The sequence below is a fragment of the Papio anubis genome, chromosome 13 (genome assembly GCF_008728515.1).
Source record: "Papio anubis isolate 15944 chromosome 13, Panubis1.0, whole genome shotgun sequence".
Lineage (NCBI taxonomy): Eukaryota > Metazoa > Chordata > Mammalia > Primates > Cercopithecidae > Papio > Papio anubis.
Genome location: NC_044988.1, coordinates 105928570 through 105996772, shown reverse-complemented (window position 1 = coordinate 105996772; position 68203 = coordinate 105928570). Strand labels below are relative to the sequence as shown.

The 68203-nt window shown below is 59.6% G+C and overlaps 2 protein-coding genes across 9 annotated transcripts; one reads left to right on the top strand and one right to left on the bottom strand.

Moving 5' to 3' along the window:
• Nucleotides 1–9571: 9571 nt before the first annotated feature.
• AGPAT2 (1-acylglycerol-3-phosphate O-acyltransferase 2) lies at nt 9572–24444 on the top strand. The gene is made up of 6 exons (XM_003911073.5): nt 9572–9860; nt 20212–20345; nt 20628–20803; nt 21039–21134; nt 22718–22790; nt 23653–24444. The coding sequence occupies exons 1-6, from the start codon at nt 9679–9681 to the stop codon at nt 23826–23828; spliced, it is 837 nt and encodes a 278-aa protein (XP_003911122.1). The 5' UTR covers nt 9572–9678; the 3' UTR covers nt 23829–24444.
• Nucleotides 24445–24907: 463 nt separating this feature from the next.
• On the bottom strand, nt 24908–38630 carry EGFL7 (EGF like domain multiple 7). Of its 8 annotated transcripts, none has more exons than XR_001895567.2 (10): nt 38461–38630; nt 32503–32592; nt 28930–29051; nt 28619–28735; nt 27550–27665; nt 27258–27353; nt 26937–27098; nt 26260–26324; nt 25499–25661; nt 24908–25325 (listed from the first exon to the last, which is right to left on the bottom strand). XR_001895567.2 is itself a non-coding variant. In XM_003911075.4 (10 exons), exons 3-10 carry the CDS (start codon nt 29007–29009, stop codon nt 25303–25305), a joined length of 822 nt encoding a protein of 273 aa, XP_003911124.1. In that variant the 5' UTR covers nt 29010–29051; nt 32503–32592; nt 34154–34355; the 3' UTR covers nt 24908–25302. The 8 variants fall into 8 exon arrangements, 2 of the variants coding, with proteins under 2 accessions (XP_003911124.1, XP_003911125.1); XR_001895565.3 differs by lacking the exon at nt 38461–38630 and adding an exon at nt 32742–34140; XM_003911075.4 differs by lacking the exon at nt 38461–38630 and adding an exon at nt 34154–34355.
• Nucleotides 38631–68203: the final 29573 nt, after the last annotated feature.

Sequence of the window (68203 nt, the reverse complement as noted above, 5' to 3'; positions counted from 1 at the left end):
CTGGAGCCCACCCTGCTCTCGGGGCTGTGGTGAAAATCTGCTAAGGGCCTGTATTGCAGGATCTGGTGTCGCCCAGGGAAGTTCAGCACTGGGTCGAATCTCCAGGCCTCCTGTTGTGATTTAATCACAGCCTGCCTGTTGAGACCTAGTGTGTCCTACACGGTGTGCGGCGGCCAGGCCCCAGGGGGCCCCAGGGACCCTCACGTCCCAGCATCTGTCACCTCCTGCCCTCCCACGGTCTTCTGGGCTTGGTCTGTGCACCCCACAGCCCTTGGTTGGAGTGTTGGTGTGTGGCTTCCCGGGCACCCAGGGCCCCTCAGTGGGGCTGGTTAGACCTAGTACTATGGCATAGAGAGTAGCTGGTGCCAGGTGGCCCTGGCCGGAGATGTTCAGGGCACATGGACGTGCAAAGACAGCAGGTGGCTGAATACCTGTCACCATCTCATATCACATAAGGGGAGCAGTGCACACCAGCACTGGCCGTGCGAGCCCGCGGTGTGTAAATTCCTCCTGGGAACTTGTTCCCCAGCCCTGCCGAGAGCTGTGAGTGCAGCTGACATGGGGGTCCCCGAGAAGAGTCCTGGCCCTGCTATGCTTGACTCTGCGGGAGCGCTCAGCCCTCCTCGACAGAAGGTGCACCTGGGAGATGGAGCTGGAGGCACAGAGGGAAGCAGGGGTTTCACCTAAAGCTCAGACAGATCAGGACTCGGGAGCCTGCCTGGGGGGGACATTTGGGGCTCCCCCACAAGACTGAGCTCCCTGAAGGCAGGCTTTCCTCAGGGGGTGCAGCCTGCCATGACCCTGGGCCTGTGGGGATGGGCTCCTGATCGGCTGTGGTCTCACCAGGCAGACGCTGGGCTCCTGCCAGGCCTCTTGACCGTCTGTCTTGCCAGCCAGGATACATTCTCCTGGCCTGCCTGGCTTCTGCCTGCTTATTAAGAAGGTGGCATGAGAACAGAGCCACCCGCCATTGCCCCAGGGCTGCAGCCAGGTGCTCTCAGCAGGGTTCTCTGGGAGGCTGGGGAGGAGGAAGGCCCAGGGCCCGGGCCCTGTGCCCAGCCAGGCCCCACAGTGCTGGGCAGTGCAGTGCCCAGAAAAAAAAAGAAAGTGTTTTTTTGAGACAGAGTCTCGCTCTGTTGCCCAGGCTGGAGTGCAATGGCGTGATCTTGGCTCACTGCAACCTCCGCTTCCCGGGCTCAGGAGATTCTCCTGCCTCAGCCTCCCAAGTAGCTGGGATTATAGGCACCCACCACCACGCCTGGCTAATTTTTGTATTTTCAGTAGAGATGGGGTTTCACCATGTTGGCCAGGCTGGTCTCGAACTCCTGACCTCATGATCTGCCCTCCTCGGCCTCCCAAAGTGCTGGGATGACAGGCATGACCCACTGCACCCGGCTGGAAATGAAATTTTAGGGTGGAAGATTGTATCTGTCTTTATACCAACACACTCATAAAATATAATTTTCAATGTATTTTTATCAAGGAAGGAGCCCGTGAAGGCAAAGGGCCCGGGCCCCCAGGTTCCATTGCGCTCTGTGTGGAGGGTCCTGGCCATAGGGCAGTGGCCAACTGGGGGCTCTGGGAATGCGGATGAAAGACACCTAAAAACTTGAAGGAATGGGGAAGGAGAAAGGGAGAGAAGGCAGGGCAGGAGGGAGGGAGGGAAAACTAATTCCCCAAGCCCAGAAACTAGGATGGGTGGACTTGCAGAGGGGGAGGAACTTTAGTGCACCCCAAATGCCCACAGGCGCCTGTGCAGTTCCAGTCATGCGGGCAGAGCCGCAGTCTCAGAGCCGCTCCATGCTGGTTCCCACTAGTGGCCCAGGGGCACCCACCGCTTGGAGGACGCACCCTGTGGGTGGGGCTGGGAGGCTCCCGCCTGGCGCTGCTGAGCTTTGGGGGGGCCCCGGATTCCTGGGGTGGTACCCGCCCGGCCCAGCGCTCATCAGAGGACTCTGGGATTGTGCGGAAGGTTGTTGTACAGCAAGTGGCAAGTGCCCCTGGGGACGCTTTAAGGATCCAGGATGGTAGATCTAAAGCCGTGACCTCCTGTGGGCTCCCCCGTCCTCCCTCCATCCCTCTGCCCTGTGGCCTGGTGCTGCCTCCGCCCCACCGCACCCCTACCCCCAGGCCTGTCCACCAGAGGGCAGTGCCGCCCAGCCCTTCGCAGAGGCCTGGGGGAGAATCCAGGGGTGGCCTTGGGGGACTTGGCCCTAGGCTGGGGAAGGGGTCGCCAGCTGAAATACAGGACACCCTGTATTAGATCTGAGTTTCAGATAAACAACAAATAACACTTTTTAGTATAAGTAAGTCCCCATATTACACGGGACATGTTTATGCCAAAATATCCTTCCTTGCCTACCTGAAGTGCAGATCTAACCTGAGCCCTGGGTTTTTGTTTTGTTTTCTAAATCTGGCAACCTTGCCAGGAGTAGGTGACCTGCAGGCTTTTGGAAGGCGGCTCCCAGGAGCAGGAAGGGCTGCAGCTAGCTCAGCAGGGATGGCCACTATCTGCCACGCCTGCCCAAGGCTGTGACTCAGGCAGGGCTGTGACTCAGGCTGGATGTGGCAGGGCGGGGAGGGTGGGAGCTGGAGGGCTGAGCTGCTGGACCTTAACCCTCACCTCTTACCCAGAGACGAGAGGACCTGACCCACACACCTGCACTCAGGGCTCTTGTGCTGAGGCCTTGGGGTGGTGAGGGGCGTGGTACGGGTCAAAGGCCAGTGCCCTGTGTCCTCTGCTCTGGAAGGCACAGCTGCAGTTGTAGTTAGTGTTGCTGACACCCTCTAGGCTTGTGCAGTGCACAACCTGCACAGCCGGGCTGGGCACCCGGGGCAGCTCCTCTGGCTCCCTCCTTACCCAGGTCCTGCCCTCCCTCTCTCCCTGCCTGCCGTGCACCTGCCCTCACTGTGGCCTCTGGACTCCTGCTGGAGTTTCCTTGATTACATTTAAGTCACAACTCCACTGGGAATTCCACCTCGGCTCAGACACCCCAACCTTCTGGGATGGAAAAGAAAATGGAGAGTGTGGGGCAGACACCGGCTGAGCCGAGGGCAGGTCAGCACAGCCTCATGTCCGGCAGAGGGTGTCCAGGTTCTTGGCGTCATGAACAAAGAATTGGACAAAATGCACAAAGCAACGGAAGACGGATGCAGTAAAGGCAGAGATGTATTGAACATGAACGCACACTCCACAGTGGGAGCGGGGCTGAGCACAGAGGCTCGGGAGCCCTGTTACAGAACTGCCTGGGGTCTAAAGACGCTCCAGAGGCTTCCATTGGTTACTTGGTCTATGCCCTATGTAAACGGAGAGGCTATTTCCTGTCGTAGCTGATGTGTTTCCATTTGATTTCGTTCTAGGAAGTGGTGTCAATCGGACTTAGGTTCCCAGGCTCCAGACCCTCTTCTCCTGCCTCACTGGGGCCCAGTCATTGCCGTGTCTGGATATTGGAGGCTGCCCCCTGGCCCTGGCTGAAGCCCACCCGCCATCCCAGAAGGCCGCTCCTTCCTGGGACGTCCAGAGGCTCTTGGTGAGTCGCTTACCAGGTGGCCCCTGACGACTGAGGGCTCCAGACTCCGCACAGTCCACACTGCCGCTGGGATCGGAGGGGCAGATTCCTCCCTCCTTCAGTCACACATTCGCTCACCAATGGGGCACCTGCCATGGGGCACCTGCCGTGGGCCAGGAGCAGAGAAGAGGTGCTGGAAGCGAACCCCTGGGTGGGCAGTCGGGTGGGGAGGGAAGCCCGCCTGCCTCTGCCCACAGGAGCACAGGCCTGGCATGGCCCCAGGACACAGGCCCCTGCCCCACACGGCAGCACAGATTCCCACGGCCCAGGCCTGGCATGGTTCAGAGGAGGACACAGACACTAGGTCCACTGGGGGCTGCCTGGACTCCCTGGAAACTGTGTGCACCACCCAGGTGACCGAGAGTGCGGCACTCAGCCTGAGAAGGATCCGGCGTTGGGAGACCCTGCAGGTGCCAGAGCCAGCCCTCGGACACTTCACCGAAGGAGACTGCAGCCTCGTCTGGCACCTGATGGCCCTTTGTTGAGGTCTTGCTGTTTCTCTCATTTGGTGGAAGAGGGGACTGCGGCCCTCAGAGGAGAAGGGACCTGCCCAGGTCACAGCCTGTGGCACTCAGGCCTCGGCTTTGACTGTGATGCTGAGCCCCTAACCCCCAGCCTCAGCCTCATCTTGCCAAGAGGATGATCCTGTGGAAAGGTGAAATCACTGCCGAAATTGGGGGGCGAGTCTGAGCCCCCAGCTGGGTTTGCTAAGGTTTGGACCGGTGCTGCCAAAGGGCCTTCCGACCACGTCATGGGCAGGGCGCAGGGCCAGAGCCAAGGCCACCCTGCAAGAGCCAAGCCCTTGGACACCACCGCAGGCGGGAAATGGGTGCTCTGGAGGTATTCGGGGGAAGGGTGAAGGGAGGAGCTGACTGCAGCCCAGGCCTCCCTGCCCCAGCTTGCTGGGGTTGGGACCTGGGCCCCTCTGCCCCAGGGGGGGATCAGCTGCTCCAAGCCCCGCCCACAGCCGGGAGGCCCTGGGAGGGGCTCAGGGAGCAGAGCCCACTGTGGCAGGTGGGGCGGCCTTGGCAGTGGAGGGGGCTCCTGAACAGCCCATTCTCTGGGGCACTTGTTTTTTTGTTTTTTTTTGATTTTTTTTGAGACGGAGTCTCGCTCTGTCGCCCAGGCTGGAGTGCAGTGGCCAGATCTCAGCTCACTACAAGCTCCGCCTCCCGGGTTCACGCCATTCTCCTGCCTCAGCCTCCAGAGTAGCTGGGACTACAGGCGCCCGCCACCTCGCCCGGCTAGTTTTTTGTATTTTATAGTAGAGACGGGGTTTCACCGTGTTAGCCAGGATGGTCTCGATCTCCTGACCTCGTGATCCACCCGTCTCGGCCTCCCAAAGTGCTGGGATTACAGGCTTGAGCCACCGCGCCCGGCCTTCTCTGGGGCACTTGCTTCCGTCCTGTGCCCTAGGGAAGATGCGAGAGGAGGGGTCTTGGAGGCCCTGGGCCTGACTGGATGTCACTCTCAGCAGTGAGTAAAAAGCCATGGGTAAGGCCGAGGCTGGTGGCTAGGCCTTCGTCCCTGCCTTGCTTGGGCTGGCCTGGGCCGTCCTGAGCCTCGGTCCCACTGAATCATCACACACCCCCTGCACGAAAGGGAAACTGACGCCTAGAGAGGCAGGGTCAATCCGAGGTCACCCAGGGTCTCCTGGCTGGGTTGGGCTGCCTGACCCTGACCTTGGGCTCTTCAGCCCTGCACCACACCCCTCTCTCGGACTGGGACCCATGCACACCCCACCCTCTGGGCCTCCCTGGTCCTGTGTGAGCTCCAGCCATGGCAGTGTCAGAGGCCGGAGCTCTGCGTCTGCTCTGGTGCTTCCTGCTGCGTAGCCCAACTTGCCCCAGCTCCCTGTTCCTCAGATGCACCACTTAGACACGGGTGTCTCGGGTGCGAGAGGCTGTGCATAGGGCACAGTTGCTCTGGGCAGGGAAGGGCTACTGCAGCGTGGGCCCCTCCTCCCTGGGCCGTCTCCTCCCTTATGTCTCCTGATGCCTCCCGTCCCTGTCCTCTCCATCCACCTCTGTCCTCTGTCTCCCAGCCCAGACATCCTCCTGGCAGGAGAAGGACCCTGTGGGGTACACTCTGCCCCTCACCCCCACCCCAGCCTGGGATCTAAATGCTCCGGATGGGACATCCAAAGGCGTGACCTCCTGTTGGCTCCCACTTCTGGGGCCACATGTCCCCAGGTCCCACGTGCCCTGGCCAGCGCCCCTCGGGGCTCTCACCCGCCCTCCCTGACTCCCAGGGGAGAGTGTGGACCGCCCCGCCTGCTGCAGAGGCCCGGGCAGCCAGCCCAGAGGGCTCACCTCATCTATTTTTAAGCACAAGCCCATGAAAGATTCACAGGCTGCTTTATTTACAGGTGGTGGGAATGGCACTGCGCCCAGCACACCCACCAGGGGCCGGACAACCCGCCGGCCCGGGTACACTCTGCCCGAGAGCCCCAGGCATGCCCGGCTTGGACCTCAGTCGCTCTGTGCAGGCTGAGATCCCGGCACAGCCCGGCCTTTCCGTCCAGCCTCCAGGCCTGGCTCTGGTGTCCTCCCCGGAAGGAGGGAGCCCCTGAGGAGACCATCCCGAGGCCCAGCTGTGCTGTGGCTGCCCCCTGGCCACACGTCCCAGTGTCTCCAGCTACCAAGAGCCTCTCCCCTTCCCTGGCTCTCGTCCCGGTGTCTCTCCGGGACAAGTCTTTGGGGAGAGGCCTCGTCAGGGCCACGAGCCCTGCCGGCGCAGAGGCTGCCTCCGGTCACACACTGGGCACAGTGAGCGTCGCGTCTCCACTTTACAGATGAGGAAACCGAGGCTCTGATGCTTTGGCTAATTCAGGGTGTAAAGCCAGATGGACTGGTCTTCAAAGCCTGGCTGCCCTGCTCCGCCAGTCCTTCCTGGGCCACACAGCGCTGGCTTCATCTCTGCTTCCTGGAATTGGAGAGGCTTGGCTGGTCCTTCCGTCCTCACCCGCTCCTGGGCTGTGGGCTCCCCGGGAGCCAGCTCAGCTCTCACTGTCACCTGGTGTCATGCACTGTCTGGCTGGGTCCCAGTAAATGCCCAGGAGGACTCTCAGCTGTCCTTGGGCGGGTACAGCCGCATGGCCACCACCAGCCCAGCACCCCCTGCCCCTGGTAGCTGAGGGCATCTCAAGGGTCAGACAGGCCGCTGGCCATCCCTACACAACAGAACCAGGCTCCCAGTCCCTCACGACACCCTTGGGATAAACCCAGCAGAGCCCATGCCAGCCCTCCCTAGGAGAGAAGCACTCATTTTAGAGAAAATCTCTTTTCTAGGCCGGGCAAGGTGGCTCACATCTGTAATCCCAGCACTTTGGGAGGCCGAAGCTGTTGGATTACTTGAGGTCGGGAGTTTGAGACCAGCCTGGCCAACATGATAAAACCCCATCTCTGGGTGTGGTGTCGGGTGCTTGTAATCCCAGCTACTCAAGTGGTTGAGGTAGGAGAATTGCTTGAACCCAGGGGGTGGAGCTTGCAGTGAACTGAGATCACGCCACTGCACTCCAGCCAGGGTGACGGAGCGAGACTCCGTCTCAAAAAAAAAAAAAAAGAAAAGAAAATATCTTTTCTTGGCATCTCTGCCAGCCCATAAGATTCGTTGGAGCTTTACTTCTAGAAACAAAGAATGTGTTAGCTTCCCAGATGTGGCATTATATTAAAATACAAAATATTTCCTCATCACTCCCTGAGTCCCCAGCCCGCCTCCTCTCGGATCTTGTTGGAGGAAAATTGGACGTTTCTCTCAACCCTTCTGCAAGGTGCAGAGAAGAGGGAGGAGGTGAAATTGGGTCACATCCTCTTCAGGAGAGCAGTGGGCAAAACTGCACTTGTCTGGAGAGGCAACAGAGTCACCGTGTGCTGCCCTGGCGCTGCTCCCGCCAGCCATGGCAGGAGCCTTCGCTCTTTTCCTCTTTCCACCAGTCGGTCCCGGCTGTCTGGTGTTCACCCTTGAGAGCCTGTTTTCCCTCTGTAAAATGGGGATGCATTTGCTGCTATGGAAAGTGTGCCGCGTACCTGCTATGTGCCAGGCATTGGCCTGAGTGCTGGTCATACACGGTGCACAAAACACACGAGGCCCCACGGGCTCCATGCCAGGCGGAGGAGAGGAGGGAGAGGCGTCCAACACACACACAGCCACCCGGGGGTGCGGGAAGATGGCGGCCACCCTGGAATGGTCAGTGGGCTGGGAGGTAAAGGACAAGAAGGGGGCTGGCACGTAAAGCCCCTGGACAGGCCTGAGGGTTGTGAGGACTGGAGTCCACAGCCAGGGTACAACCTACTCGGGACCTGGGAGGCTCGGGACAGAGCCTCCAGCTGAAGGTGCTGTGAAGCTCCACCCGTCCAGGAAATCCACTTGGGACCTCAGCCCCCACCCCCACATCCCCCAGCTTCCAGCAGTGGCACTCCTGGCTGCAGGGTGCACCCACCACATCTGCCCTGGGAGGTGAAAGCCCCGCAGCCCTCAGCAGCCACCTCTCAACCTCCCAGGCACAGCAGCGGAGCTCTCAGACCTCCGGGCTGTGGGGTGCGCAGTTCCGGCTCCAAGAGTGGAATTAGGTCAAACCAGGCCCTCCAAGCTGATTCCAGATGAAGCCCAAATGAATCTGGAAGGAGATCGGGCTGGAGAATGCTCTCCTGGGTTTTGCTGTAAGATGCCCACAGGCCTTACAGCCAAAAGGATGCATCTCCATTTTCAAGAAAAGCTGGGACCACCTGGGCAGGGGCTGCTGAGCCCAGGCAGCGAGACCCCACGTCCTTCAGGACTGCAGTTCCCCATTCATTTGAAGAGCAGTTTCTGTATTTGTCATTGTCTCAGCACAGTTTGCGGGGGGTGGTTACAATATTCAGGGAAATGTTTTTTGTTTTTTTTTGTTTTTTTTGAGACGGAGTCTGGCTCTGTAGCCCAGGCTAGAGTGCAGTGGCCGGATCTCAGCTCACTGCAAGCTCCGCCTCCTGGGTTCACGCCATTCTCCGGCCTCAGCCTCCCGAGTAGCTGGGACTACAGGTGCCCGCCACCTCGCCCGGATAGTTTTTTGTATTTCTTAGTAGAGACGGGGTTTCACCGTGTTAGCCAGGATGGTCTCGATCTCCTGACCTCATGATCCGCACTCCTCGGCCTCCCAAAGTGCTGGAATTACAGGCGTGAGCCACCACGCCCGGCCAGGAAACTGCTTTTCAATCTCTATCTGCTCCCTGAGATGGGACGCCAGGTGGGGGCTGGGCCAGGTGACTGCCGCCCTTGTCCCAGCCGCACCTTGCCCCGCCACGCTGGCCGTGCTGCCAAGCGGATGTGAACGCTGCCACCTGACACCCACCTTGCCTGCCCCGGGAGCGTCCCTGGTGACAAGGCTACTTCTGGTACCCAGTGTGGGGCATCCCAGCCCCGCGCAGAAACGCCCCAGTTTGCCTGCCCGCCTCCAAGAGTCTTCCCACAGGGGCCCGAGGGCACCCTAAGAGCCAGGCCTTCGGCCAGGTGGCCACTGGTCACTCGGGGGCGGTTCGAGCGGCCCTTTGCGTGACCACCGGCCTGGCACGGGCGGTCGCGTCCCCGCTGCCTTTGCGCCCTTGGGGAGCTGTGGTTCTGGGCGCAGGAGCCTGTGGCTGCCCCGGCAGCGGGGCGAGGGGGCACCGGGCGGGGCAGGAGGCCCAGACCGTGGGGGTCAGCGCCACAGACTGAGCGTCCGGGAAGCCAGGATGGGGGGGTCCCGTGGGACCGGGAGGGTGGGAGCAGAGCGTCAGAGCCTCGGTGACCTGGCAGTGGGCTGCGGGGAGAGACCGTGGAGGGACGGGCCGGGTGACCCAGGGCGGGAACGGGGGGGCCGTGTCTGGGCGGGGTTGGGGACAATGTCGGGCGGGGCTGGGGGGCCGTGTCTGGGCGGGGCCTGGTGAGAGGGCCGTGTCGGGGCGTGGTTGGGGACAGTGTCAGGGCGGGGCGCCTCACCTAGCCCTTCCCTGCCGCGCGCTCCTCGCCCCACCCCGCGCCCCGCCCCGCCGCGCCGCCCTCGCAATAAGGGGCCTGAGCGCGCCGGGGAGGAGCGGGAGCAGGAGCCGGAGTGAGCGGGGCCGCGCCGTCGGGCGCCGGGCCGGGCCGGGCCATGGAGCTGTGGCCGTGTCTGGCCGCGGCGCTGCTGTTGCTGTTGCTGCTGGTGCAGCTGAGCCGCGCGGCCGAGTTCTACGCCAAGGTCGCCCTGTACTGCGCGCTGTGCTTCGCGATGTCCGCCGTGGCCTCGCTCGTCTGCCTGCTGCGCCACGGCGGCCGGACGGTGGAGAACATGAGGCAAGGCCGGGGGCCGCCGGGAGGGGCCGGGGAACCGCCGCGCCGCTTCCGCTTCCCTAACTTTCTTCTGGGTTTCCCTCCTTCCTGCCCCGCCCGGCCCGCCCCGCTCCGCTCCGAGGCTCCGGGGAGAGCGCGCCTGGGCCGGCGGCGGGCACGGGAGGGGGTCCCGGAGGGAGGGGGTCCCGGAGCCGGCGTCACAGTGCCCAGCACCCCCCCCGCGGCCCTGGCCCCGGGCGTCTACACCGGTTTCGGCCTCCGCCGCGTCCCTGTAGTCCGGCGTGGGGTTCCGGGGGCGGAGCGGCTTTCGGAGAGCAAGGGGGCCGGGCCGCGCTGGGAGAGGCTCAGCCCTGCTTCCTGAGCGGGGAAACCGAGGCCGGGGCTGCGGGGACTTGCCCCAGGGCCATTCACTGGGGCGCACGGCGGCGTGGGGCGCCCCTCATCCTCCCTCCGACGCCCTCCTGCCCGTCGGCCTGGTGATGGGCGCACCTGTGAGGCGGGTTCCCCTCTCTCCCCTTCTTCTTCGCAGGGAGGTGGGGGACCCGGAGGGGACCTGCTTCCATGCTGGGGAGCGCGACGCTGGCCTCCAGCTCTGGGGGTCCAGCTTCCACGCGAAGCGAAGGAAGAGTTAGGACTAGGGTTTGGCGGGGCTGAAATGTTCCCCTGGACACCTTCCAGAAGGTGGGAGTTTGCTTTTGCCAGGCTGGGGTTGGGGGCCAGAGTTCAGACTGGGCTGCCAAGGATGGCGGGGGCTGGCTGCTCCTGGGCGGGCTGGCTGCCGGAGAAGGCTTTTGCCTGCCCCCTCTCCCTGTTAGCCATCCCCAGGCTGTTGCTACATTTCTCTCTGCCCTGTTTGGACTGCCCAGCCAGTGGCTTTTGCAATGGCCTGAGGTGGGGGCATTGCGGCCCCAGAGGCCCCCTTCCCCGTGGCTCCAGGGGCAGTGGGTGAGGGTTTGCCAGCTCCCCACACTCGCTGTCCTTGCCAGTCCTGGGAGGGTGCTGAGGCTTCTGGAACAGGCCTACATTCAGGGACCGCCCCCCCCCCCCCCACCATGGCTTCCCACGGAGCCCCAGAAGCTCCAGGAATATGAAGAAAGACCCTGGGGCTGATGGTGAGCATGGAGAGTCCGAGAAGGGCCTGGTAGCTGCTCAGCCGGACATGTGTGTGACCGGTGCTGATGTGGGCCGGGTAGCCCAGGCCGGGGTCCCGGGGAGCGCACCCTCCAGGGCTGGCCCAGGTGGTGACTGGCGCCGACTTCCCCAGTGGAGCGCCCTTCAGGGAGGAAGGGCAGTTTCCAGCAACAGGGAGTTCCTGGGGGCTGGGCTCTGGGCACCTGTGCTGGAATATCTGAAGGCCTCACCTGTGGTTCTGGCCCTGGGATCCCCTGTGGGCAGGGCCCCCCTCAGCCCCTGGGGTGATTCAGAGTAGGAGCGAGGGTGCAGCTTTCCCAGCTGAGGAGGGGCCAGTCTATGGGTTCCTTGGGGGGGTGCCCCCCACCCCGAGGAAATGGCATGTGTGGTTCTGACGCCAGCAGGGCATCCTGGGCCGGGTGTGTCCTGGGGTGCGGACAGACAGGGGACAGAGTCCTGTTCTTTTAGCAGAAGTGACAGTGCACCTGACTTAGGAGACCCTGGAGCAGACCTCACTACTGAGCTAGGCCCCAGGCCATGGGCCTCTTCATCGGCACCCTCCTGGTGTGAGAGCCTGGCTTGCTCTGCAGGGGCCTCTGCCTGAACTTCATGGATGTTTCCCAGGGGCCAAGTCGCAGTTCACCCGCTGCCCTTTCTATGGACCTGGCTGGCTGCGCTGGCTGGCACTGGCCCTGCTGCCCCACTCGCCCACTCGGCCCTGTCCCCATCTCAGCCTGGAGATTCTGACTAATCCGGGTGTCGTCGGCACCTGGGGCCTCTCATGGTGCTTGGATGGGACCCTTCTGCCACCCGTACCTCTCCAGGGCAGCACCCAGGCTCAGGCCTGTGGACTAGTGGCTTCTGGGACACTGGCTGCTAACAGCAGGTGCTTTGTTCCGGCTTTGGTCCCTGAAGAGAAGGGAGGGCCGGAGGGCGGGGCAGTCTGGAGGAGAGGCCTGGGGCTCCATGGCTGCCTTCCCCACACCTCTGCACGGGCTCCCAAGACTCCCAGCAATGGCTAAGAGTGGGGCTGTTGTGAACATGCATTCACTCCGTGGGGGCCGTCGGGAGGGGCGAGAAAGGCAGATGAACAGGAGGCGCTTTGTCACGCCAGGGAAGGGACCCGGGGGGCTGGAAGGGAGGGAGGGGATACTTGGCCTCTGTTGCTGCTGTGCGCCACCGGTGTCTCCAGTCTCGGGAACACGGATTCGCATGTGCTCCGTGTTACAAATAAGGACACTGAGGCTGAGATAAGCAACTTGAAACTGGGGCAGGGTGCCCAAGCCAGGACGGGGTGGAACTGGGGTTCGAACCCACTGACAGTGACTCCAGAGTACCTGCTTTTCCCTTTCCCCCCGTTCCCAGCCCAGCGCTTGGTGCCGTCGGGGCAGCCCTGTGGCAGGCCTGAGCTCTGGGAGGGATGCTCCGTCTTGCCCCTGAGCAATGGCTGCCCTGGCTGAGGCCCAGCCCCTCCCCACGTGGTTCTAGGCGGCACCCAAGAGCCCCCCGCTGTTCACACTGTAGGTCTAAGCATGTGAGGGTCGGTGATGGGACTAGAACCGCTGAGGCAGCCTTTGCTCCCACCGGGCTTGGGGCCGAGACCATGGACCCCTCCCAGGCAGGGGTGCCCCCGAGCCCTTCCCTGTGTGCACAGTTAGGGTGGAGCTGCAGGGCAGGTTTCCTCACTGGGGGCCGATGCCCTGGTACATCCATTCAACAGAGGAAAGCAAAGCCCAGAGCCCCTCTGTGTCCTACAGCTGGGTCCAGCTACAGGATCAGAAAACCCTGAAGACGGCAGCTTAACCCACAGAGAAGTTTACTTTTTCATGCAGAAAAGCAGACCAGATGGGCAGCCTAGGGACACAGCAGTTAGTTTCCGGCTCCTTTGACCTATGTTCCTACCATTTTCAGCGTCCTAGAGAGAAAAGGGGTGCCCTTCCTCTTAAGGATGCTCCCCGAATTGAACCCCATGCTCTGCTGGTATCCGGAGGTCAGGACCTAGTGGTCGTGACAGCTCCTGGCTGCACGGCGGCTCCTGTCCCGTGGAGCAGGTGCCCACGCCACACGCCCAGTGTGGGAAGAACGCACAGGGGACTTGGGATGTCGGGCAAGGTTTGGTCCAGATTTGCCGGCCAGTGCACAGTCCTGGGTCCCCTGACAGATGTCCGGTGGGGACAGTGCCATCGGGGAGCCCTGTGTCACCGCAGCACTGGGGTCTTAGTCCCAAGGGAGACTGTGACCTTGGTTCTCCAGAGCTCTCCAGGTGTCTCTCTGCAGGCCCAGAAATTGGCGCTGTCCTGATTGAGGGATGGGAGGGCTTCTCTGGCCCTACCTCCTTCCAGCCCGCCATACCTGCACTCCCACACATCCCCTTTGAGGAGTCATTGGGGACCGCCCACATCCAGGTGTTTGTGTGGGCTGGACCCCCCACCCCTATGGACCCGTCCTGTCTTGTGCTGCAGCTCGGATGACACTTGTCAGAAAACACCAGATTCCTCACTGGGGCCCCGTCCCTGGAGCATCCTTGATGGCTCTGTGTGGCCCCATTGAGTCCCGGGGGTTGGGGGGAGGCTGCCCTGAATGAGCTCACATAGCTGAGGATGGGCAAGTCCTGGCTCAGAGGGCTGCTGGGTCTCCTGGGAGTGTCCCAGCCCAGGACCAGGGCAAGGGTCAGCCAGTGGCCTTCCACGAGGACAGCCTGGCCAATGGCCTGGGCCCTGACCTAGACCCGCCTCTCAGCTGCCTGAACCCGCTGCTGGTGGGACCGGGGACTTAGGCACATTGAGGGGCCTTTCGCTTTGATTTACTTTGGATTTTTTTTTTTTTTTTTTGAGACAAGGTCTCGCTCTGTTGCCCAGGTTGGTCTCAAACCCCTGGGCTCAAGTGATCCACCTGCCTCAGCCTCCCAAAGTGCTGGGGTCATAGGCGTGAGCCACCACACCCAGGCCTGCCCATTTTGGATTCTTTCCCTCCTGTGTCATCCTCGTCACAGCCACTGTTGGTGGAGGTCCTGTCCTGGCCTGAGGGTGCGCCGGGTGTCAGGCCTTATAGAGTGGTCAAGTGCATTGCCCGAGGCCATAGCTGGGATAAAGGGAAATGGGATCCAAATCCCCGTCTGGCCCAGAGCCTGGGTGTGGGAGCAGCCCAGGTGTCTGGGGGCTGAGCTCAGGTCTGAGGAGGCTGGATTCCTACAGACCCCAGAGGGGTCTCTTATGGCGCTTCGCTCAAGGCCGGTAGGCTCCAGTCTGAGGGCTCCTGAAAGAGACTGGGGCAGGACCTGGGCTTTCCCTCAGCAGGAGCCCGCTGCTCCAATGCCACCCAAAGGGCCCAGTCTGGGCTCAGCCTTGCTTGGTTTTGGGCACTGGGCTGCTTCCTGGGCCTCCTGCCTTGCTGGGCAAAGCTGGCACAAGTCACCTGCCTGGCAGCGGCCAGCAGGGTTCCCCAAGCTGCAGGCTTCCGGCGACCTTGGCTTTGCCCCTGCTGGGGTACCCTGGGGAGGAAGGGAGTCCAGGACCTGGACTTGGGGTCCGTGTGGCTGTGTCCTGGAGCAGCACAGCGACACGTGCCCCAGGCTTTGGGGAAAGGACAGGGCAGCCTCTCGTCCCCCTGTGGTTGGTGGGAGGAGAGTTTGGGTGAGGCAGGGTGTTTGGCCCAGGACGGGACCTGGGCTGGGCAAGCTGGTCGGGGAAGCCTGGGGACAGTGGCTGCTCTGGCCACTCTGAGCTTCCTGCTGGGGGAGGCCGGAGCAGGCTCCCAGCCTGCTGAGGGGTTGAGGGGGCTGCAGAGCCTGGGGGAGGGAGGGAGCCTCAGGATCAGCTCCTAGAGTCCTAATGGGGGCCCTCGCCGCCCCAGCACGGCTCTGCCAGCTCAGAAGCAGGTTTCCGAGGGAGCGCTCAGGCCTGTTCTGGCTTCCCTGCTGTGTGGCCTTGGGGAAGTCACTTAACTTTGCTGAACCTTGAACCTCGGCTTCCTCATCTGAAGAGGGGGGTTATGATCGTACCTACCCTGGGGTGTTACCGTCAGAACGAAAGGGTGACTCACGTAGAACCCTTTGTTGGCTGCATGTGAGTACAGGGGTCTCTGTAGCTAGAAGGCTTATTTTTTCTCTTGCCTGTCCCCTGGGTGTCCTTGGGCTGCATTTCTGTGGCTTGTTCAGGCCCTTCCTCTCTATGTTTGATTTTTTTTTTGAGATGTCTTTTGCTTCCAGCCCACCCTGCGCCTGCTGCCTGCCTGGTCCCACCACTGTCCTCACCCTCAAGTCCTCCCCCAGCCTCCCGACAGCTGGGACAGGCCTGGGCAAGCCTGGCTAATTCTTGCGTTTTTTACTTGAGACCTCACCATGTTGGCCAGATTCAACTCCTGACCTCAGGTGATCCGCCTGCCTCGGCCTCCCACAGTCCTGGGATTACAGGCGTGAGCCACCTCGCCCAGCCAGGAACTGCTTTTAAAGTGAGAGTCTATACTTTCCCACCAGCTTTCAGAGAGCTCTGAACTATGTATGGGACACTAGGGGAGGAAGTGCAGTGGCTCCACCTGGCTGGTGCAGGTGGCCCTTTGTCCCCTTGAGGACAACTTGGACTTTCTTCTGCCTCCAGGGTATACTTTTCTTCCCCAGCCACACCATGGGCTGCAGAGTTCTGGAGAGCCACAGCCTCCTCCTGGCCTGGGGCAGCCTCCGTCCGTCCATCTTTCTGGCCTGAGGACCAGGGGCCGGTGGTGGGCGGCAGGACAGAGCGTCTGCTCAGTGCTGCCTGCTGGGCGGGGATTTGTAACCTGTGTCTTTCACAGTTGAGAGAAGTATCAGTGCACGATCCATCCCCTAAGCAGCTTAGATATTTATTTATTTATTTATTTATTTTTTTTTGAGACGGAGTCTCGCTCTGTGGCCCAGGCTGGAGTGCAGTGGCGCGATCGACTCACTGCAAGCTCCACCTCCCGGGTTCACGCCATTCTCCTGCCTCAGCCTCCCGAGTAGCTGGGACTACAGGCGCCGCCACCTCGCCCGGCTAATGATTTTTGTATTTTTAGTAGAGATGAGGTTTCACCGTGTTAGCCAGGATGGTCTCGATCTCCTGACCTCGTGATCCGCCCGTCTCGGCCTCCCAAAGTGCTGGGATTACAGGCTTGAGCCACCGCGCCCGGCCTAGATATTTAAAATAATAATAATAATAATAATAAGTTTTAGAGCTGGAGAGTGGTGCTGACCGCACAGCAGGGGATGCGCTGAGTGCCGTGGAACCATGCGCTGAGAAACGGGTAAAATGATAATGTTTAAGTGGTGCATGTTATACCACAATCAAAACAGAAGAGGGCCGGGTGCCTGGCTCACTCCTGTCATCCCAGCACTTTGGGAGGCCGAGGCGGGCGGATCACGAGGTCAGGAGTTTGAGACCAGCCTGGCCAACATGGTGAAACCCCATCTCTGCCAAAAATACAAAAATTAGCCCGGCATAGTGGTGGACACCTGTAGTCCCAGCTACTTGCTAGGCTGAGGCAGGAGAATTGCTTGTACCCGGGAGGTGGAAATGGCAGTGAGATGAGATCACGCCACTGCACTCCAGCCTAGGTGACAGCAAGACTCTGTCTCAAAAAAAATAAATGGACATCTCATTTTTTAATAATTTTAGATTTACAGAGAAGTTGCAGAGATATTACAGGGGGACTCCATATGGCCCTCACCAGTCCTCCCTTGTTAATATCTTCCATCACCAAGATGCAGTTGTCAACACTAAGAAACCAGCTGACCTGCTGTGGTGGCTCATGCCGGTAATCCCAGCACTTTGGGAGGCCGAGGCGGGAGAATCACCTGAGGTCAGAAGTTTGAGACCAGCCTGGCCAACATGGTGAAATCCCGTCTCTACTAAACATACAAAAACTAGCCAGGCATGGTGGCGTGTGCTTGTAATCCTAGCTACTTGGAGGCTGAGGCAGGAGAATTGCTTGAATCCAGGAGGCGGAGGTTGTAGTGAGCCGAGATGGTGCCACTGCACTCCAGCCTGGGTGACAGAACGAGACTCTGTCTCAAAAAAAAAAAAAAAAAAGGCTGGGTGTGGTGGCTCATGCTTGTAATCTCAGCACTTTGGGAGACCGAGGTGAGCAGATCACTTGAGGTCAGGAATTCAAGACCAGCCTGGCCAACATGGTGAGACCCCCCATCTCTACTAAAAATACAAAAAATTAGCCAGGCATGGTGGCATACGCCTGTGATCCCAGCTACTCGGGAGGCTGAGGCATGAGAATTGCTTGAGCCTGGGAGGTGGAGGTTGCAGTGAGCTGAGATCACACCACTGCCCTTCAATCTGGGTGACAGAGTGAGACCCTGTCTCAAAAATAAAAAAGTAGATAAAAGATGGAACTGGCCAATGTCACTACCAGAGGGAACCACTGTCCCTTTCAGATGTGACCCGAGACTTCTGCAGGCAGCTAGCTTTGGAATTGCAGGTGCGTCTTGGCTGCTGCTAGAAATCTTACGCGTGTCCTTCACAGGATGTGAGCGTGGACCTGCCCTGTTCTTTCCCTCTGTCGCAGCTGGCTGTGAAACGGACCCTAATTTACTTTCCCTCTCCCTACCGGCGGACATTGAAGCATTTTCAGGTTTTCCTAATTCACCGCACACTTGAGCACCCCAGGCTTCTCTGGGCGTCAGGCGAATTCCTGGAAGATTCTGAGAGGAGAGGGGCCAGGTTTCCTCAGGGCTCTGGCCGGGCCTGCCAACCTGCCCTCTGGAAGCATCTGTGTCTGTGCGACTCCCCACTCCTGCCAGGTGCTGGGCCCGTTCCCAACGCCCTGGCTGGCACCTCCTGTTATCAGGCGTTTTAATCTGTGCTGGGGGGGAAGGATGAGGACGGTCTCTTGTTTCCGTTTGCATTTCTTTGATTGGTGACGCCACCGTCTTGCTAGCAGCAGACAGTTCCGTGTTTTCTGTTGGTGAACTGCCAGCTATTGCCTCCTCATCGTCTTGGAGCGTCACAGGGGTCCGGGAAGCTGGATCGTGCAGATGAGTATGGAGGCAAAACAGCCCTGCAGTTCCCCTGAGCGTGCGGGTGCTGCCAGCCCGGGCACGCCTTCTGGGTGGGAGGTGGCGGTGGCCGGCATGGCCTGGAGAGACGTCTCCGGAGCTGGCTGAGGAGGGCAGATCTGAGGAGGCCCCAAGCTTCCAAGTCCAGGGATGGACGGCTGGACTCATCATGAGAATTAACCATTAGGCCCCCCTTGACTCAGTTTCCCCATCTGCAACCGGGGTCATGAGCGTTGCCCCATCCGCCGGAGGTGGTGCTGCCACAGGCCTGGGCTCACACATGGAAGGGCAGAGCGCCAGGACCAGGGAGGGGATGGGGGGGTTGGTGTCGTATGGGAACAGATGTCAGCCGGGGAAGGTGGACAGTTCTGGAGACGAGGGAGGAGATGGCTGCAGGACACCAAATGTGCCCAGTGCCTGAACCGTGCACCCAGAAAAGGCCAAGGAGATACATTTTATGCTACGTGTATTTTACCACGATTTTTTTTTTTTTTTTCGAGGCGTCCTCTGTCGCCCAGGCTGGGTGCGGTGGCGGTTCGGCTCACTGGCGAGGTTGCCATTCTCCTGCCTCAGCCTCCCAGCAACTAAAACCCCTGGCGCCCGCCACTTTCATGCAACTGAACCCCTGTGTTACCTGAAGCGAGGGTTCACCGTGTTAAGCTCAGGATGGTGCCGATCTCCTGACCTGCGTGATCTGCCCGTCTCGGCCTCTAAAAGTGCTGAGACTGAGCAGGCCACCAGCGCCGGCCAGCCACAAAGGCAGGCGAGTTGGCTCAGGCCTGTAATCCCAGCACTTTGGGAGGCCGAGATGGGCAGATTGCTTGAGCCTAGGAGTTTGAGACCAGCCTGGCCAACATGGTGAAACCCCATCTCTACCAAAAATACAAACACTAGCCAGGTGTGGTGGCACATGTCTGTGGTCCCAAGCTAGTCAGCGGCCTGAGGTGGGAGGAGCCCAGGAGGTGGAGGCTGGAGTGAACCGAGATTGTGACACTGCCCTCCAGCCTGGGTGACAGAGCAAGACCCTATTAAAACAACAAAAATCCCCACCAGTGTGGCTTTGAGAGGAGGCCTCGGCTTTGAAACCCTGCTCTGTGGCCTGGAGCAGTTTCTCAGACTCATCTGCACAAAGCGGGGGGCCCTCAGGACTGTTGGGGGATCAAATGGCGGGGGGCACTACTCTGCGTGGAGAGGGGAGCAGCACTGGGAGCCCCCCGGTCAGCGCTGGCACAGCCTTGCCCCTGGTCATCCACCCCTGCTGGAGCTTTGGGGTGAGCTCCGTCCTCCTGGCTCCATCCCTGCTGGCTGCCCTGTGATGGTCAGGTACCCTCTCTGCGGTATGCCCAGAGCTTCCTGGCAGCGCAGCAGGGCACAGGCTTGGGGCGCTTGGAGCCGGTCAGAGACTTCGGGTGTCCCTTGGACATCCCTGGTCCCAACCATGATGGGCTGCTTGGACGAGGCGACCTCACGTTCGCAGGTGCTCCAAGGACAGCTGCCAGTGGGCTGGGCCCCTGCCAGAGTAGGGGCTGCTGGGGCCGGTGCTCAGGTGGCCAGGACCCTGCTCTGTTCCTGCTCCTGGTGTGAACTCAGACAAGCCCCGAGCCCCCCGCCGCCTATGCATGGGGAAAGGGAACCCGGCCTGATTCTGCAGGGTGGGGGTGAGAGAGGGTCTCAGTCTTGGCTGTTTTCTGGAAGAGCCTTTTGGAGGACCTTTCAGAGGTGTCCACTGGCACTGACACTTTATTCCTGATGTGACCCTGCCTTGAGGGGCCAGTGACCTTCCCCAGGGTGTGTGGGGCCCCATCTCCTCTGCAGGGGTGCAGAGGCTGCTCTCCCTGACGTGGGTCCTTCATGGTGGACGTGAGAGCCAGTGCCGCTTCCTTTCCGGCTGGGTCCCCTGTGGGGTGTTTGAGGACTGGACGTGGATTTGGAAGTGGGCGCCTGCCCATCCTCCTAGCATCCGAGTTCCAGAGGCTCTGGGTTTTCCCCTGTTGCTGGGGAGATGGAGGCAGGGCAGCCGTCCAGGTGGGTGAGCTGGGCCCGGGACTCTGTCCCTTCAGGGGCTCCCTCCCGTGTGTCTCCTGGTCTCCTGCCCTGCGCCAGGAGGGCCCCTCCCTGGCCTCCGCACCCCACCCCCAGGCCTTTGTGCCCCAGCCTCGGCTGCGGGATCTGCGGGGCCCGTGTTCACGGTGGCCTCCCCTGCAGCATCATCAGCTGGTTCGTGCGAAGCTTCAAGTACTTCTACGGGCTCCGCTTCAAGGTGCGGGACCAGCACAGGCTGCAGGAGGCCCGGCCCTGCGTCATCGTCTCCAACCACCAGAGCATCCTGGACATGATGGGTAGGCCGGGCATCCGGGGCAGTTTCTGGGTTCTGAGTGGGGCCCGCTGAGCTGGGGCTGTGCGGGGCTGGGGCGGGGTCCCGAGGACGAAGACACAGAGGACAAGACACTGCCTGTGCCTGGGCGAGCCTGGCCTCAGTCCCTCCCTCAGGGCCGGACACAGAGGCTCGGAGGCCACACGACCCGCCCAGGTAGCCAGGGAGAAGGCAGGGCCCCAGGCAGGTCTGTGGGTGCTCAGCGACTGTCTCCCCCTCTCCCTGTCTCTCTCTCTATGTCTCCCAGGCCTCATGGAGGTCCTTCCGGAGCGCTGTGTGCAGATCGCCAAGCGGGAGCTGCTCTTCCTGGGCCCCGTGGGCCTCATCATGTATCTTGGGGGCGTCTTCTTCATCAACCGGCAGCGCTCTAGCACTGCCATGACGGTGATGGCCGACCTGGGCGAGCGCATGGTCAGGGAGAACGTGAGTGTGCAGGGCCGGGGCTGGGTGGGGTCGGGGTGGGGCCCGGGCGGGGTCAGGCGGGGACCAGCCTGTGACTTGGTTTTGGCAGAAAAAAGACCCCCACATCATCCTTGCTCCTCAGATCAGGTCCCACGCCAGCTGCTTCACAGAGTGGGGCTTCTTCAGAGGGGAGGGAGCGCCGCCTTTCTGGGGTGACCTGGACGTGAGGTCAGCCCAGGCCCTTTTCTCCCTGCAGCTCAAAGTGTGGATCTACCCCGAGGGTACTCGTAACGACAATGGGGACCTGCTGCCTTTTAAGAAAGGCGCTTTCTACCTGGCGGTCCAGGCACAGGTAGGCCGAGCCCAGCCCTCCCGGGGGGGTGCAGGCTGCGGAGGCGGGGTCAGGCTGGCTTAAGGCAGGAGGTGACCACCCCGCCAAGCTGAGGACCCTTGGCAGGCAAGGGACTCCTCCCACTGAGTTGGGGGACAGGGCCTCCTTGCCCCTTCCCACACCTGCCCCCTGACCGGCCAGGGAGGGCAGCCCCTTAGGCCTTTTGCCCACACAGAGCCCCGAGTGACCAGCTGCCGTTGGTGAGCACCCAGGATGTGGCCTGTGAGGCTGGGTAGGTAGAGGGGTGGGAAGCCGGGCCGCTGGCCTCTGCCCACCAGGCTCTCAGGAGGCTCATTCTGGGCCCGTGCCTGGCTGGGGTGGGCTTCAGGGCATGGACAGTGGGTCTGGACAAGCCAGGCTTTTGGTGTAGCAGCGGGTCGGGCCAAAGCTTGGGGTGGGTGGAGCTCATTGTGAGCGGCACCTGCAGACTCTGGACTTCCTGGTCCCCAGCCTCCAGGGGTGCAGCGCGTCCTAGGGTGTCTGGGAGAGGCCAGGGTATAGCCAACCCCGCGGCACCTGTCCTGTCCCTGCCGCTGTGCTGGGGAGAGCTGCGTCAGGAGAAGGAGCTTTTACCCTACCTGGGTGGGGTCTCACTCAGGGCCGGGGTCTCAGGTCCTTCCCTCACACTGGCCTGTAGTGGCCCCCGGTGCCTGACCCTGTGCAAGGTGGGTGGGAGGGGGCCCTCCTTCCGGAGGCTCCCAGCTAAGGCTGTGAGGCCTGGGGAGCCCCGGAGGCACTGGGCTGGGCGGGCATCTTTGGGCTCTGATCCCAGCCCTGCCCAGGTGCAGGACACACCTGCCCAGCCTGGGGCTGATGTCACTTCCCTTTGGGGGCGGAGTGACGGCTGGATCGGCTCTGGGAGAGGAGGGAGATGGGAGGCTGTGATGGGAGAGGCTGGGGGTGGCGGCAGCCAGGAGACTGCTCCCAGTCCCCAGCCTACCTGCCGGCCCCCTCCCTCCCTGCTCCCAGTCCCCACCTACCTGCTGGCCCCCTCCCTCCCTGCCTCCAGTCCCCAGCCTACTTGCCGGCCCCCTGGAGGTTCCCTGGCTGCCTCAGGTTAATGATCACCCCCAAGTGCCCTTGGATTTGACCCCGGTGGCTTCCAGGAACACCAGCAGGCTCCACTCCTCCCCCGGCTAGAGCTGCCTCCCTCACTAGCTTCCTGGGATGGAGAGAGGACTGGGAGGGAGGCGTGGGCAGGGAAGAGCGCCATAACCTCCTCCTACATTGGACAGGGCCCTGCCCCACTGGCTAGCTACACATCCAGTACGGGGACAGGCGTGAACCAGACAAATAAGTGCTAGCTCAGGAGGGTTTCCTAGAGGAGATAAGTAGAGATTTGCAGGATGAGCTTTGCAACTCTGGGCCAACCAGAGCAGGACAGGTATCCCAGGTCCCAAGGGCAGGACAGCCACAAGGACCCATGGCAGCAGCGAAGGCAGGGGCAGGTGGGCCACAGGACAGGGCTCCCCAACCATATGCAGCCCGGGGTGTGCCTGGCCTGTCCCCAGGGCTGCCTCAGCCTGGTGTCTCCCTGCCCACAGGTGCCCATCGTCCCCGTGGTGTACTCCTCCTTCTCCTCCTTCTACAACACCAAGAAGAAGTTATTCACCTCAGGTACCCCCACATGTGTGCACCCGGGGTGTAGGCCCTGCCTGACCCTATGGTCACGGAGCCCCGGGCCCCTCATCGTTCCCATTTCTGGGTGGCACCCGTGGCATGGCCACATGGTAACCATGTGGCGAATGAGTGACTCAGGCTGGAGTCCCGGCTCTGGGCTTCATGATCTCATGGCAGTCACCCTTCCCAGTGGCCCTGTGAGATGGGTGGTGCTGGGCCCATTTTTTAGATGAGGAAACTGAGGCTCCAAGAGGGTAGCCTGGATGCCCGGCTTCACACGGATGGACCCCAGCTGTGCACACAGCTTGGGGGCCTTGAGGCGGCCTCCTCCAGGGCTGAAGGGCGGCCTCTGAGCCCATGCGTCCAGGCTGATGCCTGCATGGGGTAGATGGAGCCCAGGCAACCCAGGGGCACAGGCGGCGAGGCTCACAGCCTCTGCCCCTCCCAGCCAGTTCCCAGAACATGGGTACCTGGTGCCCAGGTGGGACAGTGGGGTCAAAGTTGGAAAGCAGTGGGGGAACCCAGCTTCATCTCTCCCACAGCCCCCGTATGGAGTGCAGAGGCCAGGCGGTGGGGCAGGGGCGATCGGGAAGGGGGGCTTTCTGGGGGCGGTAACGGGAGCACAGACTTGTCGAAACTGTGGCATGAAGGCCAGGCAGCTATCGGTTTTACTGCACCAACATTACTGCAATTAAAATAACCCACCACGGCTAGGGAGTCCAGGAGAAGAGCCTGGCCTGGCCTCAGGGGCTTCCCAGGGAGTGGCTATGGGGAGCCGGGGAGAGGTGAGGCCGGGGCAGCAGGCTGAGGTGGGCCCCAGCTCCCCACAGGCCACTGAGGTCTGTTGCTCCCCCGGCAGGAACAGTCACAGTGCAGGTGTTGGAAGCCATCCCCACCAGCGGCCTCACCGAGGCGGATGTCCCTGCACTCGTGGACACCTGCCACCGGGCCATGAGGACCACCTTCCTCCACATCTCCAAGACCCCCCAGGAGAACGGGGCCACTGCGGGGCCTGGCGTGCAGCCGGCCCAGTAGCCGAGACCACGGCAGGGCAGGACCTGGGGAGGGCAGGTGGGAAGCCAATGGCTGGAGGATGGGCAGAGGGGACCCCCCACCCAGGCTTCCAAATACCACTGTGTCCGGCTCCCCCGGCTCTCATTCAGCCCTGGAAGCAGGAGGTCCCTTCTGTCACTGGCCTCAGACATGGGCCCCGGCGTCCGCTGCAGGGGGATCAGCTGGACCCTCCCTAGGCTCGAGGGCAGGGACTCACCCCCACGGCACCTCAGAGCTAGGATGATGAGGATGAGGATGAGGCCTGAGGCTGTGGCCGGCAGGTGGGCTGAGCCACAAGGCCCCCGGATAGCCCAGGAGCAGACGGGCGGACCCCAAGTCCCGACGTTCACTGCCCGAGCCCTCTGCTGTGGCCACCTGGGACCCAATCGGATGCAGTCGGGCTCCAGGGTCCAGCCCACAAGCTGCATCAGGCTCTCAGGGAGAGAAGGCGCCTGGAGGGCTGGGAGTCCCAGACTCAGGCACCCTGGGCCACAGGGAGCCGGGAAGTGGGACCTGCTGCTCCTGCCGGCGTGGAGGACTCTGGAGTCAGCATTGTACTCCGTTGCTGTTTTTTTATAAACATACTCTTGGAAGTGGCTGGACAGCTGTGGTCACTCACAGGGCGGGCAGGGTGACCAGGGTGGTAGAGCCCATGCTGTGTCTTCCCAGCTGCTCTCCCTAAGAGCCCAGGGTGGAGGCACCGCCACCCACCCGTGTTCCCTTTCCAGGGGTGGGCCCACATCACCCTCTAATACTTCCATCGATGGGTGGGGGGTGTTGCCTAATTGGGGCAGGTGTGCCAGGATCCTCAGGCTACTGGGAAGGAGGCCAGAGATTTGCTTTTTGGCCTCTGGTTGGGGCCAACACATCCCCAAGACAAAGCTCTCTGTGGCCTCAAAGAAACCACCTGCCCAGCCCCTCTCCCTTGGAGTGCCCTCCCCACCTACTGCCAGCTCCACCTGGCCCCGTGCCAGCCGGCACCCGGCAGCGGGTCTGGGTGGGGTGGCCAGGAGCTGAGAGCCCTCCCCCCAGGCCCCGAGTCCATCCACTGACACAGCAGCTCACATTTCATTTTTATTCTGCTGGGGGTCAGGCAGCAGCCCCCACTGAAGCCCCACCCAGCCTCCGGGCTGCCTGGCCTGTGCCACGGGTCCCAGTCTCCAGCAGAGAGTCCGTGAGCTCGTACCTTCCCTCGGCTGAGGGCCCACCTGGCCTTGGGATGCCGTTGGGCTGGCTAGGGATGGATTGACACAGAAGACCCCAGCCCACCCCATGCCAGAGCCCTGGGAGCCTCCTGAGGAAGGGGAGGAGGAAGAGGGCCCTGCCTGGCCTTCCACTGAGTCACCCTGAGGCTCAGTCACCCCGAAGTGGTGTCTGGACCCCCAGCATGTTGCCCAGGGGCATGGGGGCTGCAGGGCAGAGTGAAGGGCTCAGTCCGGCCTGGGGCGCCGGGCAGTCACGAGTCTTTCTTGCAGGAGCCTAGGGTTGGATGAGGCTAAGGTCAGAGGTCACTGCTCCCCATAGCCTCCCCGCCCAGCCAGATCTGACCCCTTGGCCTTTGGTCACCCCCGACCCCCAAGCCTGGGTAGCCCCTCTAGGCCAATGGGGCGCAGACCCAGGAGAGGGGCTCTGGAGGGTGGGGGGGCACTCACAGGACCCCAGCTGCTCCTCCAGGAAGGAGATCTGCTCACTCAGGGAGTCGATACGGCCCAGCTGCTGGAAGGAGTGCACCAGGAGGCTGCCGGGGTCCGGGAGCCCGTGCTCCAGTGCCTGCGAGGCCAGGCTGTGCAGTGGGGCCAGCACCAGCTGCAGCTTCTGCGGGTGCAGAAGGGTGGTGACTCCGGGCCGGCCCCACCCTCTCTGCTCCACCAGGGTCTAGGGAGGACCCCCGGGAAGGGCTCCACAAGCCTCCAGCCCTAGCCCCTGCGGCAGGGCTCCAGGTGTCCACTAGAGGGGGCTGCCGTGCCAGAAGAGCCTGCGGCAGAGTGGGTGCCTGGGGCATTAGGCTGGCCGGGTGATCCCAGCCTTGGGGTCCCCGGCAGAACTAGGGGGATGGCTGGACCACTGGCCAGTGGGAAGACTGGCAAGAGCTCTTTGTCCTGGTGGGGACAAAGGTGGTGGAGGGTGGGGAAGTCTTGTCTGGGTCCAGGCTGTGTGTATGGTCTAGGGGGCTGCCACGCTTGGTTCCTCCAGCCCTGGGGGTCCTGGTCAGTGTCTGGCTGCCTCTGCCCGGCATGGATCCAGGCCAGGGCCTCCTCGGCAGTCAGCAGCAAGGAAGCTGCCTCCCCAGGGCCAGGACCTCTTCAGACCACCCCCAGCCATCCGTGGGTCGCGACCATGTCCCAGGAGACTATGGAGCCTATATCCTGGCCTGGGCTGCTGTCGCGAGGACCTGCCCCACCCCAGGCCTCACCTCCTCCAGGAGGTCCACCCTGGACTGCAGCCTCTGCACTTCCTCCTTCATTGCACTGTCCACTCCTGGGGGCAGAGCCAGGTGCTGGGTCAGGGTCGGCCGGCTCCCCACCCACACCCCCAGGCTCCCTCCTGTCCCCAGGGAGAGGCAGAGCCCGAAGACTCAGATCCAGGCCTCTGCCAGCCCTCACGCCTGCCTGGCGTTGGCCAGAGATCTCAGGGCTGTGCCACCTAAGTACACCAGGGCGCATGGCTCTGCGCAGCTGCTCAGGGTCCCGGCCACGCTGAGGGAGGTCGGAGCTGTGGTGTCAGCGGCGCTTTCGATGCGGTGCTGTGGACAGCGCATTATTACTCACGGTACGAGTTTGAAGTGTCACAGCGCGTACCAAAAGTAATAATGTCCCATCACCAGCGGGGGCGTGGCGTCTTCCAGAATGCTGCACTGCACGCAGACAGGCACTTCCGCCTTCTTGGCTGACCATGAGGCTCCAGGCAACCTGCCCCCAGTTCTCAGGAACCCACCTGTCCTCCCACCCCATCTTCCCTCCCTGGAGAGGGCGCCCCCACCACCTTCCACCCAGGTTCCAGTGCCCCTCACCATGCCTAACACAGAGCCACATGGCAATGTCCACTGCCTGCCCACCTCCCCAGGCCAGGCCCAGCCAGGTCTGAGTTTACCTGTCAGGTTGGGGGCCACCCTGGGGGGCCCTCCCTTGGGCACGCAGTGTGTACCATCGGCAGACAGCCTGTGCCCCTCCCAACACTGGCACCAGTAACTGCCGGCGGTGTTGACGCAGCGCTGGGGACAGCCGGCCCCCCCAGCACTGCATTCGTCCACATCTGCAGGAAATGGGGTGTCAGGCGGCCATGCCTGTGGGAGGGGTCCTGCCGACATAGCTCCCTTCACAATCACTCACTCATGGGCCAGCAGTAACCCCAGGACATGCAAGGAGGTGCCCAGGCCCCTTCCAGGGTCCCCCAGGGTGGAGCCAGCCTCACCTGACTGGCAGGTGTCACCCTGCCATCCCGCAGGGCAGCGGCAGCGGCCAGGCTGGATGCAGCTCCCTCCATTCCGGCACGGCGGCTGGCATATTGCTGTGGGTAGGGGAGGCTGGTCACCAGCTCAGTTGGGTCCCCAGTGCCCTGTGGGGGCAGCTGCTAGGGAGTGGGTGCTCTGTGGCAAGGTGGTGCTTTGCTCCGGGTTCAAGAAAAGCAGCAGGAGCATTGCTGGAAGACTGGGGAATAGTCGCCCTTCTGACTAACACCAGGCACCGAGGGGCGTAGCTCTCACCTGCTCCACAGGCCCCGGGAAGCCCGCTGGTCCTCTTCCAGCCGGGGCAGCATGCGTACCGAGGCCTGGCGGGGGCCAGCCCAGGGCTGCGGCGGTAGGCGGTCCTATAGATGGTTCTGTGGGGTGGGCGGGACAGCTCAGAGGGGCATCCTACTCCCCCTTAGCCACCCACTGGGCAGCTAGAGTCCCCTCTCAGAGTGGACAGAGTCACCCCAGCGTGTCCCCAGGGGTCTTCTCCCCAAGGGATGGCACTGAGGGGTCATTGCACAGCCATTTCCCTGCCTGGGCCTTCCGGTGCTGGCCGGGACTCAAGCCACAGCAGGAAGGCCCAGCCACATTCTGCATGGAGCAGAGGCAGTGGCCAGGCCTGTGTGTGCCCCCACCTATCTGGCCTCCTCCTGTGGAGGCATCCAGGCCCAGAGGAGAGGGCCTGCCTGGCCTGCAGCGGGTCATGGCAGAGAGTGGGCCCTGGGCATCGGAGCACTTCTTAAACCTCCAGGAGACTGAATTCCCAGGCCCCTCCCCCAGCAGGGGGTGGATCTCCCACACCGAGGAAGGAGGACTCTGCCCGAGGCTGAGACTGGGGGGTGTGAGCCCCTTGTGTGGGCACACAGGACCTCTCAGGGTCTGATCTGTGCCTGTTGGGGGCCGTCACGTGGAGGGGCTGCTCAGTGGAGTGGGGAGTCGGGCACCATTCTGTGGAGATGGGACCTTGCAGCCAGGGCTACAGGGCAGGGAGGGGTTAATCCCCCAGAAGTGGAGGGGTGCAGACAGGACGGGCGACCCCTCTCAACATGGGGATGCCCTTAGAGGTGCTGCCCTTTGAGACGTGTCGGGACGAGAGCAAGGATTAGGACGTTGGAGGTGACCATGGAACCCCTTGGCTCCAACCGCCCTGGGTCACCCATCTCAGTCGGCCCTCTCGTGGCTCTGGCCTCAGTTTCCCATCTTAGGCCCCAGGATTCACAACCCCCCCCTCGACAGGCTGACGTGTGGCAGATGGGGGCAACCTGGGGGATTGGCCTTGGGAGGCTGGGGCTGGGTGGGCTCGGTTGGGTGGGGCACTCACCGGTAGGTGCTGCAGGCCCGGTGCCCGTCACAGGTGGTGAGGAAGGGCTGGTACACGCGCTGCACGAAGGACTCAGAGACAGGGTCCCCGTGAGCCCCGACGGCACACACCCTACGGCTGTGGGGGTGGACAAGGGGTCAGCCCAGGAGTCCCAGAGCAGGACCCAAGAATGATGGGGACATGCGGCTGGGGCAGGACCTTCTGCAGGGGTCCCCAGGGAGTCCCCCACCGGTGCTGAGGGCTGCCTCCAGGACGGGCTGAGGGCTCCTGGTCACCCCACCCCAGCACTCACAGGTCAGGGTTTGGCTCACCCTGGGCGGTAGGCGTGCTCCGTGCCGCCCGCTGCCAACACCAGAAGCCACACCAGTAGCATCTCCTGAGAGCCCCACATGGCCTGTGCCTCCGGGCAGGGTGGCCTTCTCCTCTGGGTGGCCTGGGGCACAAAGCATGACCCTTAAGTCTCCCCGAAGATGCTCTGCCCCCAGGCCACGGGTGCAGTTTGCACTTGCTCCATGAGGCCTGCCCAGCTCATCTCCGCTGGAGCCTCCACCAGTGGGAGAGCCCCACGGTGGTGCCCACTCTCTCCTCCCCTGGCCCCCTCTTCCAGCCATCGAGACCCTCGCCGGCCACAAACAGCTGGGGCCACAGCCTGGGGACCACAGGGGGGCGACGCTGTCCAGAGCTCTTGGTACAGGAATCGAGTGGATCCTGCTGGACGTCTCGGACGCCCGAGGCTCCAGGAAGGATGGCTCCAGGAACGGGGGGCCCAGTTCCTCCTGTCCTGCCTGGTTCCAGGGCCCTCCTCACAGTAGGGCAGGGGTGAGTTTGCACCCCAGTCTGTGCAAACGGGGTGTTCGCGGGCAGAGCTGAGATCCAGCCCCACTAGGGACATGCTGGCCTCAGCTGTTCTGGGCTTTGGTTTCTCATCTTCTGAGTGTGGAACCGGCCCCGGGGGATGGGCCGGCAGCTGCAAGCCAGCAGGAACCGTTCAGGGGTGCACACATTCTAAGACCACCAGAGGGGCAGCCTTCATTTTACAGGGGGTCCCTCCCAGGCTGGGATATGTGTGCAATCAGCCTCCAGGGATCCTGGGACAGTGGCTGTGACAGGTGCACACCTGGGGGTGGGCAGCAGCCCCCTACAGTGTCACCAGAGCCAGAATCCAACCCCCTCCTGGCTGTGCCGCAGGAGCCAGGGGCCCCGTGAGGCTCCCTGAGAGCATGAGACAGCCCAGAATTAACGGTCTGTGACAATGCCGGGGGTGGGGATTCTGTCCTATACACAGCCAGGGGTCTGGAGAGCTGGCGAGCCCCTGCAATGCTCCGGGGTCCCACCCAGGGCCTCTCAAGGGTGCTTCCCAAAGGCTGGGTGGGTTCCTTCCGAGGCACTCCAGGGCTCCCAGAAGGGAAAGGCCAGGCTTCAGGGGCAGAGGCTGGGGTAAGGCTGTCCCTTCTCTGGGATTCAGTTTCCTCAGATACGAGAATAGGATTTCTGAGGCCCCTCCTTGGCTCTGACGGCCAGTCCTATAAACAGTCACGCTGTCCTCAGCCGCTGCTGGCCAGCCCCACTGGGTGTCTTCCTACCCACATCTGCTTCCCACGGGCACTGCCACGGCATCACCCAGTCCCAGCGGGAGGGTGGCTGGGGGTCCTTCGTGGACCTCCTGTTCTCCGTGCGCTGGAGAGAAGAGGGCAGGGCAGAGGCTGCCAACTAGGCAGAGGCTGTCCTGGGCAGCTGAGGGGCAGGGACTTAGCTGGGGGGCAGTGGGTACATCACAGCAGTTTTCGGGCAGGAGTTTGTCCAGGGGTCAGAGCTGGCTGGAGATTAACTCTGGGGATGGGCCCTGGGTGAAGGACACTGTTAGCGGCTGGGCCTTGTGCGACCCCAAAGCAAGACTCGAAGTGGGGGGACAGGTGACACTGGGGAGGAGGGAAGGAAGAGGTAGGGCAGCGGCCGGGTGGCTTGGGGTGGGCAGGGAGATGCCAGGGCAGGCCTGGGGAGAGGCGAATCTCCCAGACCTCATTGTCCCCCACACATATTCGCACAGCACCCCCCACAATTCCTGAGAGTCGTCTGGAAAGGAAGCGGTGCTGAGAAGTGGAGACTCAATTTTTGAAAGTCATGCTTTTCCCGAGGCCAGAGGAAGCCCGTGGCGCTCTGCAAGCTGGTGCTGCAAGCCCCATTTCCCTTGGGGGGCCACAGCCTCGACCCAGGGGTGCCGGGCGGGGAGGGGGCGGCGGCTCCAGGTGGACCAGCAGTCCGGTCCCCGTGCCCCCAGCGCCCACGGGCTCCCTCCCCACCTGCCCGGCAGCAGCCCCGCAGCCCCCACCCACGGGAGGCCGGGTCCGCAGAGGGAGGGGCCTGGCCGCACCGCAGGCACTGGCGGACCCCTCGCGGCGTGAGCGGGGCTGGAGACCTTGAGGCCCACGAGGGAGGGCGCAGAGGCGGAGCGAGACGGACCTGCCCGCCGCCCCCTCCCAGCCGCGCGGCCGGCTCCGGGGTTGGGGGGGCGGAGCAGGCAGCAGGGGCTGGGCCCGGAGGCGCTGGGTCGGGCCGGGTAGGACGAGGGGCCGCGGCGCCCCCCGCCCTCTCCGCCGCGCCGCCCGCCAGCCGCCGGCAGGGGGAGCCGGTTCCCGGGGCCGCTGGGCCCATTCTCCCGGCCCGGCCCGACCCAGCCGCGGACGCCCCGGCCCGCTCCCCGCTCTGGGCCCCGCGGTCGCGCTGCCTCGTCCCGGAGCCGCCCCCGGCTCCGCGCGGGGCCAGGTCCCCCGTCCCCGGGGGCTCCGCGGGTCCCGCCCTCGCCCCAGCCCGGGCGACGAGCAGACCCCGATCCCGGCGCGCCCCGCTCGCTCCGCACTCACCGCCGGATCCGGGGCGCGCACGCGCCGCCGACACTGCCGCCCGAGCCCGCGCCGTGGGGGCCCCGAGCCCCGCCCCGCCCCGCCCCCGGCCCCGCCCCACCTGGCGGCCCCGCCGGAGCCCCGCCCCGCCCCCATTGCGCAGACGGGGAAACTGAGGCCCCGCGGCGGGCGGGCAGTGACTCCGCTGGAACCCAGGGCTGACGCAAAAGCGCCTCTGAGCCGCGGCCCCCCAGCCCCCCTCCGGGAATCCTAGGGCCCGAGTCCCCGCGGCAGGGCGCTCGCTGAGCGGGATGCACGACCACCGAGCCCGGCTGCCAGGAGCCGGGAGAGGCCGCCCAGGGCGCCCACACTGACGGGGCTGCGGGCCCTTTGCTAGCTCTCAAGCCCCCAGGCTGAAAATCACCCCGAGACGCCTATCTCGGCTGCTGGGGGGCCGCGCGGTAGGCACCCGGTGCTGGTTAGCACTGAGCTCGGTCTTGCAGCCTCGCAGGCAGTGGGCATCATGACCGTCCCCACCCCAGGCCCAGAGACCCGGGACTCCTCCAAGACCACATGGCAGAGCCCAGGCCTCCCTCCTAGCCTTAGCGTGTTAGGCTGGGGGCCCCTGTGCCGGCCCCCACCTGTCCCTCTCTCAGGCATCAGGCACCCTCACCGGGCTCACTGGGTCACTGCTGTGTTCAGGACAGTCAGGGCCATCGCGGAACACTCTCCTCCCAGAGAATACACAGGCCCCCAGGGAGTCTTCTCACACCGGAGGCCCCTGGGCTGGTCACCTCTCCTCTCCAGGCCTCCATTTCCAAATTTTTAAGATGGGGCTAAACAGTCCTGGGATCTAGTGATGGTGAGGTCATGGCCACAACACAATTGTTGCAGCTGTTACTGCGAGCGCCGCACGTGGGGCTCGGGCCAGCCCAAGTCAGCAGCCCCTCAGACCCCTGCAGGAGCCAGCGCCCTGTCTCGTAGCCGGCGTGGGCGCCTGTGTGAGACGTGTTCCCTGGGAGCAAGGGGTTTTCCCGGACTCACCTGGCGGAGGAGAATCCGTCATCCCCCCGACGGGCCGGGAGCTGCTCCTCCGGGTGGTGGGGGCCACCTGTGCCTCCCCGGTCCTGGGGGCTGCGGTTGGAGAGGAGGTGTGGGTTAGTGCCTATGCACAGTCCTGGTCACCCTGATGTCTGGGGGCTGGGATGGCCCGGGTCCAGCCTTTGGTGCTGCTGTGGGACCTCCACCTGCACTAGGCCTACAGGCCTCCATCCTGTACCTACCCCGACCCCATCCTGTCCCAAGCTGATCGTCCTCTCTCGGATCCACAGCTCCTGGCCTCAGTAAAATGGGGCTGTTGCCTCCAGCCCTGGACTCCCCGGCGTGGGGATGAAAGGCTGCTGTGAGCAGAGCTGGAGGTCCGTCCACATAACCCAGGGTGCTGGGCGAGAGGCCTGCAGATGGGTTGCGGAGGGCCACCAGCTTGGTCCTACCTTGGTGCATGAGAGTTGGAGGAAGGGAGGGGCCCAGGTCCCTGGAGAGGAGCCCCCAAAATAAGGCCGCTCCACCCTGCAATCCAGTGGCCACTGCTCTGGACCAGGGGCCCTGGAAACCCCTGGCTCGTGGTCCGAGGGATGGCCAGAGGAGCTGCTGTCAGGGATCGTTCCTCATCTGACTGGGGAGTCCTAGGCCTCCTGGCACCCTGAGCCCACGCGGGGCTCTTACCCAGCCCCCGGCAGTGAAGTGTTCAGAGTGGAGCCTAGGGGGCCTCTGGGGGGAAGAGCCACCCTGCCCTGTCCTCTGCCCCTGGCCTCATCTCTGGAGCTGCGGTCACTTAACCCTTTGACCTGCCTCCCCACGTCTCCTGCCTGAGTCTGGAAGAGGCAATGGAGCAGAAAGGGCAGCTCCGGGGCGGCCCCGAGCCAGCCCTGGCTACCCCCGTCCTGGCTAGGCCCCACCATTTGGAAAGTGGGGGTTCTCAGGCTTCTTGGTGTGGACGTATGAGACAAAAAGTGGGGCCTTCTGGGACCCACTATGACTCCGGGGGTTTTGGGATGGGGCTTCAGCCACTCTGCATGGGGCTGGGGAGAGGGAGAACAAGGGCTTCTCCAAGGTCCACGGGGGGCCCACAGAGTCACCTATTTGCCCACGACGCCCTACCAAGTCATCTGTAAGCCTGAGCCCCACGTCCCGCACCCTGGGTTCACACTGCTCATCCTGGCTACAGATTTGGCTTTGGGGTTCCTCTCCCTTGGGGCCAATTCCCCTCCCCAGACCTCACTGCTAGGGAGAAGCTGAGGAGACCCCAGCCCTTGGGACACCCCAGGATGTAGCACTAAGTCCCTCACAGCGGGCCCAGCTGAGCTGAACTTTGCTGCCAACCCCAGGGGCTGCTCTGCGGAGGGAGAGAAAGGCCAGAGGGTGGGGTTCAGGGGAAGGGCAGCTGGGGGTGAAGTGTTGGAGTCAGCAGACTGGATTGGGATCTACACTGAGCTACCCACTAGCAGGCATTTGGCTCAGGGGCCTCAGTGGCCTCCTGTGTGCAGAAGGGGAGGAGACCGGGACCCCCTCCCCTGTGACCTCGCCGGGAAGCAGATTGCGGAGCAGCCAGCAGGCGCCGTGGTCAGCGGGAGTGAGGGGCACGGGGGGCCTGCCCTGTCCGCTCCCTGCCCCTCCAAGGCCACCCCTGCCGTACCTGATGCTGCCGGAGCCCAGGCGTAGCCATGGTGGCCCGCTGCTGTGTCCTGGGACCGGGGATGGACCCTGGCCCTTGCTGGGGCCTTAGGCCCACTGACCGCCTGGAGGCACCTCCCGAGGCCCACCTGCCTGGCCTGTCCACAGGAGCCTCCCTTGCAGCCGTGCTGGGCTGGCTTGGTGCAGGGAGGCTCCCCCCGGGCGAGGAAGGGCGGCTTTTTATGCTCCGTCCCGGGTAATCGGGATTGGGATGGGCCCTTCCCAGCCGGACTTCCTGTGTGTGTTCTCCGCTGATAACGGGGACGTGTTGTCGGACAAACAGGAGCCTAAGGGGGGCGGGGGCCACCGTGTGAGGGGGCCTGGACAAACTGCCCGGGGGTGGGGAAGCTGTCCCATGGGCCATCAGAGTCTAGCCCCAAAACAGCCAGAAACCAGGGCTGGACCCTGCTGGGGAGACTCTGGGGAGAGCGTGGGATGGAGGACACAAGCCCAGGGCCCTCCCGGGACCGTGGGTCCACAGGTCACGCTTGCATGTGGCTGGACAGAAGGGAGCTGCTGCATCTTTGGGCCACAGGGTGCTGGGCTCTCCCCCAGGACACCCCCAGATGTGTGTGACACAGCGTGGGAGCCTGGAGGGGCCCCAGGCTAAGGCAGGGACCAGCCGCACTGGAGCCTTGACCAGTGAGGGGTGGCGAGTGGCAAGGCCTGGCCGGAAGGGACTGAGGTGGCAAGACAGGTTGAGTGGTCTGAGAACAGCCTGTTCTGTGGGTGCCTAAGGCCCAAGGTCCGCCATGGTGAGGGGGTGACGGGAGGCGGCAGGCATGGAGTCCAAGCTGTCTCCCCCAAGAGAGCTGCCAGTGAGACCGTGAGCCCCTGCCCTGGAGATGGGCAAGCAGGCCCAATGCCCTCAGCCCCACTTCACAGGGGTGCTCTGGGCTGGCAGCAGACTGCGGCCGGGGGTGCAGGGAGGGATGCGGGACACTGTGGGTGATCACAGGGGGTGCTCTGTCACATTCCTGGGGTCCCAGCCCCCAGGTCTGACCCTCAGCTTCCCTGTTCAGGTGGCAATGGGAGCCTCAGGCCAAGCGAGCCGCTGTGGCAATGGTGGGTTGGGTGGGAGGGGCACGGTGCTGAAGGGAGCTGGGTGGCTTCGGAGGGCAAGCCTGAAAATCCAGGACAGCAGGGTCTCTCCCAGCCCCGTTGTCTGTGGGGTGTGAGCCCTGCTTTGGGGTCAGCCCCTGTCGGCCTGATGCCTGGGACACCCCCATTTCCCTGGCCCTGGGCGGTCAGTGTGTCCCCACCTCTCCAGGCCCACTCAGCTGGACAACTTGGGCCAAGGGAGGCTGGGGCAGCTGGGGAAGTTCCCCACTGGACTTTGGAGGGCAGCTGGGAAACCTCACCCACACGTGATGCACCTCCCCCTCAAGCAGGGACCAGCTCCCCTCTACCCATGGCCAGAGGAAGGGTCTACTCTGGGCACCAGGCTGTGGTCAGGGCTCAGGGCCTCAGCGAGGCAGGCCCTCACTCTTCTCCAGGCCTCAGTTTCTGCACCTGCTCCGTGGTCATTGAGATGGTTGAAGGGGGCGCTCCTGGCACCCAGGCACTGCTGGTCTGAGCAGGAGGGGCCTCTCTCCAGAGATGGCCCCTGCCCCGAGGTTGGAGCAGATAGGCAGAACCCCATTTCCCCACTTCCTCCACACTAGACCACCCTGGGATCTGGCCCTTACCCTACTGGCTGCACCCTCAGCAGCCCTGTGCCTCCCTCGGCCCCCTGACTCTCCCCAGTGGCTCGTCCTGCCCTGGCCAGCCTGTCTCTCCAGCTGTCAGGAGGGGATTGCAGTGAAGAACAAGTTGGCAGCAGGCTGGCCCCAGCCCCCCAGGCTGTCACCAGGAGCCCAGTGCCAGGAGGACAGCTTGGGGAGGACCTAGACTCTGCCCTCACCTCTGGCCTGTAAGCACAGCAGTCAAGTCACCGGGAAGGCCCCCAGCGGGCCAAGCCTTATCGAGACTCGTGCACTCAACTACTCAGCTACTCCTGCATATAGGGCCCAATAGGCTTGTGCCCCCATCCCAGGAGGTGCCCTCTTGCCCTCTGTCTGTGTCCCTGCGGCCTGCCCCCTCCTTCCCCACCTGCACGCCCCTGGATTTGTGCTGGCCTGCGGGTAGAAGGACCTACAAGCGTGGGGTGGGCTAGATTCAACCCTTTCTGTGTACAGAGGGAGAAACTGAGGCCCAGAGGGAGAAGTGACCGGCCCAGGTGAGCCTGGAGGCTGGGCAGGGCTAGGATGCTTGGCACAGGAGGCCGCCTCACCCTTCCTTCCTCTTCTTGGGGAGCCCCATGTCCCCCACCCCAGCTTGTCCTATGTCCCAACCTGGAGCAGCCCCTGTCATCAGACCTGTCTGGCCAGGGAACAGCTCGGGGCAGGAGTAGCTGAGTAGCCAAGTGCACGAGTCTGGCTAAGGCTTGGTCTGCTGGGGGCCTTCCCGGTGAATTCACTGCTGTGCTTACCGGCCAGGGGGTGAGGGCAGAGTCTGGGTCCCTACCAGGCTGTCCTTCTGGCACTGGGCTCCTGGTGACAGCCTGGGGGGCTGGGCCCAGCCTGCTGCCAACTTGTTCTTCACTGCAACCCCCCCTGACAAGCTCTGCCCTGCCCCCAGCCCCTCCCCAGGTCAAGACTAGACCCTCCCCGAGGGAAGGAGGCCTGGGTTCAGGACCAGAGTGCCAGCTCTGCCCTATCCCGTCTCCTGGAGCCACCATAGGAGGGGCACTCCACTCTCTCAGGCTCCCGGAGCCTCAGGGGCAGGTACAGGAGGCGGACTGGGGTACTGCCCTAATGCCAGGGGCCCAGCAGGGACAGGAGGGGCGAGGAGTTGGCAGGGGACAGAAGTGGGTTCTGTCTATACCCTCTTGGACTCCAGAGGGTACTGGGGGTGCAGGGGGTTGGGGCTGCCCCTGGGTTCTGGTATGGGTGGAGCACACTTTGTGTCCAAGGCCCAGGGGCTCAGCAGGGGGCAGGTGGGCCCCTCCCTCACCCTCCTGTCCTTGGAGTGCCCCCTTCCCTGTCCTTGCCGCTCTCTCTGCTGGCGTGTGTTTGGGATCATGGCACACAGACCTGCAGCAGGGAATCATTTTGAAAGTCGGCGGTGCCTCCTGCCCAGGCTGCAGCCCCACAAAAGCCAGGCCGTCTGGACTCCTCCTCTCACATCGGGGGCCCAGCACAGAGGGCGAGACCTGGTGGGAGGGGGCGGCCACCCCAAGGCCTGCAGCTGTCCTCATCTGGGCACTGGAAGGTCTGGAGCCTGGGGCCTCACCCTGCCTGGGGTGGCATCAGAGGTGGAAGCCTGGCAGGGGCAGGAAGCTGGAGCTCTGGTCCCAGCTTTGTGCCCCACACAGGCCTCAGTTTCCCCATTGGCTCTCCTGTCAGTAGGGCCAGGTTGTCCCAGTGGCCTTCCAGCCCCCTGGGAATGTTCTGAGGTTAGTTATAAGGGGAAGGGCTGCCTTACCTTCCCAGAGCGTGCTGGCTGGGCAGAGAGGCGTGGAGGGGCCTGGCAGAGCCCCCCGGGCCCTCCTGGGCCTCCTGAACCCCTCACCAGGGTGCTTTTGGCCTCTGCAGCCCCAGGAGAGGGTGGACTAAGCCCCTCGCGGAGGCCAGCCTGGGCATCTTAGGTGGCACGAGACAGAGGGGCACCAGGCACGGCCGTGGGAGCCGGGCTGCAGGAGGTGCAGGAGGAGGGAATGAAGCAGAGTGCCGGAGGGATGGGGCTTCCTGTTTACCCTGAACGCCCCCCGGCCTTGGACAGGCTGACTCTGTCAGCCACGGATGTGGTGGGACCTTCCCATCAGAGGACGTCCCGGACCCGACGGGGGCTGGAGGGAGCTGCCAGGCAGGGGTGCCTGCGGGCAGAGGAGCCGTCTGCTCCTGAGTGAGGTTGTGGGCAGGCAGAAGTGAGCGTCCCCAGTCTTTCCTCTCCCCTCTCCCTGCCTGCTCCAGCCCCTGACACCCTTTGAGTTGAGGGGCTTCCATTTCCAGAGGAGGCAGCTGGAAGCCGCTTGCTCGAGGGTGGAAAATGGAGGCCCAGGACTGGAGCCCGGGGGCCTGAGCCCTGAGCCTCGGGGGTCTCCCAGGGGACCCCTCACCCTTTCCCTCACTGCTCCTGTCTCCCTTCCTGCGGCCGCCCACTTCTCCAGCTGACGGCGTGGAGGTGTCCATGGCCTTGTGGGCTGGCTTCTTGACAGGTCCCCACCGGCTTTGCATCTGATATCCCCTTCTCCCGACATTGCCCCTACCCTGGTCCAGTCCACCCCACCTCTTGCCTGGATGAGAGTCGCCCCTCCTCGGCCTTGCTGGGTGCCACTGCCCTTCACAGCCAGTGCTCAGGGAGCTTTGCAGAGGGAGGCATCGGGTCGTGTGACCTCCTCCCAAGGCACCACCACACTCAGCACAAAGTCCAATCCTGCCCATGCTCCGTGCCCCTGCCAGGGTACCCGCTCCACAGGGCAGGGGCCCGGACCTGGGAGAGGTGACTCGGAGCAGGTGCGCAGAAAGTGTGGAGTCCCCCACTGTGCTGGGTGTGTCACCCAGTGGTGGCCTGGCAAACTCGAGCTGCAGCGATACATGGGCTTAGAAATGGGAAAGTGAACCTGAGAGGGGCCGGCAGCCCGGGCAGGAGACACAGCCCCTTGGCCACGCCCCAGGGGACCGGCGTGCCCCACTGCTGGCAGCAGGTGCTGGAGGCATCCCTAGGAGAACAGACCCCCCTGTTCTTCACACACATTGCTGGTGCCTCGGAACTGTTACCAGCCTGGGGGCTTAGCTTTGAACATCCTCATGTTATCTCTTGGCAGATTTGCCGACAAACGCAATCCCCTTATGCTGTCCCTGGGGGGTCTCCAGTCCCAGGAGGGGCAGGAAGCCAGGGAATGCCCAGCAGTTCTCAGGTCCCCTGCCAGCAGCGCGGGAGCATTCGGCCACCCCACACCCTTGCTAGCACTTGCTGTTGTCTTTTTCATTTTAGCCGTTCTGATGATTTTGCAGTGGTATTGCTGTATTGTTATTTTTGTTCATATAGGAAGGTGAAGAAAATCTTATTTTTTAAACAGCAGAATCTGTCCCTAGGGAGAGACTTGCTTCACAGGGAAGACATCTGACTGGGGTGACAGCACAGTGTGGGCCTCGGGGGGCTGTGTGAGCTGCAGGCTTGGTGGATGTCCCTGGTGGCACCTGGGGAGTCTGGAGGGGAGGAGAAAGAAGAAGCCGCCACTGGGGAGTGAGCTTGGGAGAGGGATCCCCAGGTGGACACTGGGTGCTACCTGGCAGCTCACAAGGTGGGCACTGGTGGTTGAGGCTGACTCTTGAGGAAGTCCCATTGAGCAGGGCGAGCCTCAGATGGAGCCCCTCAGTGGGCAGGGCGCCCCTCCCCTGGGGATACCTGTGCCTCTGGGGCCTGTGGGCTTCTGGGAAGGGTGTGGGGGTCCCTCCCTGGAGGCTTCATACCTGTCTCTCTTGCGCGGTTGTCATAGAGCTCCAGTAGGGTCAGGGACCACAGGTGCCTTAAAGGCTTCTCTGCCTCAGTTTCCCCACGTGTCAGACCAGGGCATGGAGGGTCTTGGGAGCCCTGAGGAGGGTCCTGGGGTCTCCACTTCCCAGTAATGGGGTGGGCAGTTTGTGCCTGGGCCCTTCCCTGGGGGGAGGAAGTGGGGGGTCCGTAGCTTCCAGCAGATTATTGAAGGAGGGTCAGGGTCATGTGACACCCTTGAGTGAGTTCGGAGTCCCCACCCCATGCGGCTGCCAGGGCCTCACGTGACCCATCGGGGTCCTCAGCGTCGTGAAGGGGGCTGGTCCCAGTGTCCAGCGTCTGGGATCTGGCTCCTGCAGGCCCTGGAGGTTACTTCCCACCCCTGCTGAGTTTCCCATGGGGCTGAGGAAGGGGGACTTGCCGGCCCCCTGAGGCTGCCCTCACGCCTGGCACTGGTACACGGCACAGAAGCCCCACTCAGTGGGCTGTGATTTTCCAGGCCCGACAGATGGGGCAGCCATTAACATCAAGGGAAAAAATGCTTCATCTCCCGCGACGGAAGGAGAAGTTCCCGAGAGCTCGGGGCCTGTGGGGCAGCCGGTGGAGGGGCGGCAGTTCCGCCCTGTCCTCTCCCCGCCTGCCCGCGTGGGGAGAGCTGGCGGCCAGGCGCTCCAAGCCTTTAGGGGAGAAAACAGTGGGAGAGACGGACAGGCCTATGAGCAGGGTGCTGGGTTTGGGTGTCTTCTCTTGGGGCCGTTGCCCTGGCCCTGCAAGGTGGAGGCAATGATCTGACTCCATCTATAGACGAGGAAACTGAGGCCCCATGGGAGTGGCTGCTCAAGCTCCCAAGGCCTTCCCCGGCAGGGCTGGACAGGAACCCAGAGCCACAGGGACCCCAGTCTCCGCAAGGCACAGTGGCTGGGGGCCCCTCCCCTGGAGAAGCCCGTGCCTCTGGGGTCTGTGGGCTTCTGGGAAGGGTGTGGGGGGCCCTCCCTGGAGGCTTCATGCCTGTCTCTCTTGCGGGGTTGTCATGGAGCTCCGGTAGGGCCAGGGACCACAGGTGCCCTGAAGGCTTCTCTGCCTCAGTTTCCCCACATGTCAGATCAGGGCGTGGAGGGTCTTGGGAGTTCTGGGGAGGGTCCCGGGGTCTCCCTGTTCCCAGTCACAATGCAGACAGTTTGTGCCTGGGCCCTTCCCTGGTGGGGAGGGAGGAGGGGTCCGTAGCTTCCAGCAGATTCTCAAAGGAGGGTCCACAGAGCCCCACGCAGGTGGCCCTGGGCTTCCTCCAGCCCCCTAGTCCACGCTCCTCAGCACCGAGGCTGCCGTCATATTATTATTATTATTTAATACCCTTAAAAAATGTAAAGAGAGAAAGGGAAAAAAAGGCATCTGCCTGGTCAGGAATCTCTGTTTCCTCTCGGTCAGGAAACAGGAAGTGAGTGTTTGGGGAGATTGGGAACCAGCCCTCAAGAACAATAGAGCCCCCCAGAGGGGAAGGGGAACTGCGTCAAGGGGTGGGGGCCGCCGGAAGCCTGACCTCTGCCCTGCCAAGCGCAGAGGGGGCCTGAGGCATAAATTTAGTCTCCTTTTCCTGATGAAAGGCTCAGATGCCCTGCTGCTGGGGCTGTGGGGGAGGGCAAGGCTGGCCTGGGTCCCTGGGGCCTTAGGGACCATCTGACTGTGCCTTCCTTTCACCTATGGGTAAACTGAGGCCCAGAGAGGGGAAGAGCCCTGTCTGGGGGACTGAGGGTGCCGAGCTCCCTTGGCCGTCTTGTTGGGACTGCAGGCTCTGCTCGGCTTGTTGCCTGCTGGACCTGGGCACTCCTTCACGTCCCTGAATAAACATAGTGGGTTTTGGTGGAGGCGGGAGGGCCGTGCGGGCCCCGGCAGCCCAGCCCTGGCCATTCCTGCCAGCCGTGTGACCCCAGGCAACGCCTCACCTCTCGAGACTGGTTTCCCAAGTCACCCCTGTAGGGCTGACCCTGGCCTGGAGCAGCCTGAGAGGCAAGGCTGCCACTAGCCCGTGCTCCCTTCACCCTGCCAGGTGTGTGGTGCTGGGGGGTCATTTCCTGCAGGTACACCGGGAGGGGCCAGGACGAGGCTCAGAGAGAACTGAAGGCTGGCTGGGGACTTCTTTCTTTCTTTTTTTCTTTTTTTTGTTTTGAGACAGAGTTTTGCTCTTGTTGCCCAGGCTGGAGTGCAGCGGCGTGATCTCGGCTCATTGCCACCTCTGCCTCCCAGGTTCAAGCGATTCTTCAGCCCCAGCCTCCCAAGTAGCTGGGATTACAGGCATGTGCCACCACACCAGGCTAATTTTTTGTATTTTTAGTAGAGATGGGGTTTCTCCATGTTGGCCAGGCTGGTCTCAAACTCCTGACCTCAAGAGATCTGCCTGCCTCGGCCTCCCAGAGTGTCGAGATTTCAGACGTGTGCCACCACGCCTGGCTAATTTTTTGTATTTTTAGTAGAGACGGGGTTTCTCCATGTTGTCCAGGCTGGTCTCGAACTCCTGACCTCAAGCGATCCGCCCACCTTGGCCTCCCAGAGTGTCGGGATTATAGGGGTGAGCCACCGCGCCCGGCCAGGGTGCTTCTTTTCAATTTCACAGCTTCACTGAGCTGTAACTGAGACAGTAATCCACCCATTTAAAGTGCACAGCTCAGTGGGTTTCATGGAGCTGCAGGGCTGTGTGACCATTGCCACAGTGGATTTTAGAACATTTTCCTACCTCCTAAAGATCCCGTCCCCTAGCTGTCACCCTGTGTCCCTGTCCTCGGCCCTGGCCATCACTAACCTATCGCCTGTCTCTGGATTCGCCTGGTCGGGACATTTCACGTAGACGGGTCACACCACGTGTGGACTTTTGTGTCCAGCTTCTTGCACTGAGCATGTGTCTGAGGCCCAGCCGTGTTGTGATGTGTGTTGGGACTTTGAGCCTCTTTGCGGCTGAACATTTCATGGTGTGGACAGGCGTCCTGTCTCCCCACTCATCTGTCCACGGACACTGGGGATGTGTCTGCCTCTTGGCTGCTGGGAATGGTGCTGCTGCGAACATGCGTGTACATGTGTCTGTGAGGACATGCGACCTTCCTCCCGGGTGGACACCTGGTCCCGGGGCTTCTGGGTCTTGTGGTCCCCAGGTGCTTCATGCTTCATCGCTGGAGGAGCTGTGGACTGTTTTCCGCAGCAGCTGCCCCGTTTACCTTCTCTGCTCACACACCTGCTCCAACCCCAGCGAGGCTGGAGGAGCTGGTGGGGAGGGGCAGAGACATCCGGGGTCCTGCCAGGACCCCACGCGCAGGAGGATGGAGTGGTGAACTCGAGGGACCCTCTGTGTCCTGGGCCAGAGCGGCTTCCGCACCCCTAGGCTCTCCTGGACCCTTGCACAGCCTGTGGGCAGGTCCCTTGGCCCTCTACAGGTAGGGGCACTTTGTGGGGGCTGCCTGAGGCTCCCCAGCGGTGAGAGGCAGAGTGAGGATTGGAGCCCAGGCTGTCTGACCCCAGAGCCAGGCCGGTGCCCTCCCCAGATAAGAGGCCGCAAGTGGAGAGAGAGGCAGTGAAGTGCCCAGCGGCCCGGTGGGAGTGCCAGCACTGAGGAGCCAGTGTCCCCGACTGGGCCAGCAGATGGGGGCAGGGGCCCAGGCTAGAGTCCATCCTCTCCCAGCTCCTGAGACAGCTGTCCCGGTTCCTCTCTGAGGGGCCATCAGGGCCAGGACCTGGGGTGCAGGCTTGGCAGGGGTCTAGAGCTGTGCTGACCTCTGCCGCTCTGTCCAAGGGGCCACAGAAGGCTAGAGGCACCTCTCTGCAGACTCCAGCCAGGGGTCGGATCGCAGAGGGGCCTTGTCTCCTCCTCCTGGGGCTGCTGGCCCTGTGGATGGGGCAGGGGCAGGCAGCTGCCCGCCCATTGGGACATCCTCATTTGGCCTCCATGACTGGGAAGTACCTGCAGCCCCAGCCAGGCCTCCTCCTCCTGCTCCAGCCCCCAACTGAACCCAGACCCCAACTGGACCAGGCCCAGGAAGACCAGGCCCCGCCCACCAGCCCTGGTCAGCATGGCAGACATCCACACTCCGGCCTGGGCTGAGTGTCCAGGTTCTCCTTGGGTACAGGAAATGGGTCCCAGCTTCTTGGGTGGTCTCAGACAAGCCTCCATCTTCTCCGGGCCTCTGTCCTCCCTGTTAAATGTTAATCTGTGCCCAGACTCTATCCAGGACATCCGCATTCCACTTGGTGTGGTGGGTCCTTCAGGGCATCTGCAACACACTGGGAAGTGAGTCCATTTGCTCCAGGAGGGAGCTGCAGCTCAGACGGGCCACATGCTGCCCACCCCCACCGTGGCCCATGGCAGAGCAGGAGGGCAACTGGTTCATTCTGAGGGAGCCTGGCTCCTGCCCTCCCCACCTCCTGTCCCTGGTGCTGGAATTTGAGCACCAGGTGGCACAAACTTGACCACAGTGGCACCACAGTCCACACCCCCAGCCAGCTCCCCCCACCACTCCTGCAGCAGGGATTTTTTTTTTTTTTTTTTTTTTTGAGACGGAGTCTCGCTCTGTCGCCCAGGCTGGAGTGCAGTGGCCGGATCTCAGCTCACTGCAAGCTCCGCCCCCCGGGTTCACGCCATTCTCCTGCCTCAGCCTCCCGAGTAGCTGGGACTACAGGCGCCCACCACCTCGCCCGGCTAGTTTTTTGCATTTTTGGTAGAGACGGGGTTTCATCGTGTTAGCCAGGATGGTCTTGATCTCGTGATCCACCCACCTCGGCCTCCCAAAGCGCTGGGATTACAGGCGTGAGCCACTGTGCCGGGCCAGCAGCAGGGATTTTTAAAGGAACAACATGACACAGGACGAGCGAACCCTCCTGGGCCCTTCCCTGGCCTGGCCCCGGCTTCCCTGGCATGAGGGGTGCCTGGGTGTCCTCCTTGCAGGGCTGCAGGGACCCAGGACGTGGGGGAGGGGGGCTGATTCCAGCCAACCCACAGCAGGCCCCCACCCCGGGAGCCAGAGGGGATGTGTTCTCCGGCCTCTTCCACAGCCCTCCCGGGGGCGGTGGGCTGGGTTTCGGCGGATGGTGTGGAGGGGTGTGCAGGTGCTGGGAGGTGGGGGGTGGCTGGGGCAGGACAGCAAGTTCACTCTAGCCTGAGGATAATTTCTATTTTATTTTACAATTCCAAAATGAAGAGTGATTTTCTTGCTTATTGTTTGACCTGGGCTGTGACATGCTTCCTCTCGAAGAGCCAGTGGATTTGATGAGAAGCAGCAGCAAGACCACAGCCCGGCGCCCGGCATCTGCGGGGCCTCGCGATGGTTCTGTTCCGACGGCTGGCGCTGATCAATGCTCTCCACAAACCCCACGAGGGACGGAGGCATTCGCGTCACCTGCCGGCATACGGGGAAGGGCTGAGAGGCTGCAGGGCTGAGTCACCGCCGGGCACCCACCCTCTGCCGGCCCCCGGGAAAGACAGGGACAGACGCGGTGCTTTCGCTCAGCCTTGGGGAGGTGGAATCACACATTTTTAGAGCCTTTATTTTAAGGAAAAGAGAGCTGCATAAAAATAAATAAAAAAAATAAAAAGACTTTATTTTTTAGGGAAGTTGTAGGCTTACAGCCAAATTGAGAGAAGGTACAGAGGTCCCATGCCACAGCCCCTGCCCCCAGGTGTGCCGCCCCCCCGTCACCGGAGCGGTCCGTCTGTGACGTGGGTGAACCTGTGGTCACATGTCACAGTCACCCGGGGCCCACGGTGTAACTGGGGTCACTCAGTGTAGCACATTCAGGGTCTGGGCAAGTGTATGAGGGCACGTGGCCGCCAGGACAGTATCGGGCACAGATGTCTCTACCCTAAAGTCCTCTGAGAGGCACCCTCTTTATGTGGACAGTTTAATGCATTTGGGCAAATGAGCACCCCCCATGTAATCTGCACTGCAAAGGATGGATAGAACGTTTCCCACCCCTCCGAAGCCCCTGGCAGCCCCGATGTGCCCTCTGCTGCTCCTGGGAGATTTGTGTTGTGGGAGCCAAGTGGCCGGTGCCCTGTGCCCAACACGATGGCTTTTTTTTTTTTTTTTTAAGACAGGGTCTCACTCTGTTGTCCAGGCTGGAGTGCAATGGCACAATCTCGGCTTACCGCAACCTCCACCTCCCTGGTTCAAGTGATTCTCCTGCCTCAGCCTCCTGAGTAGCTGGGATTACAGGTGGGCACCACCATGCCTGGCTAATTTTCGTATTTTTAGTAGAGACGGGGTTTCACCATGTTGGCCAGGATGGTCTCGATCTCCTGACCTCAGGTGATCAGTTTGCCTTGGCCTCCCAAAGTGCTGGGATTATAGGCGTGAACCACCGCGCGTGGCTGAGATGGGTTAGGGATGGTCTGTGCTATGTGTGTCTGTGACTTGGTCCTGCTGCATAGGAGTCCACAGTCTGGGTGGGCCACAGTTCGTTCATTCACTCATTCATTCATCCATTCATTCATTCATTCATTTAGAGACAGAGTCTCATTCTGTCATCCAGGCTGGAGTGCAGTGGCACGATCTGGGCTCACTGCAAGCTCCGCCTCCCGGGTTCACGCCATTCTCCAGCCTCAGCCTCCTAAGTAGCTGGGAGTACAGGTGCCGCCACCACGCCTGGCTAATTTTTTGTATTTTTAGTAGACACGGGGTTTCACCATGTTGGCCACGATGGTCTCGATCTCCTGACCTCGTGATCCGCCCACCTCGTCCTCCCAAAGTGCTGGGATTACAGGCGTGAGCCACCGCGCCCGGCCTATTTGTTTATATTTTGAGGCAGGGTCTCACTCCATCAGCCAAGCTGGAGTGCAGCAGCACGATCTCAGCTCACTGCAACCTCCACTTCTGTGGTTCAAGCAATTCTCGTGCCTCGGCCTCTCGAGTAGCTGGGATTACAGGCACAAGCCACCACGCCCGACTTTAGGGCCACAGTTTATATGAACATGTTTTAATTTCAGAGAGAAGAGCTTGGAAAAAAAAATTAAAAATAATAACAAACAAAGAAAGGGTACCCCCACTTCTCACAAGACTCAGCATAGGATTACCACACTTTCCGAAACTCCACCGCTGGGTACATTCCCCGAAAGCAAGGATTCAAACAGACGTGCAGTGTACACACAGCAGCATGCTCACAGGAGCCAAGAAGTGGATACGCCCGGATGCTCATCCACGGATGAGTGCATCAACAAGCCGAGGCCCACCGGCATGGTGAAACGCTGCTCAGCCGTAAAGAGGAATGAAGCTCTGGCCAGGGGCGGTGGCTCACATCTGTAATCCCAGCACTCTGGGAGGCCGAGAGGGTGGATTGTTTGAGCTCAGGAGTTCAAAACTAGCCTGTGCAACTTGGCAAAACCCTGTCTCAATTAAATATTAAAAAAGGGACAAAAAGTATTAAAAAAAGAAAAAAAAAAGAATGAGACCCGGGGTGGTGGCTCACGTCTGTAAAGTCTCCCAGCATTTTGGGAGGCTGAGGTGGATGGATCACCTGAGGTCAGGAGTTTGAGACCAGCCTGGCCAACATGATGAAACCCCATCTCCACTAAAAATACAAAAATTAGCCGGGTGTGGTGGTGCGTGCTTTTAGTCCCAGCTACTCAGCAGGCTGAGGCAGGAGAATCGCTTGAACTTGGGAGGCGGAGGTTGCAGTGAGCTGAGATTACACCACCGTACTTCAGCCTGAGTGACAGAGCAAGACTCCATCTCCAAAAAAAAAAATTAACACTAGGCCAGGGGTAGTGGCTCACACCTGTAATCCCAGCACTTTGGGAGGCTGAGGTGGACGGATCACTTGATATCAGGAGATTGAGACCAGGCTGACCCACATGGTGAACCCTCGTCTTTATTAAAAATACAAAAATTAGCCAGGCATGGTGGCTTGCAACTGTAATCCCAGTTACTTGGGAGGCTGAGACACAAGAATTGCTTGAACCCGGGAGGTGGAGGTTGCAGTGAGCCAAGATCACACCACTGCACTTCAGCCTGGGCAACAGAGCAAGACTCTGTCTCAAAATAAATAAATAAAAGGAATAACACCGTGGCAGGAGCTGTGGCATGGATGAGCCCTGAGTGATTCCATTGACAAGAGATGTCCACAGTGGGCAGAGCCATAGAGACAGGAAGCAGCTTAGTGGCTACCAGGGGCCGCAGGAGGGGAGAACGGGGATACACACCGGAGGGGCATGGAGTTTCAATTTGGGAGCATGAACGAGTTTTGGACATAGATAGTGGTGGTGATTGCACCCTATTGTGAATAGAATTCCCCTGAGGGACACCTAAAAATGGCTAGAGTGGCACAGCAAACAGTGTGGAGGCCCCTCAAAACATTAAACATTGCATGTAACCCAGCAATCCCTCTTCTGGGTTTAGACCCAAAGGAAATGAAATCGGTATGTCTAAGAGATACCTGCAGGCCACGGGCATGGTGCGCTCTTCATAATAGCCAAGAAAGGAAGTTAGTGCACGCATGGATAAATAAGTGTGGCGGATACACACAGCGGGGCACCGTTCGCCCTTCAGCAAGGAGACCCCGTCACTTGTGATCACATGTGTGAACTTGGAGGTTACAATTTTTTTTTTTTTTTTTTTGAACCAGAGTCACTCTGTCGCCCAGGCTGGAGTGCAGTGGTGCAATCTCGGCTCTCTGCAACCTCTGCCTCCCGGTTCACACCATTCTCCTGCCTAAGCCTCCTGAGCAGCTGGAACCACAGGCACCCACCACCACGCCCGGCTAATTTTTTGGTATTTTTAAAGGAGAGATGGGGTTTCACCATGTTGGCCAGGCTGGTCGTGAACTCCCGACCTCAGGTGATCCTCCTGCCTCGGCCTCCCAAAGTGCTAGGATTAAAGGCGTGAGCCACTGCACCTGACCTAAGGTCACAATCTTAAGTAAAATAAGCCAGGCACAGAAAGACAAATCCCACAGGCTCTTACTCATATGTGGAGTGTGAAATAGTGGAACTTAGAAGCAGAAAGTGGGGCAGTGGCTCCCAGGGGTGGGCAGGGACAGGGTGGGCAGACGTTGGCTGAAGGCCACAGTTTCAGTTGAGGAGTCGGTGCTGAGATCTATGGGACACGCTGCACTCTAGTGAATAAAGACACTGTGCTCTTGAAAATTGTTCATCACAGGCCGGGCGCGGTGGCTCAAGCCTGTAATCCCAGCACTTTGGGAGGCCAAGACGGGTGGATCACGAGGTCAGGAGATCGAGACCATCCCGGTTAACACGGTGAAACCCCATCTCTACTAAAAAAAAAAAAATACAAAAAACTAGCCAGGCGAGGTTGCGGGGACCTGTAGTCCCAGCTACTCGGGAGGCTGAGGCAGGAGAATCTCTTGAACTTGGGAAGCAGAGATTGCAGTGAGTTGAGATCGCGCCACTGTATTCCAACTTGGGCAACAGAGGGAGACTTCATCTCAAATAAATAAAAAAATAATAATAATAATAATAGGCAGGGCACGATGGTTCATACCTGTAATCCCAGCACTTTGGGAGGCCAAGGCAGGCAGATCACCTGAGGTCAGGAGTTCAAGGCCAGCCTGACCAACATGGAGAAACCCTGTCTCTACTGAAATTGAAAATACAAAATTAGCCTGGTGTGGTGGCGCATGCCTGTAATCCCAGCTACTCGGGAGGCTGAGGCAGGAGAATCACTTGAACCTGGGAGGCGGAGGTTGTGGTGAGCCGAGATCACACCATTGCACAACAGCCTGGGCAACAAGAATGAAACACCATCTCAACAACAACAAAAAAAAAAAAAAAAAAGAAAGAAAAAAAAAATAATAATAATAAAATGTATAATTCAATGGGTTTGAGTAATAATGACATCATTAACTCTTTAAAATTATCAAATTATACGTAATATAATTTGCCATTTTTTCCATTTTTTTCCAGGCAGAAGTAACTTTTTAAACATTGCTAGGGAAAGGCTCTGACATCATGGGCAGAGGTGAAAAAGCACGGCCTGACTCCGGTAGCCCTGAGTTCAAGTTCAGCCCCCGGCTCTTCACCGAGGTGCTGGCCTTCACAGGAATCCCTCGCAGGCAGCTGCAGAGAGCAGCATGATGCACATGCAGGGTCTGGCTGGTGTCTGGCCAGAGAGAAGGAACAGTAAGTGTGTCCTGGAGGCGCTCGCCATGCACTCACACACCATCTGTGGATCCGGAAGTGACTTCCCCCTCGGCCGATGAGGGTTCTCTGCGTCCTGAGATCACAGGACATCCACAGGGAAGTTCTCCCTCCTGCACTCCCGGCTGGCTCTGAAAATTATGAAATAAGTTGAATGCTCTGAGGGCTTAATTCCATCTGCCCAACTTTTACGTAAAACAAGGAAGTTGAGCCCAGTTTAGGGGAAGAATGTACAGAGCACCAGGGGTCAGGGTCTCCTCTGAAGTCTTTTTTGGACCGACTCTCACTCTGTGCCCAGGCTGGAGTACAGTAGTGTGATCTCGGCTCACCACAGCTTCCCTGTTCCGAGTTCAAGCGATTCTTGAGCCTCAGCCTCCTGAGTAGCTGGAGAATTAGCCTGCTACCACGCCTGGCTAATTTTTGTGTTTTTAGTAGCGACAGCATTTCACCATGTTGGCCAGGCTGGTCTCAAACTCCTGACCTTAGGTGATCCGCCCGCCTCGGCCTCCCACAGTGCTGGGATGACAAGTGTGAGCCACTGCGTCCGGCCATAAAGGTGTTATTCAAAAAAAAAAAAGAAGAAATGCTCAGACCTGAACGCTTCCCACCATCTTGGCTGAGTGCTTGATCACACTGGTGGACGCCCCACTGGGCTGCACTCTAGTCCCTGCCGATGGCCTCTGTGGGGGCTCCTTCCAATCCCTTGAGACATGGGCCATGTTGTAGGGGGCCCTGGGAGCCAGTGGGAGGTGTGAGCACTGAGGGGCCCCCAGTCCTGCAGGGGAAGCCTTCTGGGCTTCGGTCTCTCTCCTGCCAGGCATCCTGGGCACCGTGTAGCACCTGCCACCCTGGGCTCAGCCTGCCCCGTGCCCTCCTTCCTCGGCCAAGGGCAGCTCCTGGAGTTTAGGGGATGGGAGTGGATTCCTTCTGAGGTGGGTGGAACCTCTCCTCAGCCCAGCTCAGCAGACTGGCTGTGAGGTTGCTGCCTGGGCACCATGGGCAGTCGGGGGTAAGGATGGATGCCCCTCAGTCACTGATGCTGGGCTCACACTGGGCTGGTACTTCAAGACAGATGCCGGAGGAGCAGCCAGGGGTGTCCGTGGGGCACATGGGCTGGGCCAGGCCAGCGCCTCTCCAGGACCTCAAGCAGGACCGTGGTCGGTCCCGCCCAGGAGGGAGCCTGCCTAGGCCTGTGCAGGATTCCAAGGGACCCTGGGTGGGGACCCTCCTGGCAGCTGAAACTGGGGGAGGGAGAGTAGAACGTCTGGCCCTGCTGGGTTGGGGCTGTTGCTTCTTTTTGGCCTCAGCAGCCCCCCGGGGTTGATTTCCCAGAGCTCCCACACCCCCAGTGTGTCCAGGGCCCCAGCCGTTGCTGCTACTGGGGACCTCAAACTCCCCCAGGGCAGCCAGGACCCCAGGGGCTGTGGAGCCAGGGGCAGAGTGGAGGCGGGGGTGGGGGGAGGGCTGCAGCTGGGCCCACAGTCCCCACCCTGCAGGCCAGAGCAGGAAGGGCTGGCGGGAGCCAGGGACAAAAGGCGGACGTGCAGCCGGCCATGCGTGTCCTTATCAGGGGCTGCACTCCCAGCACAGCAGCCTGCGCGGAAACGCTCCTCTCGGCCGCCTTCCTGCCTGGAAGCCCGGAGGCGCTGGAGGCCCCCACCCAGCGGGACGCCGAGGGGAGCAAGGGGAGCCAGGTGGGGGCCGATGTGCAGGATGGGGCAGGGGCAGCGGGGTGGGGAGGGCTGGCCTCTGGGGTCTGGAGGGTTAGCTGAGTATTTCACGCTGCACTGCCCTGTGGGGCTGCCGTGATGTGGATGCTAACGCTCTCCCCACCTGTCAGATGGGGAAACTGAGGCCCAGGGCGACAGTGACCTCTCAAGGTCAGGTTCTAGCTAGGTGAGGAGCCAGACACAAACTCAGGCCAGAGGCGGCCCCCGGGGCTCTGCCATCCACCCAGGCTGTGGCTGACACGGGGCCCTCCTGCTGTGCTGGCTCCTGAAGGGGATGACTGGGACTGGGCCCAGCTGCCCTCTGGTGGATGTGGGGCCACCCCAGTTAGGGCGGGGCTGCCGGGGTCCACGCTCCCTCCTGCCCTCGGACGTGCAGACTTGAAGAATGCTGGCGGGCGGGCTTGGGGGCCTAGCACCGGCCAGGTCACCGATACAAGTTTCCTCGGAGTGAATCTGCTGGAGGACTGAGCTGGGGTCTGGGGACGGCTTCCCAGCAGGCCCTGCAGCCTGTTCCACCCCAGGCGTAAGTCACGCTACCTCCCTGCTGCCTCCCTGGGAGGACATGGCTGCTGCTGGGGTGCTGGGGCCACATCCAGTCCTCTTGGCTTGTCGAGGTTGGGGCGATGACTGCCCCCAGCATGTGAAACCCATGGGTAGGTGGTGGGGACTGTGTTCCCGCCCTGATGACACCTGCTGTGGGAAGGCACCAGAGCCCCAGAAGACCCCCACTTCTGCAGAAGCACGGGGGGTGGGGGACGTGGGAGAGGCCCGCAGAGGCTTGTGCCCCTCTAACCCGTTCCGTGGTGACAGGGCTCTCTCTGGCTTCCCGGGAGGCATCCATCCTGAGCCCAGTGGCTCGATTCAGGTCCTGGCCCTGCTGCAAGAGGGACCTTTGCATCCTTAACTGAGAGTGGGTGAGCCAGGCCGGGAGAGTAATTTTCTGCTGGCCGTGGCTGGAGCCTGTGACCTGCATGCGGGAGAGCGCAGGGCCACCCGCGGTCACTGACCAGGCCCGTTGTCATCGGTGGATCTGGTCGTGCCTCAGTTTCCCACTCATCCGCCGGGGCTGGGGCTGTCGCTGAGCGTTGCTTCCCTGGGGGTTGGGAGAGGAGAGGCTGCCACATCCAGAGCACGTCCACCTAGGCCCTGGCCTGGCTTGGGGCCCTGCCTCCACTAATTTGAGAGGATGGAGGAAGTCCCCTGTGGCCTCTTCCCTTCTCAGCTGACCTCACCCATCTGGGTCTGCACAGGAAATGCCAGGGTGTGCCGGGGCCTGACCCTCCTGCACAGCCAGGGCCCCAGCGCCTGCCACCCGCCATCTGCTGACCTCTGTGGCTGGGCCCAACACCACACTCTCCAAGGCCGACTCAGAGTCCTGGGAAAGGGTCAGGGGCTCCCACCTCCGAGCTGAGCTCATCGGGGAGGGCTCAGCACCCGATCACCTCTGCGCCCTGGTACCCCAGGCTCCGCCCTGCTGCTGCCTGCCTGGTGGTCAGTGCCTGTCACCCCCATTGTTCCCTCCAGGCTGGAGGAAGAGTCTGGGCAGGGAGAACCCTGGTCTCACGGGCTCCCAGGGCCCTGGCACCAGGGATGTGAGGAGCTTCTCCTGGGACAAAGGCTGAGGGGTTCCGGGGATCCGTGCCCGTTGACTTGGGCCCCACCCCCGCCCCCCTGCAGCCGGCACATGGGGCGGCGACTGCAGTTCCCCCAATGCCCACAGCGCGGCAGTGTTTCCCCGCGGACGCTGCCCTGGACTGGTGGCCTCTACTCTGCCGCTGCCAGCCTTGGGCCGGGTTCCCTGGGACACGCATCCCTCCCACCCTGACAGTCTGTGCGTCCCGCCCTGCGTGGCTTCTCTCCAAAGGCGCTTAAGATTCGAGGAGAGGGGCGGGGAGAGGACCTAGGCTTGGTTGGGAAGTGGGGCCTGGGACCCTGGGATCCTGTGCTCCGTCCCCACTTGCTGGGCGCTCCCCAGGGGCTGTCCCGGGGGGCCCTGCCTGCAGGGTCACTGCCAGGGTCCTGCAAGCAGACAGCTGGCACCGCTGTCACCACATTCCACCTTTTGGGGAGCTCTGGGCATAGCCTCCAGGGAAAGCCCGGCTGCTGACTCTGGCCCCCTGACTCCTGAATCCTTGGAATCACACAGCCGCACGGCCTGCACGTCGGGGAGGGAGGCAGGCTGGGCTGTCCCAGCCACTGCTATGGTTCCTGGGCTGCCCTGAGGCGACCAGGGGATGCCAGACGCTTTGGGGTGAGGGTTTGCTTGCGGGCTTTGCGGCTGGCGAGGGGATTCCGCAGGGGTGGTAGGCCCCCCCGCTCTTCTGGAGAGGGACCGGCTCCCTAATCTCTGGGATTCAAAGGTGGAAAATGCACAGGGGGCATCCCGTGATGACTGAGAAGAAGAAGTGGCAGAGTCACAGCTGAGGGGAGGCTCTCAGTGTGGCCAGTCCAGAGGAGAGGGCGGTAGGGACAAAGGTCTCCAGGAGGCCGGGAGACGCCTTCAAGAAAAGAAATGGAAAGGAGTGGTGACCTGATGGGTGAGGGAATACGGGGACAAGCCTTGTGGCTCCGTGGGAGAGCTTGGGGGAGGACCACCCTTGCCACGGCGACCTCTGACTGTCACCCAAGCTGTACTCTCCCCTTTCACGGTAAAAGGAGTTTCACCAGGTTCGAGGCTCTCCAGCTAAAGACCATGTTTCCCAGCCTCCTTGCAGCCTCTGACTTAGCCTGTGACCACGTTCTGGCCAATCGGACCAGGGCAGGAGTGGGAGGTGTCACTTCCAGATCTTCCCATGAAAAGAAAGGGTCCTTCTCCGGGAGAACCCACCCCGAGGTTTCCTGGCCATAACCACCTTCAAAATGGTCTTTGTGTGTTCGAGAGATACTAGACACTAGAATCTCTGAACCAGCAAGCGCTCAAACGCCCTTCCACCTTAGGATTTACAGCCCCCTCCAGATAAATTAAGACATTCAGTATTTCTCTACTCTTAGCTGGATTCTAAAGTTCTGTATGTTTCGTGATGATGTGTATTTTTTTTTTTTTTTTTTTTTTTTTTTTTTTTTGAGTGAGTCTAGCTCCTACATCACCAAGGCACCAGGTGCAGTGTGGCGGGATCTCAGCTCGCCTGGCTCACCTCCGGGTTTCATGCCATTCTCCTGCCTCCGGCACCAGTGGCTGGGGATGCGACCTTACCCTTCGGCTAAGTTTTGTAAATTTTTTTAGTGAGAGCGGGGTTTCACTGTGTTAGCCAGGATGGTCTCGATCTCCTGACCTCGTGATCCGCCCGTCTCGGCCTCCCAAAGTGCTGGGATTACAGGCTTGAGCCACCGCGCCCGGCCGATATGTGTATTTTTACAGCAACTTTTTAACAGAACTAGTTAATTTGGTGTATATGAATTTTTCTCAAAGATCTTGTCCAAACTATATCCAATTTTCTGCCCAGAATTATCAGATTGAAAGTGGTTGGTTTTTATTTATTTTTTCTTTTATTCCTTTTTTTTTTTGGAGACGGAGTTTCACTCTTGTTGCCCAGGCTGGAGTGCAAAGGCGCGATCTCAGCTCACTGCAAGCTCTACCTCCCAAGTTCAGGTGATTCTCCTGCCTTAGCCTCCCGAGTAGCTGGGATTACAGGCGCCCGCCACCACGCCCAGCTAATTTTTATATTTTTAGTAGAGATGGGGTTTCACCATGTTAGTCAGGCTGGTCTCGAATTCCTAACCTGACTTCAGGTGCCCTGCCTTGGCCTCCCAAGTGCTGGGATGACAGGTGTGAGCCACCGCGTCCAGCCTTGGTTTTTATTATTAATATTGTTTAGAGTGATTGGTAATATCTAGAATGGCAGGTGGTGCATAAAACTAAAGACGGGAGAAAGATTACTTAGTTGGGTTATACAGCTATAAACACCATTCAGTTTATTCGGTGGACAGGGTTATTTCTGTATATCCTTTGGGTTTCATTTTTTGTTTGTTTTTGCCTTCACGGTGAGACTGCAATCAACTGTTCTCATAACATACGTTATTAACAAACCTGGTCCCATAACTTTAAAAAAAAAGGAAGAATCTCTCTCTCTCTCTCTCTTTTTTTTTTTTTTTTTTTGAGACAGAGTCTCACTCTGTCGCCCAGGCTAGAGTGTAGTGGTGTGATCTCGGCTCACTGCAACCTCCACCTCCTGGGTTCAAGCGATTCTCCTGCCTCAGCCTCCTGAGTAGCTGGGACTACAGGGGCCCGCCACCACGCTAAGTTTTGTATTTTTAATAGAGACGGAGTTTCACCATATTGGCCAGGCTGGTCTCGAACACCTGACCTTGTGATCCACCTGCCTCAGCCTCCCAAAGTGCTGGGATTACAGGCGTGAGCCACTGTGCCCGGCCAGGGTCACTGTCTTTTTGACCCTTCCCTCCCTCCTGCAGGCAGGGAGAGGTGAGAGGTGGAGTAGCCCCTTGGATCCTGAGCCAGAAGCTGCATGTTGAGAGTGGCAGGAAAGCCCATCAGCCTCAGGACTTTCATGTGAGTGAGAAACCAGCTGTATCATGTTTAGATTCCTGGCATTTTGGTTCTTTGCCTCAGTAACTTAACGAATATTCTAACTAAGCAAGTGAAAAAGGATGTAGTTACGAATTCCAGGAAAAACAAAAAGTTGTAAAAAGGAAATGCATTTATCATATAGTATTTGGCTCAAGTGTGAACAATTACATAGTTATATTAATGCAAGCGCTGACTACCTGTGTGAAGAATTCGGGATCCGTCATCTGTCATCAGATGGGAGGGGAGAAGTGCATGCACTGGTCCGGGAAAGATGGGAAAGTGAGATCCTCATCTTCTGGTAGGAAGTCAACAGGAAGCTTCAAGGACCTGCACGATGAGCATATTATTTCACAATAGGGAGGTGATGCTGGCTAGAAGAGCTGTTAGCTAAAATATATATATATATATATATTTTTTGAGACGGAGTCTCGCTCTGTCGCCTGGCGTAGTATGCATCTCTGCTCACTGCAGGCCCGGCCTCCCGCTCACGCTATTCTCCTGCCTCAGCCTCCCGAGTAGCTGGGACCACAGAATAGCCAGCCAATCAGTCAGGGGTTAGTTTTTTATTTTAGTAGAGAGATGGGTACCCATGTTAGCTAGGATGGTCTCATCTCCTGACTCGTGATCCGCTTCTGCCTGCCTCCCAAAGTGCTGGGATTACAGGCGCAGAGGCCTCACCGGGCGCCTCGGCCAGCTAAAAGAATTTAAGTGGGCTGGCGCGGTGGCTCAAGCCTGTAATCCCAGCACTTTTGGGAGGCCGAGGCGGGTGGATCACGCAGGTCAGGAGATCAGACCATCCTGGCTAACATGGTGAAACCCTGCCTCACTGGGGTAAATACAAAAAAACTAGCCGGGCTGCGGTGGCGGGCGCCTGTAGTCCCAGCTACTCGGAGGCTGAGGCGGGAGAATGGCGTGAACCCGGGAGGCGGAGCTTGCAGTGAGCCGAGATCGCGCCACTGCACTCCAGCCTGGGCGACACAGCGAGACTCCGTCTCAAAAAAAAAAAAAAGAATTTTAAGTGATCACTTCTGGAGTTGGAGTTGCTATTTTTTCTCTGTCTTGGGGAAACTTTTAAACTAGGTGCACATATTGCTTTTAAAATTTAAAAAAACACAGCCAGGTGTGATGGCTTATGCCTGGAATCCCAGCACTTTGGGAGGCTGAGGGGAGAGACTCGCTTGAACCCAGGAGTTTGAGACCAGACTGGGCAGCAAGCAAGACGCCACCTCTACAAAAACATGGAAACATTGGCCAGTGTGGTGGCACCTGCCTGTCGTCCCAGCTACTTGGGAGGTTGAGGTGGGAGAATCGCTTCAGCCTGGGAGGAGGCTGCAGGGAGCCGTGTTTGTGCCACTGCACTCCAGCCTGGGTGACAGAGTGAGACCTTTTCTTAAAATAAAATAAAATAAAATAAAATAAAAAATCATTTAATTCTTTTTAGTTAATAGGCCCTGAACTGAGCCTCTGTGTGCAAACATCCGTGGGAAACGTGGGGAAAAGAGGAGGTCTTGTCTGGTGTGTGGGGCAGGCGTGTGCAGCACAGCAGACAGGGAGGAGCTGAGTGACAGCCCCAGGTCAGGCAGGGACAGATGCTCAAGGGTGCCAGGCTGAGGGGCCTGGAGGCCCAATCTTAGGCATGAGGAACCAATCAGGCCACTTCTTTCTTTTCTACAGAAAATTATCACCTGCTGAGCCCCCTTGGTGCTGCTTTCTGGGCAGCAGTGGCTGAGCCCCTGGCTCTAGGGGAAAAATCCGGGGGTTGCATCTTATCAGCACTCTGACCTTGGCGTGGCACTCTGACCTTGGCACTCTGACCTTGGTGTGTGTCCTTTCACTAAGCCCTGGTCTCCCATCCAGCCATTGGAGCCACGGAGCCGCTGCAGGGACTCGGCACTCAGCACTTGTCCCACCCCTTCCTGGAGCCCCTTCTCCTACCAAGGAGTCTGGCATGCTAAGTATGTCCTTTATCAACCTCCCTTGCAGCCAGAGCTCAAGTCCGGGATAGCTCAGGCAGCCAGATGTACCGCCTCATGGGAGAATGAGGAGGACGGAGCCATCTTGCCGGTTGCCGTGACACTTGGCGTTTCTGCAGCAGCATCCCCTAGGCAGTCGCCGCTTCGCAAACCTCAGCAGGCAGCTCCGGCTGCAGTGGAGAGACCTCCTGACCCCCAGATGCGGCTGAGGCCTGCTGTGGTCTCTCCCTAGCCACCCCGGCCCAGCCGCAGGAGCCAAGGAGTTCCGGCCAATGAGTCTCCCCTCCCTCCCTCCCTTTCCTCCCTCCCTTCTTCCCTCCCTCCCTCCTTCCTTCCCTCCCTCCCTCCTTCCTTCCCTCCCTCCCTCCTTCCCTCCCTCTCTCTCTCTCTCTCTTTTTTTTTTTTTTGAAATACAGTCTTGCTCTGTCACCCAGGCTGGAGTGCAGTGACACGAACTCAGCTCGCTGCAACCTTCGCCTCCCAGGATCAAGTGATTCTCCCGCCTCAGCCTCCCGAGTAGCTGGGACTACAGGCGCCCGCCACCACGCCTGGCTAATTTTTGTATTTTTAGTAGAGATAAGGTTTCAGCGTGTTGGCCAGGCTGGTCTTGAACTCCTGACCTCAGGTGATCCATCTGCCTCGGCCTCCCAAAGTGCTGAGATTCCAGATGTGAGCCAACATGCCCAGCTGGGTGTTTTCTTATTGTGGTAAAATCACGGAAATAACACACATAACTTATGATTTTGACCATTGTTAAGTGCACAGCTCAGTGGCACTAAGCACCTTCCCAGTGCTGTGTCACCCACCGCGCATCTGCAGAACGCCTCCATCTTCACAAACTGAAACCCTGTCCCCATGAAACACCAGCTCCCCACACCCCACCCCAGCCCAGCACCTTCCCTCCTACTTTCCGTCTATGGATCTGGCACTCTGGGGACCTCATTGTATTCCTCAGAGCTCTGCAGACAAGCAGAGCCAATAGGATGTGTGTAAGCAGAGAAAGCGGTTTATTACAGGGACTGGCTGCCACGATGGTGAAGGTCACGAGTCCCAGGATCTGCTGCGGAATCGCCGGATCGTATGAGGTCAGGGAGTATGTCCACTGCAGACCCTGCGGAGCCACCATCCAAAACCACATTGAGAATATTTCCATTACTCTAGGAAAAACTTCTCAGTCCAGCTGAGGTGAGCTGTCATAGACTTACCCTCCTACCCGAAACAGCCAAAAAGCAAAACAAAACCAGACAAAATGCAGACACGTGGCTTCCAAGACACGGGACACTAGGCATTAGAGGACGGTGACCCTGAGTGACGGGAACAGCCGTGCCCTAGTCACCTGCGCTCACTGCCTTGGAGGGCAGTCCAGGCTGCGGGCGGGAAGGAGGAACCCACACAGGTCCCAGCAGACCCCCGAGGCTGGAGAGGCCGAGGCGGCTCGAGTTCACAGACAGTACCAGAGTGGAGCGCGTCGCACAGGGAGGGACCCCGAAGACCTGGACGGGACCCCTGGAGTATCCAGAAGAGGACTGGCCTGCGGATTCCCATAAGGAAACTCCCCAGGGTTGGTAAAAAGCCATCTGGAAGGACGAGACGGAACAGGACCCGTCTCATGACCGAGGACAGCATCTCTCCCCATCAGCCAAGCAGGACAATCTCTTAACTCACGGGACCTTGGGTGAAGCCCTCCTTGGCGGGGGACGATAGCCTGAGCCTGGGTTCTGCTCTGAGCCCTCCTACCAAGCCATAAAAGCAAGACTAGAAAGGATGCAACTGCCTCCAGATCACTTAACGGCAAGTCCAGGACAAAGCTCAAGATTTCCCGGAAGAGAAGAGTCCCCGGCACCCAGCCAGGTGAAATTCACAAGGGCTGGTGTCCAGAGGAAGAGGACCTGCCCGGCATGCGGAGGAGCAGGAGAATGGAACCTATGATGAGAAAAATGATGTAATCGAAACCATCCCACGGCCGGGTGCGGTGGTTCACGCCTGTCATCCCAGCACTTTGGGAGGCTGAGATGGGTGGATCACAAGGTCAGGAGTTCGAGACCAGCCTGACCGATATGATGAAACCGCTTCTCTACTAAAAAATACAAAAAATGAATCAGGTGTGGTGGCGGGCGCCTGTAATCCCAGCTACTCAGAGGCTGAGACAAGAGAATTGCTTAAACCTGGGCGGTGGGCCGGGCGCGGTGGCTCAAGCCTGTCATCCCAGCACATTGGGAGGCCGAGACGGGCGGATCACGAGGTCAGGAGATCGAGACCATCCTGGCTAACATGGTGAAACCCCGTCTTTACTAAAAAAAATACAAAAAACTAGCCGGGCGAGGTGGCGGCGCCTGTAGTCCCAGCTACTCGGGAGGCTGAGGCAGGAGAATGGCGTGAACCCGGGAGGCGGAGCTTGCAGTGCACTGAGATCTGGCCACTGCACTCCAGCCTGGGCGACAGAGCGAGACTCCGTCTCAAAAAAAAAAAACAAACAAAAAAAACACACAAAAAAACACCTGGGAGGTGGAGGTTGCAGTGAACCGAGATCGTGCCATTGCACTCCAGCCTGAGCCACAAGAGCAAAACTCCGTCTCAAAAACAAAAACAAAAACCAAGTAACAAGTGTTGTTCAGGGTGTGGAGAGATGGGAACCCTTGTGTGATGTGGAATGTAAAATGATGTAGCCACTGTGGGAAACAGTACAACAGTTCCTCAAAAAATAAATGGCCCAGGGCGGGTGGCTCACACCTGTAATCCCAGGCTTTGGCGGGATTACTTCGCGCCGTGGAGTTCAAAATCAGCCTGAGCTAAGATGAAATCATCTCTACTAAAAATACAAAAAATTAGCCGGTGTGATGATGGGCACCTGTAATCCCAGCTACCAGGAGGCTGACAGGAGACCGCTAAACCCTCGAGGCGGAGCTTGCAGTGAGCCGAGATGGCCATTGCACTCCATCCTGGCGACAGAGTGAAACCTGCAGGTCACATTTGGGAGGCCGAGGATGAGGTCAGAGAGATCGAGACCATCCTGAGCATCTGGTGACATTACTCTCATCTCTACTAAAAATACAAAAAATTAGTTGGCAGGGCGGCGCTTGTAGTCCTTAGCTACTCAGGAGGCTGAGGCAGGAGAGCAAACTCCGGGAGGTGGAGGTTGCAGTGAGCTGAGCCAGTGGACTCCAGTCTGGTGATGAGCTACACCCGGCCTCAAAAAACAAGCAAAAAAACAAACAAACAAATAAATAAATAAATAAATGGGTCCAGCGCGGGTGGCTCACACCTGTAATCCTAGCTTTGGGAGGCTGAGGCAGGCGATCACCTGAGGCCGGAGTTCGAGACCAGCCCATTCACAACGCGGTGACACCCCATCTCTACTAAAAATACAAAAAATTAGCCGGGCGTGGTGGCGGGCGCCTGTAGTCCCAGCTACTCAGGAGGCTGAGGCAGGAGAATAGTGTGAACCCGGGAGGTGGAGGTTGCAGTGAGCTGAGTTAGCGCCAGTGGACTCCAGTCTGGGTGACAGAGCGAGACTCCGTCTCAAAAAACAAGCAAACAAACAAACAAACAAACAATTAAAAAATAAAATAGACGGAAAATCCTGTCTTGAGCACTTGGGGAAGGCAGGGCCAGGTGTGCCGCCGAGCTCTGGGCTGGGGTTTTGATACCTGTAAGCTAGCTTCCAGGAGCTGAGCTGGGCTTCACTCATATTCCTCCTAGTTTCCCCCACGACTGCAGGCTACTTTTTTGAGACAGAGTCTGCTGTATCAGCTTCAGGTTGAGTAGTGGGAGGCCATCTGGCTCACTGCAAGCTCCGGGCCTCCTGGCGAGCAAGCATTCTCCTGCCTCAGCCTCCCGGGAGTAGCTGGGACTACAGGCTACCACCACTCGCTAATTTTGATTTGTATTTAGTAGAGACGGGGTTTCACCAGGTTGGGGCCAGGATGGTCTCTGACCCTGATCTCGGTGGATCCTCTGCCTCTGCCTCCCAAAGTACTGGGGTTAATGGGCTTGAACCACCGTGACCTGGGTCTGCAGGCTACGTTTTAAAGATGCTTACATCAACTTTTAACTTGTGAATACATTTAGACTTACAGTTGTTCTCTCTTCTTTTTCTTTTTTTTTTGTTTCTGAGACAGAGTCTTGCTCTGTTGCCCAGGCTGGAGTGCAGGGCACGCATTCGCTCACTGCACCTCCGGCCTCCCCGGGTTCAAGTGGGATTCTCCTGCCTCAGCTCCGAGTAGCTGGGATTACAGTGCCCAGCCTCTCATTTTTGTATTTTTTAGTAGAGACAGGTTTCACCATGTTGGTCAGGCTGGTCTCAAACTCCTGACGCCATGATCCACCTGCCTCGGCCTCCCAAAGTGCTGGGATTACAGGCGGAGCCACCTTTTTTTTAATTTGTCTCACGCTGTGTCACCCAGGCTGGAGTGCAGTGAAGGGATCCTCGGCTCACTGCAGTTCACTCCCAGGTTCACTTCATTCTCCTGCCTCAGCCTCCGAGTAGCTGGGACTACAGGCTCCTACCACCACTGGCTAGTTTTTGTATTTTAGTAGAGACGGGTTTCACCATGTTAGCCTGTATGGTCTCTCATCTCCTGACTCTGATCCACCCCACTGCCTCCCAAAGTGCTGGGATTACAGGCTTGAGCCACTGCCTCGCCTTTTTTTTTGAGATGGAGTCTCGGCCAGTTGCCCAGGTTGGAGTGCAGTGGCGATTCCCGCTCACTGCAAGCCCGCCTCCCGGTTCACACCATTCTCCTCACTGCCTTTCCAAGTAGCTGGGACTACAGGCTACCACACCATGCCCAGCTAGTTTTTTTGTATTTTAGTAGGACACACCTCCATGTTAGCCAGGATAGTCTCGATCTCCTGACCTAGTGATCCACCCGCCTCGGCCTTCCAAAGTGCTGGGATTACAGGCCTGAGCCACTGCGCCCGGCCGAGCCACCATTTTTTACATAAAGCTTTCAAAATGAACCCTAGAGACCTGTTAAGTTTTCACCGAGGAGGTCTGGGGCATGAGTCCTTACTGCAAACTGCAGCCTGGCCTGGCCTGAAGTCACAGGGACTGGGTCCAGGTCACCGCAGCTGCCATCCTGTCAGTTGCCAGTGGCCGCTGATTTCAAGACAAAGCGCCCAGCAGCCACCACCGAAACTGCCTCTGCGCGTCACTTCCGTTTCCATAAACGTGCAGCCCCAGGGTCTTCGAATTTGTCCTGGTTCTGAGCCAATTTTAGAATCATGAATGAAAGCTAATTAAGATTTTTAAGCTTAACTTGTTGCAATGTTGTCTCGTGACAGTTCCAAACAGCCTGCACACAATTTCCCTGATTATTTAACATCTTACATTTGTGAGATGTGTTTGCTACCATTGACGAACCAGTATGTACTGGCAACTCACTGTAATTTTTCCTTTTTTTTGAGACGGAGTCTCGCTCTTTTGCCAGGCTAGAGTACAGTGGCGCGATCTCGGCTCACTGCAATCTCTGCCTCCTGGGTTCAAGCGATTCTCCTGCTTCAGCCTTCTAAGTAGCTGGGACTACAAGCGCGCGCCATCATGCACAGCTAATTTTTGTATTTTTAGAGACAGGTTTCACTATGTTGGCCAGGAAGGTCTCGATCTCTTGACCTTGTGATCCGTCTGCTTCGGCCTCCCACTGCCCCTGGCCACATCTCACTATAATTTTAATTTGCATTTCTCTGGTGTCTACAGATGTTGAGCACTTTTCTATGTTTTTTTATTTTTATTTTTCATTTATTTAGTTTTGAGATGGAGTCTCACTCTGTCATCCAGGGTGGAGTGCAGTGGCAAGATCTCGGCTCACTGCAACCTCCGCCTCCCTGGTTCAAGTGATTCTTCTGCCTCAGTCTCCCAAGTAGCTGGTATTACAGGTACTCACCACCACATCCAGCTAATTTTTGTATTTTCAGTAGAGACAGGGTTTTGCCATGTTGGCCAGGCTGGTCTCGAACTCCTGACCCCAGGTGATCCTCCCACCTCGGCCTCCTAAAGTGCTAGGATTACAGGAGTGAGGCACTGCGCCCGGCCATAAATGCAAATCTTTTTTCAGAGATATCTACAATTAATATTTTTTCCCAGTCTCTGGATTGCCTATTCATTTTCTTCATGGTGTCTTTTGATCAGCAAAAAAAAAAATTTACTTTGCTATCAATTTCTTTTCTTGTACATCTGGTGATTTGTGACCTGAAAGAAGTCTTTGCCTCCCGCAAATTGTGAAGATTTTCTCTCGCCTTCTTCCAGAAGGTCTTGGATTTTATGTGTAAGTCTATGTGACTCATCTTGATTTCATTTTTGTGCAGAGTGAAATAAAGTTAAGGTTCAATTTTTTTCTTTTTTCTTTTTTTTTTTGAGACAGAGTCTCGCTCTGTTGTCTAGACTGGAGTGCAGTGGCACAATCTCGGCTCACTGCAGCCTCCACCTCCCAGGTTCATGTGATCCTCCCACCTCAGCCTCCCACTCCCGAGTAGCAGGGGTTACAGGCATGTGCCACCACGCCTGGCTAATTTTTGTATTTTTAGTAGAGACGGGATTTCGCCATGCTGGCCAGGCTGGTCTCGACTTCTCAGGCTCAAAAAATCCTCCTGTCTCAGCCTCCTAAGTAGCTGGGACTATAGGTGCGTGCCACCATGCCTGGTTAATTTTTAAATTTTTTTTATAGAGACAGGGTCTTGCTATGTTGCCCAGGCTGGTCTCCAACTCTTGGGCTCAAGAGATGCTCTCACCTCGGCCTCCCAAGGTGCTGCGATTACGTGAGCCATGGTGCCTGGCCTTAAAAGGATTTTCTACATGCCGGATCATGTGTGTCTTCCTTTCCCTTTCCTGTCTTATTGCCCTGGGACTTCCTGCACGGTGCAGAGGGAAGTGGTGAGAGAAGCCCCCTGGCTCTGTTCCCCACCTTGGCGCCGGGCCTTCTGTTTCTCACCGTCAGGCATGACTTTAGCGATGGTTTCAGATAGACGGTCTTGCCGGTTTAGTCGGCTCCCTTCCATTACTGGTTTGCTGAGAGTTTGCACCATGAATGATGATGCATTTTGTTATGGTTTTGCCCGGGGGGATTACATGGATTTTCTTCTTACTCTGTTAACATGAATGTGAAAGTTGTCAGAATAAATATAGGGTCACTGGTGTTAAAACAGCAAAAGGGGAAAATAACTTCTGTAATCCAGTTTGGGAGGCCGAGTGACGAGGATCGAGAACCACGCTGAGTGAAACCCTGTCTCATTGCAACAATAGGGCTGGCGGTAGTCCCAGTTACTCGGAGAAGCGAGGCGGGAGATGGCGTGAACTCGAGGCGAGTTGCAGTGAGCCGAGATCGCCACTGCATTCTCCAGCCCGGGCTTAATAGCAGACTGGCCTCAAAAAAATAAAATAAAAATAAAAAAAAATAAAACAGCAAAGCAGTGGCTCCTCAGGCTGTGGGTTTCACGCCAGGTCTCAGCTTTGGGAGGCTGAGGCGGATCACGGTCAGGAGACGAGATTATCCTACATCACGCGGTGAAACCCCGCCTCTACTAAAAATACAAAAAATTAGCCGGTGTAGAGCCAGTCCCAGCTACACGGGAGGCTGAGGCAGGAGAATGGCTGAACTCCAGGGGGCAGAGCTTGCAGTGATCGCAGATCGCGCCACTGCACTCCAGCCTGGGCGACAGAGCAAGACTCCATCTCAAAACAAACAAACAAACAAACAAACAGGCTGGGCATGGTGGCTCACGCCTCAAATCCCAGCACTTTGGGAGGCTGAGGAAAGAGACGCCCCAATGTCAGAGTTACATCAGCCTGGCCAACATGGTGAAACCCTGTCTCTACTAAAGATATAAAAATCAACTGGGCGTGGTAGCAGGTGCCTGTAATCCCAGCTACTCAGAGGCTGAAGCAGGGAGAATCAGCTGAACCTGGGAGGCAGAGGCTGCAGTGAGCCGAGATCACACCACTGCCCTCCAGCCTGGGTGACAGAGTGAGACTCTGTCTGAAAAAAAAGAAAGCTGGATCCCTTTGACTTCCTGGGATAAACTCCCCTTGGTCTTGATGTACTATCCTCTTTATACATTGTGCACCCGACCTACTAAGATTTCAAGAACTTTTGTAAATCTTTTAAACATTTTTTTTTCTATTTACTTATTTATTTATATATTTTTTAATTCTTCTCGGTGACTTAAATCTCACTTTGTTGCCTGGGCTAGAGTGCAATGGCACAATCTCGGTCACTGCAACCTCTGTCCCCAGGTTCAAGTGATTCTCTTGTCTCAGCCTCCCGAGTAGTTGGGATTACAGGTTCCTGCCACCACCATGCCTGGCTAATTGTTGCATTTTTAGTGGAGACGAGTTTCATCACAGCCACAGGCTGGTCTCAACTGCGGACTCCTCAATAAATCCGCCTGCCTCGGCCTCTCAAAATGTTGGGTTTACAGGCATGAGCCATCTCACCTGGCCTCTATTTACTTTTAAGGCAAGTATTCTAGAAACTGTTTTGTGTCTATGTCTATGAGGAAAGTTGGCCTGTAATTTTCTTTTCCCGTGATATCTTTTCTGGTTTTGGGCTTGTGGTAACGGTGACCTGGTAAACTTGTATTTCCGGGAAGAGTCTGTGTAGAATGGATATTATTTCTTTTTTTTTTTTTGAGGTTTTCTCTGTCAGCTTCCAGGCTGGAGTGCAGTGGCTGACCTCGCTCACTGCAAGCTCCGGGCCCCGGTTTACGCCATTCTCCTGCCTCAGCCTCCGAGAAGCTGGGACTACAGGCCGCCACCACCGCCAATTTTTGTATTTTAGTAGAGACGTGTCACCTGTGTTAGCCAGGATGGTCTCGATCTCCTGACCTCGCGGATCCAACCTCGCCTTGGCCTCCCAAAGTGCTGGGATTACAGGCTTGAGCCACCGCCACCGGCCAGAATGGATATTATTTCTTACCTAAATGTTTGGTTGTGATCCATCAGGGAAGCCGCAGGGCCAGGAATTGTCTTCGTGGAGATGGTTTTAGTTATAAATATAATTTCTTTTTTTTTTTTTTTTGAGACGGAGTCTTGCTCTGTCACCCAGGCTGAGTGCTGTGGCCGGATCTCAGCTCACTGCAAGCTCCTCAGCCCCCGGGTTCCCGCCCATTCTCCTGCCTCAGCTCCTCCGAGTAGCTGGGACTACAGGCTCTCGGCCACTCCTCGGCCTGCTGTTTTTTTGTATTTTTTAGTAGAGACGGGTTTCACTGTTCGCCAGGGATACCCCTGGACCTCCTGACTCAGGTGGATCCGCCTGCCTCGCCTCCCAGTGTTGCTGGGATTTATAGGCTTGAGCCACCGCTGCCTGGCCTTCTTTTTTTTTTTTTTTTGAGACGGAGTCTCATGGTCGCCCAGGCTGGAGTGCAGTGGCCTCTGGATCTCAGCTCACTGCAAGCTCCTCGGGCCTCTGGCTTTACGCCATTCTCCTGCCTCAGCCTCCCAAGCACCTGGGACTACAGGCTCCGGCCCACCACTCGGCTAGGTTTTTTTCCTATTTTTGGTAGAGAGGGGTTTCACCATGTTAGCCAGATGGTCTCATCTCCTGACCTCGCGGATCCCACTCGCCTCGGCCTCCCAAAGTGCTGGGATTACAGGCTTGAGCCACCGCGCCCGGCCTATAAATAGAATTTCTTTACTAGATCTACAGCCATTCTGGTAATGAGCACTTTTTCTGCCAGATCTGACATGGGTGTCTTTCAAGGAATTTTTCTATGTCATCTAAGTTGGAAAATTTGTGATCATAAAGCTGTTAATAAACCTGATACGTTCACCCTCTCAGTGTCTGTGGGAGGTGAGATGGCGCCTCCTCTCGTCCCTGACACGTTCACTGTCTCAGTGTCTGTGGGAGGTGAGATGGCGCCTCCTCTCGTCCCTGACACGTTCACTGTCTCGGTGTCTGGGGGAGGAGATGGCGCCTCCTCCTTGTTCCCTGACACGTTCACTGTCTCAGTGTCTGGGGAGGTGAGATGGCTCCTCCTCTCTTTCCTGACACGTTCACTCTCTCGGAGTCTGTGGGAGGTGAGATGGCTCCTCCTCTATTTCCTGACACTGCTCACTCTCGGTTCGTAGGAGGTGAGATGGCTCCTCCTGTCGTTCCTGACACGTTCACTCTCTCGGTGTCTGTGGGAGGTGAAATGGCTCCTCCTCTCGTTCCTTAAACGTTCACTCTTGGTATCTGTTGGAGGTGAA

What these genes read in the sequence shown, in the direction of transcription:
- AGPAT2 (XM_003911073.5), top strand. Translation starts at nt 9,679, where the DNA reads ATGGAGCTGTGGCCGTGTCTGGCCGCGGCGCTGCTGTTGCTGTTGCTG. An exon ending in AGCGCATGGTCAGGGAGAAC is followed by an intron (nt 20,804 to 21,038) that starts GTGAGTGTGCAG and finishes TTCTCCCTGCAG; the next exon opens with CTCAAAGTGTGGATCTACCC. An exon ending in GAAGAAGTTATTCACCTCAG is followed by an intron (nt 22,791 to 23,652) that starts GTACCCCCACAT and finishes CTCCCCCGGCAG; the next exon opens with GAACAGTCACAGTGCAGGTG.
- EGFL7 (XM_003911075.4), bottom strand. Translation starts at nt 29,009, where the DNA reads ATGTGGGGCTCTCAGGAGATGCTACTGGTGTGGCTTCTGGTGTTGGCA. An exon ending in TCCCGGGGCCTGTGGAGCAG is followed by an intron (nt 27,354 to 27,549) that starts GTGAGAGCTACG and finishes CCCTACCCACAG; the next exon opens with CAATATGCCAGCCGCCGTGC. An exon ending in GGGTGGACCTCCTGGAGGAG is followed by an intron (nt 25,662 to 26,259) that starts GTGAGGCCTGGG and finishes CTGCACCCGCAG; the next exon opens with AAGCTGCAGCTGGTGCTGGC.